The sequence below is a fragment of the Hypanus sabinus genome, chromosome 6 (assembly GCF_030144855.1).
Source record: "Hypanus sabinus isolate sHypSab1 chromosome 6, sHypSab1.hap1, whole genome shotgun sequence".
NCBI classification, from domain to species: Eukaryota; Metazoa; Chordata; class Chondrichthyes; order Myliobatiformes; family Dasyatidae; genus Hypanus; species Hypanus sabinus.
Genome location: NC_082711.1, coordinates 174,658,274 through 174,727,619, shown reverse-complemented (window position 1 = coordinate 174,727,619; position 69,346 = coordinate 174,658,274). Strand labels below are relative to the sequence as shown.

The window sequence follows — 69,346 nt, the reverse complement described above, 5'->3', positions numbered from 1 at the left end:
ATACGCTTTTCCTGCTCATCTTGATGCTGGAAATACTCAGTAGGTTAAACAACATCAGTGGAAAGACAAATCCTTCAGGACAACTTTATAACCTGTACATATTTTCAACTTAAAAATAGAAAAAGAAAATTGAGTTGTGTTGTAAGAATTTTGCAAATAGTTTAAACATAATCTCACATTGAAGTGATCTCACATTGAAATACTTATTTAGTAACTGTTTGAAGGATATACTGTTCCAGATCAGGACACTTGGAATATCTCCCCTGCTCTTTGGAGAGGGTTATTTGATCAGTTGCACCGCAACAGGAAACACAAGGCCTTATTTTAAGATCCACCTGAAAGATGACACCTCTGTCCTACAATACATAATAGATACAGTAAGAGACACGAGACTGCAGATACCGGAACCTGGAGCAACAAATAATCTGCTGGGGGAATTCAGCATGTGGAGCAGCATCTGCAGGTGGTGGGGTGGGGGAAATCGTAGACACTTCGGGTTGAAACCCTGCATCGGGACTGACAGAGGAGTTAGTATTAAGAGGATGGGGGAATGATGATACAGGATGGGTCGACTGAGGACAATTGAAGGATGACGAGCAGGCCGAGCTAGATTAGGGTGGGGAGAGAAGGGGTTGAATTAGTTGGCAGACAGGGGAAAGCATCTAACTCCATCTATTCACAAATGAGAAACTCTGCAAATGCTGGAAATCCGAGTAACACACACAAAATGCTGGAGGAACTCAGCAAGCTGGGCAGCATCTAGGAAAAGAGTACAATTGGATGTTTCGGGCCAAAACCCTTTGAACCCTGCTGAGTTCCTCCAGCAATTTGTGTGTGTTACTTGCTCTGTCTGTTTCTATTTTTGTCTGGTTCCATCCATCATCACTGGCTTCTGTGTCTCAATTCCACCCCTCCCAACTGTTGTATAAGAAAGATCTTAAATTTACAAGTTTATCTTTATAATTTGTGTTAAACCAAAACTTAATCCAATCCTTTATGGTTGGAATGTTATGGCCATTCCTCTGTACCATAACATCCTATCTAACAGTAAATTTTATTCTACTGACCAAAGCAGGTCAAGAGTGCAGCATGTCATTTGGGAATTAGGTACGGCATTGCTAGCAGTAGTCATATGTCATATTTTAAAAATCCTCTAACTTGTAGAATTTTAATAGGTTTTCTCTAATTGTTGTAGATGGACAAAAGTCACCCTCGCACAATCGGACTGCATCCACCAGTCTCATGAATGAGGTTGATTTAGTTGTTTCATACAAAGACCTTGACAATCTGTTTGATGACGAGGATGAACTTGTGGTGAGATAGTTTGCTCAGTTTATACTTCCTGCTGCTTTTCCTTACTCGTAACTGAAGGAAGATAAAGTGACCGGCTAATATGTGTACAGATTTGGAATATGTAAAATTTGCAGATTTTTGTTTTTGGACATTTGATCCTGTTTGCCAATTTGCTTCTAAAACTTTCTGGATTTGTGGTGCAGGAAATATTAATTTTATTTCCTCTAGTGTGGGTTTAGTACTTTTTTTTAAGGATTATATGGGTCGGCACAACATCAAGGACTGAAGGGCCTGTACTGTACTGTGTTCTATGGTTCTATCACACTTCAACCCGTATTACTCCAACTTGTACCCATAGTTTCTCAGACACTTCATTCAAAGAAGAAACCAACAGCCATGTGACTATAAGAGATAGGAGCAGAACTGGGCCACCATTGAGTGTGCTCCACCATTTCATCATGGCTGAACCCTCCATCACAGGCAGAATCCTCCCCACCATCAAGGGCATCTTCAAGCAGTGGTGCCATCCATCATTGAGGTCCCTTGTGATCTAGGACATGCACTCTCCTTGTTACTAGCCTGAAGACCCACCCTCAATGATTCAGAAATGGCTTTTCCCTCTACCATCTGATTTCTGAATGGTCCATGATCAGTACTTCACAATTCTTTCTTTATGCACTGTGTATTAATACGAAGCATGTCTTTGTGTTGTACTTCAGCTGCAAGAGAACAAATTTCAGTGATAATAAACTTTATTCTGACAGGTGTTACCCTTCAATATTCCCATTATTGCTGTGTGCAGGTTCAATTCTCACGCAGTGCCCAACCAATCAGACATGGAGAGGTTTAGATGATGAATCCCTGAGCTTGACAGCCGCAGAGAGGAAAGCACGAGCGGTAATGGGTGGAGTGAAGGGAGTGGAGATGGATAAGACAGCAGGGTTGAACTGGGACAGGACTCTCAGTGAATTGTGGGGCAGCATTAGACCAGAGCAGAAGTGTGCATGTGAAGGGAGGGAGATCCCCCAGCTGTTTGTATACGCCCTATCATCTACGATTTTTCAAACTATGGAGATTTGCCCTGAACTTACATGCTGCACAATACTTTTCTTAGGGAAATCAAGAGCAACACGCGCAAAATGCTGGAAGAATACAGCAGGTCAGGCAGCCTGAATGGAAGGGGAATAAACAGAGTACATTTCGGGCCGAGGAAGTACCATCAGGAAGAGAAAGGGGTGAATCGATACATTTTACAGATGCAGTTAGAAATTACTGTCTTAATCCCCCCCCCCCACCCCCAGTCCACCTGAATCTGCAAGCCATTCGGCAGTAACTACTGTGACATTCCCAGAGAAGGAGCACGGCCATTTACAAACACAATCCACTCATTCTTCCCACCCCTCCCAGATTATTGTTCTTTCTCCATTGGATGGCCCAAGAAAATCAGTAACACATTCCAGCAGTCAATGCCTCCACAGACACTGGCCTGGGGTCCCAGCTGAGTGTGTTAATACCATGTTCCACCTGCTTCTGTGACACACAGGGGAAGCCCTGAGGTAACTAACCTCATCTAAGAGCTAACCATCGGATTCTCAATGCAGGGCAAGAATGGGGGCAGTTCAGTTTAGGCTACCATTCCCACTGGTGTACATTGAACTCACCCTTGCTAGAAAACAGGTGTATTTGTGACTTACACTCTGGAAGTACCAATATTCATACAGATGTCCTCAGAAATAGGATTCTATGAAAGGAGAACTATTCATTTCTCTTCTTGCTGCTGCCTTCAGGAAAGAGGTATAGCAACCTTGGGGCCCACTCCACCAGTTCAAGAACCATTATTATCCTTCAGCCATCAGGATCCTGAACCAGTGTGGACACAACTTCATTCACCTCAATTCTGAACTGATTCCACAACCCATGGACTCACTTTCAAGGACTCAACAAATCATTTTCTCAGTATTATTTACTTACTTTGTATTATTATTGCATTTGTACTGATTGCCTTTTACACATTGATCGTTTGTCAGTCTGTTTTTCTTGTATTTTCTATTGATTCTATGGCATGACACTATTACAGTTTGGGACCTTCTGGAGTACAGAGTTCAACTCTGGTGCCATCTGTCATGAGTTTGTACTTTCTTCCCATGAGCACGTGGGTTTCCCACAGTCCAAAGACGTACGGGTTTGTAAGTTTCACTGGTCATTGTAAATTGTCCTGTGATTAGGCTCGGGTTAAGTAGGTGGGTTAAAGAGCAATGCAGCACTTTGGGCCGGAAGGGCTTGTTCCAAATAAAAATAAATAAACTTCCTTGTTCTACAGTGAATGCCTGCAGGAAAGTAAATCTCAGGGTAGTGTATGGTGAGGTGTACACTTACTTCTGCACATAGTTCAGACATTGTTGCCACTGGTTGCCCCAAACTTAATAGTCTGCTGGAGCACAGAAAAGTCAGCTGTACTGGTAGATCAGAAGACGTCGCACCATGAAGGGATAGCCAACTACCTTCTGTGAAGCATTTATCAAAGCAAATTTATTTTTGTAAATTTCAATCCACTGGTTTCATTGTAAACAGAATCAGATTGAGTATCACTGGCGTACGTCGTAAAATTTGTTAAATTTGCCGCAGCAGTCAGCACATGATGATATCGAAAAGAATAAACTGAATGACATTAAGAATATATTAAATGATTAAATAGTGCAAAAACAGAATTAAAAAAGAAGTCGTGAGGTGGAGTTCATGAGTTCAGCTTTGATTTAGAAATCAGATGGCAGAGGGGAAGAAGCTGGTCCCAAATCATTGAGTGCCTGTCTTCACACTTCTGAACCTCCTTCCTGATGGTAGCAATGAGAACAAGGCATGACCTGGGTGATGGAGGTCCTTAATGATGGACCCACCTTTCTGAGGCACTGCTCCTTGAAGATGTCTTGGATACTACGGAGGCTAGTGCCCAAGATGGAGATGACTAAGTTTACAACTTAATGTCGCTTCTTTCGACCCTGTGCAGTGCCTCCCCCATACCGGATGGTGATGGAACCAGTCAGAATGCTCTCCACAGTACAGTGAATGAGCGTTATAGGTGACAAACCAAATCTCCTCAAACTCCTAATGAAATAAATAAAGCTGCTGTCTTGCCTTCTTTATAGCTGCATCAATAGGTTGGGACCAGGTTAGGTCCCCAGAGGTATTGACACCCAGAAACTTGAAATTGCTCACTCTCTCCACTTCTGATCCCTCTGAGGATAGGTTGGTGTTCCCTCCTCCTACTCTTTCTGATGTCCACAATCAGCTGTTCAGTCTTACTGATGTTGCTGTGACACCATTCAGTTTGCTGATATAGAATTCAGAATTTAGTATTTAGAATTTATTGTATACGTAATTGTTTTGTATACACATATGTGCAGTCAGATCAATGTGTGTTGATAAATCTGGAAGAAGCTCTCCCAGAGCCTGTTGGTCCTGGCCTTCATGCTGCGCTGCAGCTGAAACAGTTTGTGGTTGGGGTGGCTGGAGTCCCTGATGACTCTCCAGGCCCTTTTTATGCACCCACTGCTGTACATGTCCCAAATGGAGGGAAGTTCATGTCCACAGACTCGCTGGGCTGTCGGCACCACTCTCTGCGATTCGGGGAATAACGCTTCCCGTACCTGGTGGTGTCACAGCCAGTCAGGATGCTCTCGATGGTGCCCCCGTAGAAAGTCCTGAGAAACTGGGGACACATACTGAACTTCTTCAGCCGTCTGTACTTCTTTCACCACACAGCGTACAATCCAGGTGAGATTCTTGGTGATGTGTATACCGAGGAACTTGAAACGAATCACCCTCTCAACTACAGTCCTATCGACATCAATATGGGCTAGCCTTTCTCCATTCCTCCTGTAATCCATGATCAACTATTTTTTTCGACATTGAGGGAAAGGTTGTTTTCCAGGTACCACTGACAATCTCCTCTGTAGGCTGTTTCATCTTCGTTGGAAATTGTTGGGAGTATATCTCGCCCCTGTACGCCCTCTCATCACCAGTTGAGATTCTGCCAACAATGGCTGCATCATCGGCAAATTTATAGATGGCATTTGAGCTGTGCCTGGCCACATAGTCATGGGTGTAGAAAGAGTAGAGCAGTGGGTTAAGCACACACCCCTGAGCTGCACCAGTGCTGACTATCAACAAAGTGGAGATGTTCTTACCAATCTGCACAGACAGTGGTCTTCTGGTTAGGAAGCTGAGGATCCGGTTGCAGAGGGAGGTACAGAGGCCCAGGATCTGTAGCTTTTCGATCAGGGCTGTAGGGAACATGGTGTTAAACACTGAGCTACAGTCAATGACCAGCACCCTGACATTTGTATTTGTATTGTCCAGGTGATCCAAGGCCATGTGGAGAGCCATTGAGATCAGATCCACTGTAGACCTATTGTGGTGATAGGCAAATTGCAGTGGGACCAAGTCCTTGCTAAGGCAGGAGTTGATTCTCGCCATGACCAATCTTTCAAAGCATTTAATCGCCGTGCATCGCTGCCATTCATGATGTTGGGTTTTACTTTGTAGGGAGTAATGGCCTACAAACCCTGCCAGAGTTGACGTGCATCCAATGTTGCCTCTGACCTCCCCCGGAATTGAAATAGCCCTCCACAAGTCATAGCTCATTTTCTTACACAGACCTACCAGTCATACAAGACTTAGATCTAGCCCTCAGCAGGCTATGAACATTCTGGTTCATCCAGGGCTTTTGGATTGGGAATGTACAGCAAGTTTTCGTAGGCACACACTCATCCACGCAGGTTTTAATGAAGTCGCTAATAACTGTGGCATGCTCATCCAGACTTGAAGATGAATCCAGTCCACCAATTCAAAGCAGTCCTGTAAGTGCCGCTGTACTGTACTTCCCTTGTCCATCCATACCTTCCTGGTCCTCACTACTGGTGCTGCAGTCTTCAGGCTCTGCCTGTACTCAGGGAGTAGAAGTACAGCCAGGTGATCAGACTTCCTGAACCATGGGCGTGGGATAGCACAGTAGGCATTCTTGATGGTGGTGTAACAATAATCCAGTGTGTTGATTTGTTGATAATAATTATTTAGTGACTTTTTGAAGTTGGCCTGATTAAAGTTCCCCAAAATGATAGGGAAGTCATCGGGATGTGCTGTTTCATGCCTGTTGATCACATTGCTCAGTTTGTCTAGAGCCTGTTACTACCAAGATTAATTTTCGTGTGGGTATTCCCAGTAAATACAAAAAAACACAGTAGAATCAGTGAAAAGCACCATGCACAAGATGCTGGAGGAACTCAGTTGGCCAGGCAGCATCTAAAGAAAAAATGTTTTCGGTTAGTCCTCCTGAAGGGTCTCAGTCCAAAACATTGACTGTACTTTTTTCCACAGATGCTGCTTGACCTACTGAGTTCCTCCAGCATTTTGTGTGTGTTGCTCTGGATTTCCAGCATCTGCAAATTTTCACTTGTTTGAAAAGCCACACAGAGTAAAGGCGGACAAATTTGTCCAGTGACTTAACCACTTCTCCCCAAAATATCATATGCAGTTGAAATCTAAAGTAAAAAGGAGGAGGCAGGATCTGAAGAGAAATGAATCAAGGTCACATTGCATTTCAGCTGGTGAGCTTTCATCATCTTTGTAGAGGACCAGGGGTGGCCAACGTTTTTTATGCCATGGACCAATATGTCCAGCTGAGTTGTCTGCTTTTATTCCATAGGAATTGGCAACAGACACTCGCAATCGTAGTCAGCAGCCAGAAGTCCAGCCGAGGTCATACTCAGTCGCACAAAATGCTGGAGGAACTCAGGAGGTCAACAGCTTCAATGGAGAGGAATAAAGAGCTGATGTTTTGAACGAGATCCTTCATTAGGATGGGAAAGGAAGGGGGAAGAAGCCAGAATAAGGTGTTGGGAGTACAAGCTGGGAGGTGACAGGTGAAGCCTGGTGATGGGGAAGGTGGATGGGTGGAGAAGGGGGAGTCAAGGGACAAGTTTCTTTTTCTCTCTGTAAGATTGCCATTGTAAATCAAAACTTCGGCCAGGCTTGGTGTGGATTGACTTTTGTCTCTCTTATTTTTCTTTTCTGAGAGGTGCCTGTCCCAAAGGTCAGTAGAAACTTGCCTGCACTACACACTCGAGCTCCCTCGGCCATTTGAACCTTAGGGGTGTAAATCAAAAAATATTTATGTGCATGCTTGTGATCACAAACATTCTTTAAGTCAGTAATGTTTTAAAAAGCATCAATTAAGTATTAAATATTTATTTATTCAGATACACTCTCTTTAGCCAGAGGGTGGTGAATCTGTGGAATTTGTTGCCACAGGGAGCTGCAGAGGCCAAGTCATTGGGTATCTTTAAGGCAGAGTTTGATAGGTTCTTGTTTGTCAGGGCAAGAAAGAATATGGGGAGAAGGCAGGAGACTGGAGCTGAGACTTGATGGGCCAAATGACCTATTCCTTCTCCTATATATTATGGAACGGACCTTTCCGGCTTTTCAAGCTGTACCACCCAGCAACCCCCATTTAACCCTTGTGGTAAACTATGTGTATACCTGTCTGGACGCCCTTCTGCTGACTGCTCCTGTGGCTCCTCCCACAGACCCCTGTATAAAGGCAATTAGAGGCTAGTCTCCAAGATGTTGTGGTCACGTCTGCAGCTAATAAAAGCCTATCTTTTGCCTCCCGTCTCCGAAAGTTATTGATGGTGCATCAACCCTAGACCAATCACTGGACAATTTACAATGACCAATTAATCTACTAACCAGTAAGTCTTTTGGGCTACGGCAGGAAACCAGAGCACCCAGAGGAAATCCACAGGGTTCATGGTAGGACATACAGACTCCTTACAGATGACATCAGAATTAAACTCTGAACTCTGATGCTCCAAGCTGCAACAATGTCATGCTAACTGTTATACTACCATGGTGCCTTGGACACTATAGATTTACACTGCAGTGACACAAGTTTAAAAGTGTGTGTTTAAAAGAACTGTGGCATTGACTTCTGTTTCTTTGTAGCCATGTTACTGGCTTCCTTATCAACTAACCCTGGGGTCAACGCTGGGAGAGGAGATAACGTACAGGCTGAATTGCACAGTGAACGAAAGGGGGACAAATGTAACTCTGCGGTATGTCATCTTTTAAGATCATTAACCAGCAGATTGTTGTCATATCTCCCGCCCGCAGCAAAAATGGGAGACACCTCCCTCTCCCCTGCCAGGGAGAGAGAGAACCTGTGGGTTATCGAATTTGGATAAAATGCGAAACTTCTGTGGTAACTTCAAGGTCTGTGTCTTTGCTATCACTTAGGACATGCTTAGGCTCAGTGATTGTACCAATGTGCATTTAATTTTGCTGGTGGGGGGAGGGGGGATCGTTGCTCTGCCACTTGCACCCGGGGGGGGGGGGGTGCTGGGGTGGAACTTGGGGTTCTCACATTTAACTGTCTTTCATTCTTTGGGACATTTCTCTTGTTTTCGTGGATGTTTTGCGAAGGAAAAGCATTTCAGGATGTATATTGTATACATTTCGCTGACATTAAACTTGACCTTTGAACCTTATGTGACATGACACATAAACCGAGGTCATAGGTTATGGGTGAAAGGTGAAATATTTAAGGGAAACCTGAGGGGGAGCTTCTTCACTCTGAGGTTGATGCAAGTATGGAACAAACTGCCTGAGGAAGTGATGGATGTGGGTTCAATTTCAACTTTTGATACAAGTTTGTATGGAGGTGCTTTTGTCCTTCTACCGACACGGACAAAAGCACCAGAACTACTGCCTGGATGTTGCCTCCAAACCTTCCCAAAATCCTGGCAGTCTCTCCCTAACAGTATTGTGGGTGTACCTTTGGCCCAGCATTACAAGGCGGTAGCCCTTCATCACCTTCTCAAGGACAGTCATGGACAAGCAATCAAGTGCTCGCTCAGTCTATGAAGTCCATATCCCTTGAATGAAAAGAGCGAGTTTGTTGAGTTAAACCCATCACCGCTGACAACAGCTCACCAGATTCCTTGGTCCTGGGCCAATATTTCAAGCTATGCCAGGTGTAGCCCATCTCTTCCTTCCTCTCCCAGGGATGAGGTCTTTAGAGCATCTGTTGGTGCTTCTGTAGCTCTGAGTTTTTATGCAATGGGTTTGCTAACCTCATGCCCAACTGTCTTCCTTTCACAGCCGGGATTGGGACCGTCCATGGTGGAGTTATTAAAAACTGAACAGGGCAGTAAATGACTTACCCTGGGTTCCCAATAATCGGTTGATTTATCCTCCCATTATTGTATGTGTAAAGTAACTTCAACTTCTAGCAATACCTGCCTCCAACTACCCAGATCCAGTCCGAGCGAACCTTGTAGAGGGACTGAGTAAAACGGTAGGACTTTCACTTATAGTTTGCCATTCATCCGCACCTGGGCTCAGTCGCTGCCAGCACTCACTGTGGCAGTCTCAGTTCAGTTGTTGCCACGGTGACATTGCGCCAGTCGGTCTTCAGGCTCCTACCTGATGGTCATTATGAGAAGACTGCATGTCCCAGATGGGAAAGGTCTTTAGTAATGGATGCCACCTACTTCAGACACCACCACTTGAAGATATCCTTGATGATGGGGGTCCTTAAGGTAGGAAAACATTCCAAGGGATTTCACATAAGTATGTCCAGACAAGATTTTCCATCAAATCACATAAACATTTATTGTTGTATATATATCAACTTTATTCTCCTGCCTGACTTGCTGAGCTCCTCCAGCATTCTGTGTGTATTTCTCAAAATTTTACATCGTCACATAAACATGTATTGTTATATATAGCAAATGACACAATGCTGTAAGTGTTTAGAGTCAATGAATAACTTCTAGTGCAATCACTGTTGTTATGCATGAAGCACAGGAGTCAATCTGCCTACGAGGAACACCAACAAGCAACCACATACAGGACTATGCAAAAGTGTTAGGCACATCCATATAGCTAGGGTGGCTAAGACTTTAGCACAGTACTGTATTCGTCAATGTGGAGCAGAGAGCAAGTTTGTAAACCTGGCAGGAGCAAGGGATGTTGTGAATGGTGAGGGTGGAGCGTCATGGGAAGGTGTAGGACAGGTGGCAGAGAGGGAGTGCCAGGGGCAGGCACAGACACACCCAGCACCGAGACACCAGGCAAGGTCATTTGATTCCAAACAATTGGCTTATTAATCATCATAAAATATCTCTCTGATCCTTCCTGCTCCCTCCCTTCTCCCTTCCCCTTTTCCCAACCATGATTCTCCTCTCCTTGTCCCCATCCAGTCTCAGTCCACAATAGAGATTCATATCAGAGTCAGGTTTATCATCACACGTTATGAAATGTTTTTTTTTGTGGCGGCAATATAGTGCAATATACAAAATTACTACAGTACTGTACAAAAGTCTTAGGCACACACACAGAGATTTCACGTTTATGTGACGATGTAAAATTTTGAGCAACACACACAGTGATATATATATATATATATCCAGGATGCCTAAGGTTTGCACAGTAGTGTAATAACGATCACGTCAACCATTTATTAATGATATTGCCCTGGTCACTACGGGGAACTCCCTTTCTCCTTTTCAAAATAACGTTGTGAAACATTTGAAGAGTCCTGATGAAGGGTCTCAGCCCGAAAATGTCGTCTGTTTATTCCTCTCCATAGATGTCACCCGACCTGCTGAGTCCCCTTGCTTTTTGTGCGAGTTGCCATGGAAGATTTTCTCTACACCCGTCAAACAGAGTCTCAGTTTACCATTTCTCCAATGACAATGCAGCATTGCTGTTGAAGCATTGGCCCAGGAATCTTGTGCTCAAACCTCCGGAGTGGAACTCAGAGCCAACGTCTTCCAGTTGCATCACTAACTCAGGTGCGGCACAAAGAGCACAGCCAGTGGTCACCCTTAATGAAAAAGGGAGGTGGTGGCTCAGACAGACAAAGGAGACGGCAGATACTAGAATGTGAAGCAGCAAACAATCTACTGGAGAAACTTGGTGTCGAACAAGATCAGTGGGAGGAGAGGAACAGTTGATGCTTCACGTCGAAACCCTGCATCAGTTCTAAAAGAACAAGTTACTAAGGAATTCCAAATACTGAGCCCTATAAACTTCACTGTCTACAGCATTATCTTTAAATACTTTTTAAAAATTTAGATCAAAATATATAGTTGTTCATTTTCCCTCTCTGACCACGTTTTGAGAGCAAATGCTAATCAAGTCGATCCTAATGAAGGGTCTCCACCCAAAATGTCAACTATCCATTTCCCTCCATAGGTACCACCTGACTCACCGAACTGCTCCAACATTTTGTGTGTTTTGCTCCAGAGTTCCAGCATTTGCAGAATCTTTTGTATCTCTAGTTAAACGAATCAGAGTCCGGATTCCACTGGAGGGAAGGAGACTTGTAACCATTTAGTGAACTTAATCAAAAGTTCATGAATGTGAATGTCGGCGGAGAGGGGCCTCGCTGATAGGATTCCCAGTCAAGGTCAGGCTTTATAGATTAAGGAAGGATCCATTATCCAGTGGTGCTACAGAACCCCTATCCTTGACTGGCACAAATGAATTAAGAAATTTATGAAGTATTTTATAATAAACTACACAAAAATCATACATTGTATCCTCTCCAAGTATCCTCAGTGCTATCAGGCCTAATTGCTCCAGTGGTGAAAGGGACAGTTCCAAGTTTAAAACTCCAATAATTTCAACTGTTGCAGATTAAGGTTTGCACCTCATTTTATTGAAAATAAAACATTACAAAAGATACATTAATTACTTTTTTTCATAATTTATAAAAATACAAATAAATCAGACAAAAAAAATTCATTTAACACAGCATCTATTCATACACCACTCTGATTGGCTCTGTATTTCATCAGTCCTCTTTCTCCCACTTCCCAGGAGTCCGACACAGGATGGTGCACCATAGGACATGTAGTTCCGATCACCAAACCACGAAACCAACAGTAAAGGTAACTCACATGTGAAATACCTCTGTGCAGTGTTTCTCTAACCTGGTTAAAGTATTCAGATGGTAACAGGGTCACATTTCATGAGCCATAACAATGGGGCCTTTAGGTAACAACACCCAATATTATTAATTTGTAAGTTCTGGAGCTTTAAGATGGTTTTCATCTGTGAAAAGGATTTAAGATTCAGCTCGTATTTCTTAATAAAAGAGCTACAATATTTGCGTGTGGTCTGTCAATATTTGCTGAAGTAACCGAGTCATAGAACATTACAGCACAGAAAAAGGCCCTTTGGCCCATCTAGTCCATGCTAAACTATTCATCTGCCTAGTCCCACTCACCTGCACCCAGACCATAACCCTCCATGTCATGTGTACTCCCTGACATAGTGACGGCAATATAATCACAGTGTGATGAATTGACAAAAGAATATGATTGTGAATACTAGTCCTTGGGACAGGTTGGTGGGGGATAATTGGATCCTCAGACTGACAGGTAAATCCTGTGCCAGTGTCTGATAGTCGCTCCCCCAAACTCCAACACCACCACATACGAAGTATTCATATTCTCAACTCCACAATGCTTCAAGAGATTTGTCTTTAGCCCCTGTGGAAAATGTAATCCCCTCTCTACCAAGACTGAAAAACGGTCTGAACTTGCACACCATCCCCTCCCAGTCCAGGATTGGGGTCAGGGTGCCTGTACGGTGACAGCCTTGCTCCAACCTCACTGCTCCATCTAGTTCTGTGCCTTGTCCAGCTTGCGCTGAAGGTATCGAGCCCGAGCATCTGATATGGACTTCTCGTCGTTCCTCTTTTCCAGCCTCTTCAGAGCTTCTTCCAGAGCTTCCTCTGCAAGAGGGGGAGAGAAAGAGGGAAGGTCAAATACCTTTATTTAAATCCAGAAAGCAGCTGTGAGCCCAAATGGGAAATAACTCCTGCAATTCTGATACTTGTAAACCATACAAGGTCAGGTTCGCACATCACTTTGTAACCCCAGGTGTATGCATGTTCAAGAGGCTCATAGATATGCATATGACTGCGTACTAAATGGAAGGAATAGACCATTATGCAGGCAGAGGTGATTACTTTGGTTGTAGGCAGAAGGGATAAGTTTAGGTGGGCACTGGGTAAGTTAACTTTGTGGGGCAACACAGTGACGTAGCGGTTAGTGTAACACTATTACAATGCCAGTTACCTGGGTTCAATTTTGCTGCTGTTTGTAAGGAGCTTGCATGTTCTTCCCGTGACTGCATGGGTTTCCTCCCAAATTCCAAAGACGTTTGGGTTGGTAGGTTATTTGGTCCATGGGTGTAATTGGGTGGTACAGGTTTGTTGGACTGAAAGGACCTGTTAATGTGCTGTATCTTTAAATAGTTTAAAAATGATTAAATGATCTGATTTGTTTGGCCAGAGGCTTGTACTGTTTGATGTTCCATGTTTAAGAAGGCAACTCATTTTCTCGAGAGTAACCATGGCAACCAATACCGGCCCTGCCAGTAGCACCCAAAATGTGAGAAATATCACCAAAGGCTCAGGGATGTTGAATATGCTCTGCACTGATGGTGATGAAGCAAGCAATTATAAGTCAACGAAGGTCACTCTCCCCAGATGAAGACAGGAGGAGGTGGTTGTGGCAAATGCTCACCTGATGTTCTTTTGCTCTGCTGCTGTCGGGCCACATCGCTGGGCCCCTCATCCCTCGCCACACTGCTCAGCTGGTACACATCCACTTCGTGCAGCTTGGGCAGCAGATCCTTCACCCACTCGTAACGAATTGGGCACAAAGTCCGCATGTAAATCTTGGATGTGACCATGACATCATGAAAAATAACCCAATCAAGTTGGTTCTCCTGCTCAAACAGCTGCCAACAGAATACAAGGGTGATGCTTAATTTCAATCATGTTCTGCTTTGCCCCTTAGTATAATGTAACATCCTCAGGGAGAATTAACCGGTTGCCTCCTTACAGGAAGGATGCAGAGATTTACCAGGATGCTCCCTGGATTGGAGAGCATGTCTCATGAGGAAAGGTTGAGTGAACTAGGGCTTTTCTCTTTGGAGTGAAGGAGGATGAGATGACTGGATAGAGGTGTATAAGATGATAAGAGGCACAGACAGAATGGATAGCCACAGACATTTTCCCAGGACGGATACGGTTAATACAAGAGAATGTAATTTTAAGAGGGTGGTGAGTGTGTGGAATGAGCTACCAGCGCAAGTGGTGCATGTGAGCTCGATTTCAACATTTAAGAGAAGTTTGGATAGGTACATGGGTGGTAGGGGTATGGAGGGCTGTGGTCCGAATGCAGGTGGATGGGACCAGGTTTGGAACGGACAGTATAAGCTGAAGGGCCTGTTTCTATGTTGTTCTTTTCTATGATTGGATGGAAGTATAGAGGGGATGTCAGAAGTAGTGTTTTTACACAGAGTGTAGTGGTTATGTGGATTGCACTGCCAGGTGGTGGTAGAGGCAGAAACATTAGGGACATTAAAAAAAACCGGATAAACACATGGATGAAAGAAAAATTGAGGGCTATGTGGAAGGAAAAGGTAGGATTAACCTCGAAGTAGGTTAAAAAGTTGACATTTTTGAGGCCAAAGGGCCTGTACTGTGCTATACTGTTCTATTGTCCTAGAAATGGACTCTTCCCATCTCCAAACTACTCCAATCTATCTCACCCCATAGTCTGGTCTTAAATAATTCCCCAGTTCTTTTGCTGCATCGCTGCCGGCTGTGCCTTTAGTGGTGTGTCCCATCTCTCCACCAATAGGATTCCGGGGTTGAGGGCAAGGAGTTGAATTTCCTTGTGTTTCATTCAACAAACTCAATTCAGAAGATGCAGACAAGCGTATGGTGTTGCAGTTTGGGAGGACAAACCAGGGTAGGACTTACACTGAGGAGTACCGTAAAACAGAGGGATCTGTGAGTATAGATCTATAATTCCTTGAAAGTGGCAACACAGGTAGAACAGAGTCATAAAGCAAGCTTCTGGTACATTGGCCTTCATAAATCAATGCACTGAGTACAAGAATTGGGCTGTTATGTTGAAATTGTACAAGATGTCAGAGAGGTATAACTTGGAGTATTATTTCTGGTCACCAACATACAAGAAAGATATGAATAAGATTGGAAGAGTACAGAGAAGATTACAAGGACATTGCCAGGACTGGAGGTCCTGAGTTATAAGGAAAGGTTGAATAGGTTGGGACTATTCACTGGAGGGTAGGAGAATTAGGGAAGATTTGATAGAGGTATAGAAAAATATGAGGGGAAATGTAAGCAGGTTTTTCTACTGAGGTTGGGTGAGACTAGAATGAGAGATCATAGGTTAAAGGTGAAAGGTGAAATGTTTAAATGGAAACTTCTACACTCAGAGGGAGGTGAGTGTGTGGAACGAGCTGCCACCCAGATGTGGTTGATGCGGGTTTGATTTCAATATTTGACAGAAGTTTGAATACGCATATGGATGGGAGGTGTGTTGTCCAATTACAAGCTGATGGGACGAGGCAGAATAATAGTATAAAAGTTTGGCACAGATTAGATGGGCCAAAGAGTCTGTTTCTGTGCTGTAGTGTTTGACAATGCTCTAGAAGTACCATGGCTTTATTCTGTTGGTGGGGGTGTGGCACGATGCAACTTGTTGTTAGGTTGCTTGATTATTCAGTGGGAGAAGGCACCTATAGGCAGAGGAGATGTCAGCAAAGAGGGTCTAGGCATCAGCTGAGCCAGGGAGATGTAATAACCAACAGGTTCCTGTCTATGTTCACTCCCCAGTGGGACAAGCTTGGGTTCAGCTGTCAATATCAACAGCCTGTGTCCCACCTGCTGGAAAACATTAAAATGTAGAAATAAACACTGTAAACAGCTACATACGACAGAGGAAGGGTGGATGTGGACAACCGATCCATGACCATCCATCGTGTGGAAGGTTTTACCGACAGACCTGCAAAGAAATAGGACACGTTACTTTAAGTTACCATGTGAAGTCCATCAATGAAAAGTATTCAGGCACAGGGAAACCCGAATCAATAATAGGACTCAGAGATTATTCCATGTCTTCCGCCCCACTGGACTAATCAGCTCCCATACTGTAAACAGATGCCAGATTTTTCTACACAACCAAATGGCTCTGCTGACAAATTATTCCCCGTAGCAAGGTGTTACTGAATGATGAGGGCGTTTGGTTCTGTTCCTGGACCAATGTTCAGATGCTTAGCTGCTGAGATTAAACAAGCCCAGGGCTCGCTGGCAGCAAAAATCCTGCATGGAATACAAGTAGTTCTGCTAGAACCAGATCGTTGCAGTCCTCGGAAGCCTTAGAATTGGGTTTTAAAAACAATTGTGACAATGGGAAAATGGGGTGGGGCGGGGGGGGGGGGGGTGGAGAGCGGGGTGGTTAGCGTCCAGAGTTTCAGACTCAAAAAAAGTTATTTTCCATGCAGAATTTTCAAAAGAAAAGGCATTTTAAATAGCTAGAAACATAGAAAACCCACAGCACAATACAGGCCCTTCAGCCCACAACGCTGTGCTGAACATGTACTTACTTTAGAAATTACCCAGGGTTACCCATAGCCCTCTATTTTTTCATGCTCCATGTACCTTCTTAAAAGACCCTATCGTATCTGCCTCCACCACTGTTACCAACAGCCCATTCCATGCACTCACCACTCTCTGTGTAAAAATCTTAGCCCTGACATCTCCTCTGTACCTACTTCCAAGCACCTTAAAACTGTACCCTCCAATGTTAGCCATTTCAGCCCTGGGAAAAAGCCTCTGATTCTCCACATGATCAATGCCTCTCATCATCTTATACACCTCTATCAGGTCACCTCTCGTCTTCCATCACTCCAAGGAGAAAAGGCCAAGTTCACTCAACCTATTCCCATAAGGAATGCTCCCCAATCCAGGCAACATCCTTGTAAATCTCCTCTGTACCCTTTCTATAGTTTCCACATCCCTCCTGTAGTGATGTGATCAGAACTGAGCACAGTACTCCAAGTGGGGTCTGACTAAGGCCCTATATAGCTGTAATAATACCTACCAGCTCTTAAAATCAATCCCACGGTTGATGAAGGTCAATATACCATATGCCTTCTTAACCACACAGACAAACTGCGCAGTAGCTTTGAGTGTCCTATGGACTTGGACTCCAAGATCCCTCTGATCCTCCACACTGCCAAAAGTCTTACCATTATTACTGTACTCTGCCATCATATTTGACCTACCAAAATAAACCACCTCACACTTATCTGGGTTCAACTCCAACTGCCATTTCTCAGTCCAATTTTGCATCCTATCGATGTCTCACTGTAAACTTTGACAGCCCTCCACAATATCCCCAACACCTCCAACATCTGTGTTATCAGCAAATTTACTAACACATCCCTTCACTTCCTCATATAGGTCATTTATAAAAATCAAGAAGAGAAGGGGTCCTAGGACAGATCCCTGAGGCATACCACTGGTCACAGACCTCCATGCAGAATATGACCCATCTACAACCACTCTTTGCCTTCTGTGGGCAAGCCAATTCCCCTTAGATCCCATGCCTTACTTTCTCAATAAGCCTTTCATGAAGTACCTTATCAAATGCCTTGCTGAAATCTATATACGCTACATCTTCTGCTCGATCTTTATCAATGTGTTTAGTCACATCCTCAAGAAATTCCATCAGGCTCATAAGACTTGACCTGCCTTTGACAAAGCCATGCTGACTATTCCTAATCATATTATGCCTCTCCAAACATTTATAAATCCTGCCTCTCAGGATCTTCTCCATCAACTTAAAACCACCTGCAACCCTCCAATCCTCTGGAACCTCTCCTGTCCCCATTCATGATGCAAAGATCTTTGCCAGAGGCTCAGCAATCTCCTCCCTTGCCTCCCACAGTAGTCTGGGGTATATCTCATCCGGTCCCGGTGACTTATCCAACCTGATGCTTTCCAAAATCTCCAGCACATCCTCTTTCTTAATGTCTATATGCTCAAGCTTTTCAGTCCGCTGTAAGTCATCCCTACAATCGCCAAGGTCCTTTTACATAATGAATACTGAAGCAAAGTTTTCATTAAGTACCTCCACCAACCTCCCCTGGTTCCATACTCACTTTTCCACTATCACTCTTGATTGGTCCTATTCTCTCACATCTTATCCTCTTGCTCTTCACATATTTGTAGAATGCATCGGGGTTTTCCTTAATCCTGCTCAGCAAGGCCTTCTCATGACCCCTTCTGGCTCTCCTAATTTCATTCTTAAGCTCCTTCCTGCTAGCCTTATAATTTTCTGGATCTCTATCATTATCTAGCTTTTTGAACCTTTCATAAGCTTTTCTCTTCTTGTTGAATAGATTCCTAACAGTTTTTGTACACCATAGTTCCTGTACCCTCCCATCCTTTCCATCTCATTAGAACGTACCTATGCAGAATGCCACACAAATATCCCCTGAATATTTGCCACATTTCTGCCATACATTTCCCTGAGAACATCTGCTCCCAATTTATACTTCCAAGTTCCTGCCTAATAGCTTCATATTTCCCCTTACTCCAATTAAATGTTTTCCTAACTTGTATGTTCCTTTCCATCTCCAATGCTATGGTAAGGAGATAGAATTGTGATCACTCCTGTATCTCCAAAATGCTCTTCCACTGAGAGACCTGACACCTGACCAGGCTCATTTCCCAATACCAGATCAAGTGCAAACTCTCCTCTTGTAGGCTTATCTACATATTGTGTCAAGAAACCTTCCTGAACACACCTAACAAAATCCACCCCATCTAAATCCCTTGCTCTATGGAGATGCCAATCAATATTAGGGAAATTCTCCCATCACACGACAACTCTTATTACTGTACCGTTCCAGAATCTATCTCCCTATCTGTTCCTCGATGCCTCTGTTACTATCGGGTGGTCTATAAAAAACACCCAGTAGAGTTATTGACCCCTTCCTGTTTTTAACTTCCACCTGCAGAGATTCAGCAGACAATCCCTCCATGATTTCCTCCTCTTCTGCAGCCGTGACACTGTCTCTGATCAGCAATGCCACACCCCCATCTCTTTTGCCTCCCTCCCTGTCCTTTCTGAAACATCTAAACCCTGGCCCTCTAAGTAGCCATTCCTGCCCCTGAGCCACCAAGTCTCTGTAATGGCCACAACATCGTAGCTCCAAGTACTGATCCACACTCTCTCATCCGCTTAGTTCATGATGCTTCCTGAGTTAAAATAGACACACCTCAAGCCATCAGTGTGAGCGCATCCCTTCTCTATCACCTGCCTACCCTCCCCCCATACTGCCTACAAGCTTTCTCTGTTTATGAGCCAACCACCCCTTCTTCTGTCTCTTCAATTCGATTCCCACCCCCTAGCAATTCTAGTTTAAACTCTCCCCAATAGCCTTAGCAAACCTCCCTGCCAGGATATTGGCTATGATTTGTTTTCAATGTATTTTGTTACTCCAAGATAAAAGTGCTTAAGGCTATATATGCTTCAGTCCTGATGAAGGGTTTCAGCCTGAAATGTCAACTGATTATTCCCTTCTATAGACTTTTCCTTTCCTGCTCTGTTCCTCCAGCATTTTTCTGTGTATTGCTCAAGATTTCCAGCATTTGCAGAACCTTTTGTGTTTAAGGCTACATATAACATTGTTGAATAGAGATTAGCTCTGGTTCTTTAAGGTTGTTATAGCCAAGCTTGGTAATGGGTACAAGCTCCCACTAACTATTAAGTGCTCCCAATAGCGCGCATCTCAAATAGCCTCTGACAACCAAGTCCAGCTCCTGGCCTTCATGCGTGACTTGGCTACTAAGCCTGGCGGAATCATTTCTACTGACAGGAGAAGGGGCAAAGGTGGGTTACCGGTGCCTTGCTTTGGGTAGATGGGGCTCGTCAGCTGTGGTTGGCTGCTCTTCTAGGAGAAGGAAAACTCTGATGTCAAACCTCCACTGCTTTGCAGCTAAACCCACTCATGCAGAAGGCTTCGGGAGTAAATCCTCAAGGGAAAAATCTGAAGCTGGAGTTCCTAAGGCAGTCCTACATTGCGTTCAGTGCTGACTGGCAACACGTGCCATGCTGCTGGTACCAGACTATCGGTCTCTGCTGTTCCTTTGGATTCATCAGATGCGTGGAGAGGAGGAGATTGCTACATGGGCACCAGCTCTTTCTCCATATTGTACTGCCCAGGCTTGTATACCTAGACAGCTAGGAAGCAATATCCCCGGTCAACTCTGAATGACGAAGGCCTTAGAGACGAGTTCCACAAGTGTCAATGGAAACGACTGCTTGACAATTCCCAAAGAAATTCTCTTAAGTGGCCTCCAACAGTGAAACTGGCAGCCTGTGTAGTTAAGAGACAATGACGTCTTATTACCTTGGGGCTAGGTCCTGATCAAAAATGTGTATTTGTAATAACCAATTTGCCTACATAATACAAATAGTCTCCAATCCATCAATCAGGTTATATGCAAATCACATTTTAAATGTTCTAGCAGAATTTTCTGTGAGTTAGGTTATCAGTAAGAGGAGAGTGGGACCATAGAGAACAGCCCAGAACAAGCTACAATTTTTGCACCAGGATTTAGACAGAATACTGCTAATGACAGGATTTTCCACCAACACCTGCCTACTCATACCAACTACTACACTTGAACTTAGATAACTAGTGTGGACAATAATGAGACAAAATGCAGAAGTCATACAAGTCAGCAGGTTTGGGCCCCTTATCTTAGAAAGGATGTGCTGAAACTGGAGAGGGTGCAAAGGAGTTCACAAAAATGATTCCAGGATTGAACAGCTTGTCATATGAAGAGTATTTGATGCCTCTGGGTGGGCCTCTATTCACTAGAATTCAGAAGAATAAGGTATGACCTCATTGAAATCTATCAAATGTTGTTTCCTATGATGGGAGAGTCTAAGACCAGAGGACACAGCCTCAGAATAGAGGGCTTCCTTTCAGAATGGAGGTGAGGATGAATTTCTTTAGCCAGAGAGTGATGAATTGGTGGAATTCATTGCCACAGGCAGCTGTGCAGGCCAACTCTGTATGTATATTAAGGTGGATATTGATAGATTCTTGATTGGGCAGGGGATGAAGGGATACAGGGAGAAGGCAGCAGATTGGGGTTGAGAGGAACAATGGATTTGCCATGATGAAGTGGCAGATGGGCCTAATTCTGCTCCTGTATCTTGTGGTTTTATGGTCTCAGTGATCAATTACCCTTAAGGGTTCTTCTACCTTAAGCTCTCTAATCAATTCTGGTTCATTGCAAAACACCTAGTCAGAATAGCTGACTCCTGAGTGGGCTCAACTATGAGCTGCTCTAAAAAGCAATCTTGTAGGCATTCTAGAAATTTCACATTGGAATCCAGCACCAACCTGATTTTCCCAATCAACCCACATATTGAAGTCCACAATGACGATTGTAACATTGCCCTTTGGGCATGCATTTTCTATCTCCTGTTGTTATTTGTAGGCCACACCCTTGCTACTGTTTGGGGGTCTGTATACAACTGCCAACAGAGTCTTTTTACCTTTGCAGTTCCTTAGCTCTATCCACAATAATTCAGAACATTCCGACCATACGTCAGCTCTTTCTAATGATTTGATTTCATTCTTACCAACAGATCACCACCGCTCTGTCTTCCTGCCTGTCCTTTCAATACCATGTGTACCCTTGGACATTACGTTCCCAGCTATGATTCAGTGATGCCGACAACATCATACCTGCCAGTCTGTAACTCTGCTGCAAGTTATTCTGCTGCACGCGTTCAAATGCAACACCTTCAGTCCTGTATTCACCCTTTTCGATATTGTGCACCTTTTACCTTGGATATGACAAATCTTTAAAAAGGTTCACCAGACAAGAGACAAAGAGACTAGGACTGAGACACTATTTACCTTCTGGCTACATTGGAGAAATATCCAACACACAAACACCTCCTCAGCAGCTCATTCTTGGAGCCACTGTACGTCTCTGAGGGAAAGTCCTTTCTCTGCAAATAACAACAGGGATATCATTCTGGAGTTGTGCCCAAAAGGATGAGAGAGCAAGAAGAGCAAGAGATGCAGTGGGAAAGGTGGAGGAGAAAGCATTTCAAATTGAAATTCAAGGAATGTCAACTCTTGGGCACTCGAACCTGTTTCATTTTCCTGACTATCTCCTGGAGCTGGGTCTCCACACTAAACGCAGTCTTCATCGCTCGCCAGTGGAGCCAGTATTTTCGGCACCAGGAAGATGGGGAGTCACTGAGGGGGGGAATATCACACGTGAGTGACCAGCAATATGTGCTAGAAGTGAAAGAAACATCCCCAACTTAAATAGGGTGAAAGCAGTAAACCAGAAGTCATTTGGAGATGATTCTGCTCAATTGTTCACACTTGTGACCCCAGAGACTAAACACTAAGTCAATTCATGAGCTACATCACCCACTTCAGAGATATAAGCTTATAATTTAACCAGCTACTACCAATGCAAAACTGAGGAGGTGTTATGCAATCAGAGGTGCAAGAGTCATAAAGATACAACATAGAAACAGGCCCTCCTGTCCATTGAGTCCCTGATCTCCATCAACCACCCACTTACATTAACATTATTTTTTACTTATTTTACCTTGGTCTCATCAACTCCTCCAGATTCTCACTCACCTACAAATTCGGGATAACTTACAGTGACCAACTAACCAATTAATGTGGGGTGGCAGAGTAGCAGTTAGAGTAACTCTTTACAGAGAGATATGTACAAGATGTTAACGGACATTGAAGGAGTGGACAGCCAGCCTCATTTTTCCAGGGCTCAAAGTCTGACTCTACACCCCTATCATGAGAAGTGGAAATGGGTTGAAGCCGGCCAACAGGGTTCTGGTGAAGCGATATAGGGCAATCTCCTGTACAGTATGATAGTGTAGTAGTTACCACAACACTTTACAGGACAACTGGGTTCAATTCCCACTGCTGCCTATAAGGAGCTTGTACCTTCGTCCTGTGACTGCATCAGTTTCCTCCGAGTGCTCCAGTTTCCTCCCACAGTCCAAAGACTTGCTAGATGGTAGGTTAATTGTCATTGTAAATTGTCCTGTGATTAGGCTCAGGTTAAATTGGGGGGTTGCTGGATGGCGTGGTTCAAAGGGCTGGAAGGGCCTATTCCGCACTTTATCTCAATAAGTAGATAAATTGTAGGAACATTGATGAACTCCAACCATACCCTCGGCTTTGGACAATGGAGACAGGAGGTCATCAATGGCTAATGCTCCACTGGCAGCTGAGGGCTCAGGAAGAAGAGGAAGAAATGGGTAATGCAAGAGGCTTTAATTTTAAGGTGACTGGATAAGATTCCCTCTAACTTTTATATCTCCCAGTCCCAAGCTCTTCAAGAAGACCAAGCTGACCCACACTGCTCAGACTTCCCACGTTGGCCATACCTTGCCTTGCATGTCTTGAAGATGTTGAGTAATGTTAAGAAATCGTTGCTGCCACCAGACTCCTGGGCCAGCTGCTGGTGCCTCACCTCAGCTTCCTTCTGCTTGTCTGGGTTCCCTGTTGGGTCAAAGCACCGGACCTCAGTAGCTCAATAAGCCACCCCACATTGTACAACACTGTGCAAAAGTCTTAGATATATATACATACACAGACATATGTAGACATATCTAGGGTGCCTAAGACCTTTGCATAGTACTGCAGTAATTTGATGTATTTTAAATAAATTTATATAATTTTATGTATTACACTGCACTACTGCCACAAAAAAATTAAACAAATTTCATGGCATATGTGAGTGATGATAAACTTGACTCTGATATGGGTATCTATTGCGGACTGAGAGTGGGAAGGGGACAGGGAGAGGGGAATCACGGTTAGGAAAAGGGGGAGAGGGGAGGGAGCGGGAAACACCAGAGAGACATTCTGTAATGATCAACAGACCAATTGTTTGGAATCAAATGACTTTGCCTGGTGTTTCAGGGCTGGGTGTGTCTGCACCCAAGCCACTTGCCGCCCCAGTATTCCTCTGTCATTTGTCCCACACCCTTCTTGTGGCACTTCACCCTCGCTATTCCCAACATCCTTTGTTCCTGACACAATTACAAACTCACTATCTGCTCCATGTGGACGGATACCACACTGTTATGCTTACAAAGATTGTACTGCTCTGTGCTCAATGATCCAACCGGTCAAGCCCCATAAGACTTCAGGGTCCCTTCATTGGCTAGTTCTTGGGTCAATACCAAAGATCAGAGTCTGAAGGTACATCAGAAGTCCAGAAGTTGAAGTCTGATGGCCCAAACCCTGGATCTGCAAGTCTGAAGTCTACTAGGGAAGTTAAGAGTCCTGATGTCCATGTGTCCACTGGAGGCCTATCCTAGGGCTGAAGAACTGCCCATGTGGGTTGTATGGAGGAAAGGGGCTTCTCTTGCTGTTGTTGTTTCGTTGCTTGTTGTGTTCTGTGTTGTTCTGCTGAGCATCATGGGTATGCTATGTTGGTGCTGGAATGTGTGGCGACACTTATTGACTTCCTCCAGCTATTCCCTGGGTTCTGCCAGTTAACACAAACAGTGTATTTCACTGTATGTTTTGATGTACACGTGATAAATAAATGAATCTGAGTTTTTCACACAAGGCTCTAACACTCACTGAGGTGTCTTCCGGAGTGGTAAACACTGTTCTTCACACAAAAAAAGTTAGGGAATCCAAACCAAAGGGGCTCAGCCAAACCTTGCCTGGACCTGTCCAACCCCAATGCATACACACAGCTGCAGTCACTGGACAGTGATCACGACTTGTAACCCTGTCTGATCCAGCTCCCCTTTGAACTAAACAACTGAGGATATCTGTTGCAACACTACTGTCACCCAGGTTCAGCTGATAACAACGCAGGCTCTATCTACCAAAGTTCATCAGCTTTAACTGGAATCTCAAGGCAATTGCCCTCAAGCAAAATCACTGTTGAAGCAAATAATGTATGCTCAGTGGCCACTTTATTAGGTACCTCCTGTACCTAATGAAGTGGCTGCTGAGTGTCTGTTCTTGGTCTTTTGTTGCTATAGTCCATCCACTTCAAGGTTCGAGGCGTTGTACATTCAGATATGCTCCTCTGTACACCATGTTGTAACACCTGGTTATCTGAGTTACTGTTGCCTTCCTGTCAGCTTGAACCAGTCTGGCCATTCTCATTAAAAAGATGAATTAGCCCACAGAACTGCTGCTCAATGGATTTTTTTTTTGCTTTTTACACCATTCTCTGTTTTGCTCTTGTACATGAAATTCCCAGGAGATACTCTAATCACACTGTCATGCACCAACAATCATTCCACAGTCGAAGTCACTTAAATCACATTTCTTCCCCATTCTGATGTTTGTTCTGAACAACAGTACAAAGATCTGACCATGTCTGCATGTTTTTATGTATTGAGTTGCTGCCATGTGATTAGCTGATTAGATATTTATATTAACAAGGAAGTGTACCTAATAAAGTGGCCTCTGTGTTGGGCTAATATAATAGCAGTTTGCTGTCATACTAAAGAAAGAGCAGACATTCACACATGTCCTGCCAGATAGTGATTTAAGAGCTGCTCCAATGACCAGGATCACTAATATATAGTGGTACTCAACTACTGGAAATACAGAAAAACTGGATGAAGAAGCTTAAACAATTAAACAAGGTAGAGTCATAGAACACTACAGCACAGAAACAGGCCCTTTGGCCCATCTAATCTGTGCCAAACTGTTATTCTGCCTAGCCATCTGTCTCTCACCTGGACCATAGCCCTCCAAACTTTTCTATCCATGTATTTATCCAAACTTCTCTTAAACGTTGCAATCAAACCCACATTCACTATTCCACACTCACACCATTCTCTGAGTGAAGAAGTTCCCCCTTGTGTTCCCCTTAAACATTTCACCTTTCACCCTTAACCTATGACCTCTTGTTATAGTCTCACCCAATTTCAGTGGAAAAAGCCTGCTTGCATTTACCCTAATTATATCCCTCACAATTTTGTATCCCTCTTATCAAAACTCTCCTCATTCTCCTATGCTCCAGGGAACAAAGTATTCACCTTTTCAACCTTTTCCTTTAACTCAGGTCTTCAATTATAAAATAGATTATAAAACAGAATTATTCAAGAGCAGGAGATTCTCTAAGTGACCTGGACTATGTTCTCCCCCTCAATCAAAACTAAGATTAAAATGGCCAACCATCAGAATAGTCTGAGTGTACACCGTGTAAAATGGCTGACACCTTCACTTGTGTATCAGTGACAGCGAGTGCATTGAGAGTACATACTAAAGTGTGGTACAAACCATTTCAAGAACTGCCCCTCTTACCTGGTCGAATGAAAACATTTTCCACAGAGAGCATCGCAGCCACTGGAAGCAAAAGGTGCTCACAATCCAGTGCAGCTGCTTTAATTAGAGCCCTTGTCACGGGTGGTGGGAGAGGAAATTCCACCATCAGCCGCCCGAGTTTGGTCACGCAACCTGCCCTGAGAAAGGGAAGGGGAAATAAATCTCTGCAAAGACCAAGACTCCCTCAGCCCTCTCAGGTGAAGGTTAAAAATCCATTAGACCACTGTGAATATAACCGTCATAGGCCACATGGTTACACCATAAGGCAAAAGACATTATAAGAGGAATCCAAGCAGACTACAGCAATGGGGTATGAAACTTCCTCTACCCAGTATCCTGTTAGGAAATGTCCAGTTGTTGGAGAACAAGATTGAGGACCTGAGGGCAAGATTGCTGCATTGGAGGGAAATGAGGGACTGCTGCGTTTTGTGTTTCACAGAGACATGTCTCACTCCAAACATGAACGATTCACAATCAAACCCGATTGCATCTCGACAGAACAATGTACCGAACTGCTGATTTAAAGAAACCAAGTGATGGGGGCTTGTGTTTCATGATAAACACTTAATGGTGCTCTGACACAACGATCTTGTTGCACTCTTATTCTGCCTGATCCGGAGCAACTAATGATTAAGTGTCAACCGCTCTACTTACCAAGAGAGTTCTGCTTCGTGACCCTGACTGCAGTTCACATACTGCCAACAGTCAATGTTAAGCAAGCGCTTAAGGTACTGAATGCCACCATCAGCAAACAAGAAACATCCTACCCAAGTGCCTTTTAAATCATTGCCGGGAGCTTATTTGAAAACTCTTTGCCCAATTATCATCAACATATCATTTGCAATACCAGTGGTTCCAACACATTTGAACAACACTATACTAATATAAGGTACAGCTATTGTTAGATCCCTAAACCACATTTTAGGAAATCTGATTATTTGGCTGCTTTGCATACAGGCAGAGGCTAAAGGGCAATGAAGAGGTAGAGCAGTGGCTATAGGAATGCCTGGAGTCGGTAGACTGGGCCGTATTCAAGGATTTATTGGTGGATCTGAACGGATACACCATGGTTGTCATGGACTTCATAAAAAGAATCATTCAGTCATCTCCAACCAGGAGCCCTGGATGAATCATGAGATTTGCAATTTGCTGAGGGGAAGATCAGTAGCATTCAGATCTGGCAACCAAGTAAAATCAAGAGGTCCAAGTATGATCCACAGAAAGTCATTTCACATGCGAACTGGCAATTCTGGACTAAACTTGAATCACTGAAGAATGCTCGACATCTGTGGCAGGGCTTGAATGCTATCACCTCTTATAATGTAAAATTAAACATCATAGGTGACAACAAGGTTTTGCTCCCAGATGAGCTCAATGCCCTTTATGCTCACTTTGACCGTCAAATCATGGAGGCAACCATCACAAACTCCCAGAGTCCTCGACGACCCTATGATTTCAGTCTCTGAGGTTGACGCATGAGTTTCTTTCAGTAGGGTAAACCCATGGAAAGCATCTGGATCAGACTGGGTATCTGGCCAAGTATTAAAGGCCTGTGCTGGAGTGTTCACTGAGATCTTTAACCTCTCACTTTGGGAGCCTGAGGGACCAAGCAGGCTTCAATTATACTGGCGTCTAAGAAGTATGTGATAACCTGCCTCAATGACTATCATCCAGCACCACTTACATCCATAGTGATGAAACATCTGGACAACATAGATGCATACACCAGATGCTCTTTATTGACTACAACTCAGCATTCAATACCATCATCCCCTGAATACTAATCAATAAGCTTCAAATCCATACCTCCTTGTGCAATTGGATCTTCAATTTCCTCACTTGCAGACCCCAGTCAGTTTGGATTGGCATTAATATCTCCTCCACAATCTCCATCAGCACAGATGCACCACAAGGCTGTGTACTTACCCCCTGCTCTGTCGCTTTATACTTATGACTGTGGCTCAGCACAACTCCAATACCCCATATTCAAGTTTACTGACGATACCACTGACATAGCCAAATCAAAGGTTATGATGAATCAGCATATAGGAGGGAGATTCAAAATTTGGCTGAGCAACGTTTCACTCAATGCCAGCAAAACCAAGTTGTGGTTATTGACTTCAGGAGGTGGAAACTGGAGGTCCATGAGCCAGTCCTTATCGGATGATCAGAAGTGGCGAGGGTCAGCGATTTTAAATTCCATGGTGTTATCATTTCAGAGGGCAGGCCCTAGCACATACTGTAAAATGTAATTACAAAGAAAGCACAGTAGTGACTCTACTTCCTTTGGAGCTTGCAAAGACTCGTTAAGACATCTAAAACTTTGACAGACTTCTACAGATGTGTGGTTGAGAGTATATTGACTGGCTGCATCACAGCCTGGTATGAAAATGCCAATGCCCTTGAACAGAAAACCCTACAAAAAGCAGTGGATATGGCCCAGCCCATCACAGGTAAAGACTTACCCACACTTCAACATGGAGTGTTGTCACAGAAAAGCAACATCCATCATCAGCGACCCCCACCACCCAGATCATGCTCTCTTCTCTGTTGCCATCAGTAAAGTGATACAGGAGCCTCAGAACCCACACCACCAGGTTTAAAGAAAATTACCCCTCAGTCATCAGACTTTTAAACCAAAGAGGATAACTTCACTGAAATGTTCTCACAACCTATGGACACATTTTCAAGGATTATTCATCTCATGTTCTCAATGTTTATTGTTTATTTATTTATTATTAATATTTCTTTTTGTATTTATAGTTTGCTATCTTTTGCACAATGGTTGTCAGCCCTGTTGACGAGGTCTTTCATTAATTCTGTTATGGTTACTGGATTTATTGAGTATGCCCACAAGAGAATGCATCTCTGGGTTGTATATGGTGACGTATGTGTACTTTGACAAATTTACTTTGAACTTATGTTGGCACCCAGAGCGTGGTGCCACTTGCAGGTTGCCTTCCACACATCCTCGGAATGTGTTGGTAATTGACAGAAATGATGCATTTCACTGTACGTTTCCATATAAAGATGACAAATAAAGCTAACCCTAAACCTGTAAGGGGTTGATGAAAGCAGGTTCAATTTGCTTCAAATCTCCGTTATATGGGAGGAATTAACAGCAAATAATGATTTTTTTAATTTAAAAGGAAACATCATAAATATAACAGATAGCTTAGTAAGAGAATTGTAACATGGTGGCACGGCTTATTGTCCTTTAGATAGTACAGTCGGAGGTTGTGGGCTCGAACCCAACTCCAGGGCACATCCTGTGCAGTATTGCTGGGAGCAACACAATATATTCTTCTGACAGGTTGCCTAAGTGACTGGGTCTCTCATTCACCTACCTGTCAATAGCGTCATTCTGGTAAAGCTGTTTCAGTGCCTCCAGGATGTGTCTCTCCTCCGGCCTGTCAAGGTATGAGAACCTGGAGAGCAACCAGAAGATCCTCAATTAGGAGGTGAGAGACTGCACCTCGATCAATGATGGGCTGAACTGCAGACTGATGGAGGAAACGTTCACCTTAAGTTTAATTGAGTTGTGCAGACAGGTTTGCTAGAGCTGTTGGGGAGGGTTTAATCTAATTTGGCAGGGGGATAGGTACTGGTGTGATAGGGCAATTGGTGTACAACTAGATGCAGTGTTGTGAGACTGTGAGGAAGAACAGGCAGACGATAGGACAAAATTGCAATCAGTGGAATGAGTTTAACTGTAACATGGGGACAAAGTCAAAAAGGAAGATGAATACAGGACTGTTATATTTGAAGGCACGAATTGCACAGAGTAAGGTAGATGATCTAGTAGCAAAGTTAGAGATCGGCAGGTATGACATTGTGGGCATCACTGATTTGTGGCTGAAAGAAGATCACAGTTGGGAACTCAACATCCATGGATACACACTGTATTGAAAGGACAGGCGAGCAGGCAGAGCGGGTGGGGTGGCTCTGTTGATAAAAAGTGAAATCAAATCCTTAGTAAGAGGTGACATAGGATCAGAAGATGCAGAATCCTTGTGGGCAAATGGGACTAGCTTAGATGGGCACCTTGGTCAGCATGGACCAGTTGGGCCAAAGGGCCTGTTTCTGTGCTGCATAATTAAGTTGCTAGCTGCAAGGATTATCAAAGCGGAGAAAATGTGACAGGCCTCGGTATAGGGGCAGAGAGCTTGCTGCAAAGGAGAACTCCTGAACTTAGGAAAGCAGACAGGGAAAGGCCATGAGACGTAAGAGCAGAATTAGGCCATTCCATCATGGCTGATTTATTATCCCTCTCTACTCCATTCTCCTGCCTTCTCTCCATAACCTTTGTGCCCTTGAAAATCAATAACCTATCAAAGATTCAAAGCACATTTATTTGCATTGTATGCATCAAACAATCCTGAAATCAGATTCCCCCACAGACAGCCACAAGACAAAGAACCGATCTGTTCAAAGAAAAACATCAAATCTAACAAACTCCGCTTTAAATATACCCAATGACTTGGACTCCACAGCCATCTGTGGCAATGAATTCCACAGATTCACCACCACCAGGCTAAAGAAATTCCTCCTCAAATCTGTTCTAAAGGGACATTCTTTATTCAGAGACTGGCCCTCTGGTCCTAGACTCCCCCATTATAAGAAACATCCTCTTCACATCCATTCTATATAGGCTTTTCAGTGATTGGTTTCTATTCTCCTTTGTTCTGATGAATAAAGCTCCAGCCTGCTTGACTTTGTTCCATAGCTCAGTCACTCCAATTCTGGCAACATCCTTGTAAATTTATTCTACACACTTTCCAGCTTAATGGCAGCTTCCTTGTAGCAGGGTGAGAAAATCTGAGCACGATACCCTGATGTGGCCTTGCCAACATCTTCTGCAACTGCAACATCACACTCCCAACTTCTATACTCAACACCCTGACTGATGTAAGCCAACGTGCCAAAATCCTTTACCACCCCGTCTACCTGTGAAGTGCCTTAAAAAGTGTAAACTCAAGAGACTTGGCAGAAATCCAGAGCAACACACACAGGATTCCGGAGGAACTCAGAACGTCAAGCAACATCTACGGAGAGGAGTAAACAGTGTTTCAGCCGAGACACTCCATCAGGACTAAATACTTGGTCTGCTTCACATTTCGTCCCTGTGTAGAATTACAAAGGCAAGACAATGTCCATCCACCTGTGAGGAAGGCAGCGAAAGAGCAGAAACTGTATCTGAACCACGTTACCCAATGACATTGTTGACACCAAGGCACTTGAGGGTAAGGATCACCGATGTTAGACTAACTCTCTGGATCTCTGGGACCATGTGATCTGGCATGCACTTCTCCCAGAATTCTTTGCTGTAGATCCGATAACACTTTCCAGCAGACGTCCTCCCAGCTCGACCAGTCCGCTGCATGGCCTCACTCCTGCGGAGGTAACAGGAGCAGTTAGGCTTTGAACTGGAATAAAACTTTTATCTTCAAAAGCCTTGGCACCATACTGAGCACAAACAGTTGCAAGTAAGGTTAGAGTGGTGATTGTAAAGCTTTAGCTCTTAGAGGCTTCCGTGTAGAGACTTCACTCAGAGAAAGCAAAGCTCAAGTTCATTTCCTTCTCTTCTTTATATCTGCTCAGATCAGTTGAGGTGACAGGCAGGAGAGGGCAATGGTCCTCTTGCGGGATAAGGGAGCTGGAATTTATAAACTTCAGATCATTCCAGAGGCTGAAGGGGTGATAGGATGTATAGAGAGGTAGTTACGCCCAAGGTGCAGGATGCAGGGAACTGGGTAACAGTCAGGAAGGGAAAAGGAGTTAAGGAGCCAGTGCAGAGAACCCCTGTGGGCATCCCCCTCAACAACAGACATATCAGTTTGGATACTGTCGGGTGGGGGGGGGGGGGGAATGAGCTAACAAAGGAAAGTCACAGAGCTCAGGTCTCTGGCACTGAGTCTGCCTCTGTGACTTAGAATGGAAGGAGGAAGAGAAGAGGTACACTGTGAAGATAGGGGATTTGTTAGGGGAATGGACAAAGGTTCTGTGGGCGAGAACGAGATTCCCAGATGGTATGCTGCCTCCTGGGTGCCAGGGTCCAGGATATCTCGGATTGAGTCTCGAGCATTCTTAAGTGGGAGGGTGAACAGCTAGAAGTCATGGTCCATGCGGGTACCAATTACCAGGGTAGGACAAGTGATGAGGTTCTGCATAGAGAGTTAGGAGCTAAGTGAAAGGGCAGGACTCCAGGGATGTGATCTCAGGACTACTACCCATGCCACGTGCTAGTGAGGCCAGAACTAGGAAGATTATATAGTTTGATATGTGGCTAAGAAGTTGGTGTAGGAGGAAGATCACTGGTCTCTCTTTCAGGGAAGGTGGGACCTGTACAAAAGGTACAGTTTGCACCTGAACCGGAGGGGCACTAATATCCTAGTGGAAAGGTTTGTTAATGTTGAACCATAGGGTTTAAACTAGTTGGAAGGGGATGGGAACCACAGTGCCAAAACAGAGTTGCGGAGGCGGATGTTAGTAAGACCTCAGACAAAGTTAGGAATCTAAAGGTTTAGCGTGGTGCAACAAAATTGAAAAGGGTGAATACAGGACTGAAGGCGTTGTATCTGAATGTGCGCAGTATACGGAATAGAGTAGATGAACTTGCAGCACAGTTGCAGATGGGCAGGTATGATGTTGTCGTCATCACTGAATCATGTCTGAAAGATTATAGCTGGGAGCTTAATGTCCAAGGATACACATATCGAAAGGATAGGCAGGCAGGCTGAGGGAACGGTGTTCCTCTATTGGTAAAAAATAAAAACCACATCAATAAAAAGGGGTGACATAGGGTCAGAAGGTAATGAATCATTGTGGATCGAGCTAAGGAACTGCAAGGGTGAAAAGACTCTGCTGGGAGTTGTATACAGACCCTGCAAGCAGTTGTAAGGATGTTGCCTACAAGTTACATTGGGAGATAAGAAACTGCATGCCAAAAGAACAACATTACAATAGTCATGGGCGTCTGCAATATGCAGATAGACTGAGAAAATCAGATTGCTGCTGGATTACAGGAGGGGGAATTTCTAGAGTGCCTACAAGATGGCTTTTTAGAGCAGCTCGTGGTTGAGCCCACTCCAGGATAAGCTCTTCTGGATCAGGTGTTGTGCAATGAACCAGAATTGATTAGAAAACTTAAGGTAAAAGAACCCTTAGGGACAAGTGATCATAATATGATTGAATTCACCCTGAAATTTGAGAAGGAGAAGCTAAAGTCAGATGTATCGGTATTACAGTGGAGTAAAGGGAATTACAGAGGTATGGTAGCAAAGTTGGCCAGAATTGATTAAAAAAGAAAACTGGCAGGGGTGATGGCAGAGCAACATTGGCTGGAATTTTTGGAAGCAATTCAGAAGGCACAGGGTATATACATCCCAAAGAGGAATAAGTTTTCTAAGAGAAAGATGATACAACCATGGCTAACAAGAGAGGTCAAAGCCAACATAAAAGCCAAAGGAGGGGATATATAAAACAAAGGTTAATGGGAAGTTAGAGTATTGGAAAGCTTTTAAAAACCAACTGAAGGCAACTAAAAAAGTCATTAAGAAGGTAAAGGTGGAATACAAAAGAAAGTTAGCAAATAATATTAAAGAGAATACCAAAGGCTTCTTCAGATATATAAAGTATAAAAGAGAAGCGAGAGTGGATACTGGCCTGCAAGAAAACGATGCTGGAGAGGTAGTAATGGGGGACAACGAAAAAGAAGACGAACTGAATAAGTATTTTGCATCGGTCTTCACTGCGTAAGACACTAGCAATATTGTGGAAGTTCTAGCTGTCGGGGGCATGAAGTGTGTGAAGTTACCAGAGAGAAGGTTCTTGGGAAACTGAAGGGTTTGAAGGTAGATAAGTCACCAGGACCAGATAGAGTACAGCCAGGGTACTGAAAGAGATGGCTGAAGAGATCGTGGAAGCAACAGTAATGATCTTGCAAGAATCACTAGATCCTGGAATGGTTCCAAAAGACTGAAATATTGCAAATGTTACTCCACTCTTCAAGAAGGGAGAGGCAGAAGAGAGGAAACTATAGGCCAGTTAGTCTGACTTCAGTGGTTGGGAAAATGTTGGAGTCGATTATTAAGGATGATGTTTCAAAGTACTTTGAAGCACATGAAAAAATAGGCCGTAGTCAGCATGGTTTTCTTCAGGGAAAATCTTGCCTGACAAATTTGTTGGAACTCTTTGAAGAAGTAACAAGCAGTGTAGACAAAGGAGAATCAGTTGATGTTGTGTACTTGGATTTTCAGAAGGCCTTCGACAAGTTGCCACACATGAGGCTGCATAACAAGCTACATGCCCATAGAATTATAGGAAAGAATCTAGCATGGATAAAGCAGTGGATTACTTCCTACAAAGCGAAACCCAGTAGCATGAATGACAGCATTGCTTCATTACCAGATGAACTGAACGCCTTCTATGCCCACTTTAAAAGGGAGAACACAACTACAGCTGTGAAGATCCCTGCTGTATCTGATGATCCTGTGATCTCTGTCTAAGAGGTCAATGTCAGGTTGTCTTTAAAGAGAGTGAACCCTCACAAGGCGGAAGGTCCCGATGGAGTACTTGGTAAGGCTCTGAAAACCTGTGCCAACCAACTAGCGGGAGTATTCAAGGACATATTCAACCTCTCACTGCTATAGGCGGAAGTTCACACTTGCTTCAAAAAAGCAACAATTATACCAGTGCCTAAGAAGAATAATGTGAGCTCCCTTAATGACTATCGCCTGGTAGCACTCACATCAACAGTGATTAAATGCTTTGGGAGGTTGGTCATGACGAGACTGAAATCCTGCCTCAGCAAGGAATTGGACCCATTCCAATTTGCCTATCACCACAACAGGTCAATGGCAGATACAATATCAATGGCTCTCCACAGGGCTTTACACCACCTGGACAACACAACACCTACATCAGGATACTGTTCATCAACTATAGCTCAATATTAAATACCATCATTCCCACAATCCTGATTGAGAAGTTACAGAACCTGGGCCTCTGTACCGCCCTCTGCAATTGGATCCTTGACTTCCTAACCAATAGACTACAACCTATGCAGATTGGTGATAACATCTCCTCCTCGTTGACGATCAACACTGGTGCACCTCTGGGGTGTGTGCTTAGCCCACTGCTCTACTCTCTACATACACATGACTCTGTGGCTAGGCATATCTTAGACACCAATCCTCATAGAGGGATCAGAAGTGGACAGAGTGAGCAGTTTCAAGTTCCTGGGTGTCAAGATCTCTTGAGGATCTAACCTGGTCCCAACATATCAATGTAGTTATAAAAAAGGTAAGACAGTGGCTATACTTCATTAGGACTTTCAAGAGATTTGGCATGTCAACAAATACACTCAAAACTTCTATAGGTGTACCATGAAGAACGTTCTGACAGGCTGCATCACTCTCTGTTGTGGGGTGGGGGGGGGGTGCTACTGCACAGAACTGAAAGAAGCTGCAGAGGATTGTAAATTTAGTCAGTTCCATCTTGGGTACTAGCCTACAAAGTACCCAGGAGATTTTCAGGGAACAATGTTTCAAAAAGGAAGTGTCCATTATTAAGGACCACCAGCACCCGGGGCATGCCCTGTTCTCACTGTTACCATCAGGGAGGAGGTACAGAGCCTGAAGGCACACACTCAGTGATTCAGGAACAGCTTCTTCCCCTCTGCCATCCAATTCCTAAATGGACATTGAACTGTTGGACACTACCGCACTTTTTAAAATATTCATTATTTCTGTTTTTTGCACGTTGTTTTAATCTATTCAATATAAACATACTGTAATTGATTTACTTATTATTATTATTTTAATTTTTTTCTTCTATGTTACGTATTGCATTGAACTGCTGCTGCTAAGTTAACAAATTTCACATCACATGCCGGTGGTAATAAACCTGATTCTGATTATTGGCAGGAGGTGAAGAGTGGGAATAAAGGCAGCGTTTTCTGACAGGTTGCTGGTGACCAGTGGTGTTCCATGGGGGGGGGGGGGGGGGGGTCTATGTTGTGACCATTATATGTCAATGATTTAGGTGATGGAATTGGTGGCTTTGTTGCAAAGTTTGCAGACAATATGAAGATTGGTGGATGGGCATTTAGTTTTAAGGAAGAAAGAGAGGCTACAGAAGGACTTAGACAGATTAGGAGAATGTGCCAAGAAATGGCAGATGGAATATAGTGTCAGGAAGTGTATGGTCATGCACTTTGGTAGAAGAAATTAAAGGGTTGACTATTTTCTCTTTCAATATTTTTATTAGCTTCTGTATAAAGGAATACAGAGTACAAGATATATAAGTTAAAAAAAGCGCCAAATATATTGTATTAAAAATACAGTTATAATCACAAAACTCTGTATTCATAAAAATTAAATTAAATCGTAGACTATTTTCTAAATGGAGAGAAAATACAAAAGACTTGATGGGCCAAATGGCCTAATTCTGTTCCTATTATGGTCTTATGGCTTTATGGCAAATTGCACTGATGTCCAGACACTGTTTTTAACTTTCATTTGGATTTTCTGTACAGAATCAGGTTTTGTTATAACTGACATCTGTCATGAAATTTGCACTTTTGCAGCAACATGTCAGTGCAAGGCATTAATGTCACTATGTTACAAAAATAATACTATAAAAGATGAATAATGAGGTAGCAGACACACACACACAGGATTTGGTTCATTAAATTGATATTCAAAAGATGTGACTGGGAAGGGAGTTAATCATAGGGACATGGAACATGCTTCGGCCCTACTGGTTCATGCTGACTAAGATTTCTACTTGCCTGCTTTCGGCCCATATCCTTATAAACTTTTCCTATCCATATTTGGGTGGCAGGGTGGATATACATCTTTACCAGAGGAGGTGTAAGGCACACCTTCCCTTCACTAGCCTGCAGCTTGCCCTTGGGCAAAGTGTAGTACTTGCTCAGCCCCCACCCCCCTCCGACCAGGTTCACGTGAAGCCACAGGAGCAGGTGGTGGATGGTCATATGAGCAGTGGTACATATCACAAGTCCTGGTTATGCAACCACTGATGCCAGGCAGACAATCTCTGAAGAGAATTGACAATGGCTGGTGTGGCTGTAAAGGCAATGCCCAGGAGAAAGCAATGGCAAATGACTTCTGTAGAAGAATCTGTCAAGAACAATCATGGTCATCAAAAGACCGGAATTGCCTACATCGGTGGTCCCCGACCAAAGCAAAGCATGTGCTACTGGGCCGCGAGGAAACAATATGATTTGTCGATATGGAACGATATGAGTCAGCAGCACCTTTCCTCATTCCCTGTCATGCCCATTGTTGAACTTGAACGCACACGAGGTCACTACGCACGTGAAGTCATTACCCATGCAAGGTCATCAGTCGCCTAAACGCAGTGATACCCTCACGCCAGGGATCACTGGTTGGCCTCGCGCGGCCAGCAAGAAGTGCCATTGAAACTGGCTTGGAGCACAGACAGATGGGCGCCACCTCTAAACCTGTTTAGCACACCGAATGTTCATGGGGTACCCTGTGCTAAAATATTCGCAGACGACCTAATTCGGGCTCAGGGTTTCGTAAGTAGCAGAGCAGCTACCTCGCTGTGATTTACTGAAAGTCATCCCTCGAGCCAAACTTTTGTCAGCTGATAGATCCTACCGACCGGGGCGGGGGGGGGGGGGGGGGTCGTGCACGCACCCTTTCGCACTCCTCCTCACTCGGTCGATCACTCTCTCTGGACTGCGATCTCCGCGGCCCTGGCCCAGGCCCTTACCTTGTCCCCTCACTGGTGTGTTGTAATGATTTTATATGTTCATACGAAGAAAATATGCGCTGTGTGCTTAATATCCAAACGTTACTTAAAATGTTATGATGCTTTGACTTATAAATGACTTATAATTGATTTATCACTATGTTCATGCGAGGAAAATATGCCCTGTGTGTTTAATATTAAATGCGTTAAACAAACTCTTTTAGAAATGAAATTAAGTATATCAGCCATTTGTAAGAGACTTATAGTTGACTTATCATCTATATTCCGGTCGTGATTAACACCCACACCCCCGTCAGCCGGTCCACAAGAATACTATCAATATTCAACCAGTCCACGGTGCGAAAAGGTTGGTGACCCCTGGCCAACATGGCACATAATGATAATGATGATGATATCCATGTACCTTTACAAGTTCCTTTTAAATGTTGTTAATGTACCTGCCTCAACTACTTCCTCGGGCAGGCTCAATCCATAGATTGCCATTCTCTGGTAAAGAAGTTGCCTCTCAGGTTCTTATCAAATCCCTCCCTGTTACCTTCAACCAATGGCCCCCTAGTTCCTGATTCCCCAACCCTTGGAAAAAGACTGAGCACATTCACTCTATCTATGCTCCTCGCGATTTTATACATCTCTAGCAGATCACCCTAGAAAAGCCAAAAAACACTAACACCAGGCTCAAAGGGCAGCTTCTATCCCTCTGTTATCAGGTTCTTCAACGGCCCTTTTGCAAGAAAAGCTGGACTCTTAACCTCACAAGCTATCTCGATATGATCTTTCACTTTATTGTTTACTTGCAATTAACTTTCTCAGTAATTTTTACACTGTATTCTGCATTGTTAAAGATTTACCTTGTTCCAGATCAGGGGTTCTCAACCATCTTTTTATGTCATGGACCAATACCAGGGTCCATGGACCCCCTCCTGTTCTAGATTAATGCACTGTGTAACAATTTGATTTCTGTAAACAGTATGTAAGACAAGCTTTTCACTGTATCTTGATACACTTGACAATCATAAATCAGAATCAATAATAAACCAATGCCTCTCATTCTCCTACTCGCCAATGAAGACAATCCCAACCTGCTTGATAACTCAGTCCCTCCAGTCTCAGCAATACCAATGTAAGTCTCCTCTGTGCTCTTTCCAACATAATGGCATCCTTTCTAGAACAGGGTGACCAAAACTGAACAGAGCATTCCAAATGCAACCTCACCAGCTTCTTGTACAACCGCAACATGGCATCCTGACTTCTACCTTCAGTTCTCTGACTACCAGCATGCCAAAAGCCTTCTTCACACACAGTCTACCTGCAACACCATCCTTAGCACCAATGAAGATTCAGTTTGGAACTCAACAGGAATGTATTGATAGGACCTGTCACCTGAGACTCTATTCATAATAAAGAGAGATGCCAAATGGTAGGATTCATGGAATGCTGAGTCTGCAGCTGGTGGGTTAACTTAAAAATGATAAGTTTCTTAAAAACTCACTTTGAAATGGGAACAACCTCCAGAATGTCGAGTCCAACAAGGGGATTGTGATTCAACTGCTTCACAAAGCCACAATCTACAACGTATCTGTGATGAAAGAGACAAAGGAAGCATTCGTTAACACCAGAACCAGTCACAAAGGACAATAGAGTGGCACCAATCCAGGTTCAATTCCTGCTGTTGCTTCTAAAGAGTTTGTACTTTCTCCCCGCGACTGCATGGGTTCCCTCCGGGTGCTCGTTTCCTCTCACAAAGGCATACAAGTTAGGGTTTGGGAGTTGTGGGCACGCTATGTTGGCGCTAGAAGCATGGTGACACTTCCCAGCACCAACTTCATTGCTGTGATTAGATGCAAACAATGCATTTCGTCATATACTACATGTGATAAACAGAAACCCAATTCTGTCAAAAAATTCTGCATACTGATGAGGATTAAATCCTCCTTCCCTGATTCCTGCTCTGTTCTCAGCTGTACATTCCGAGTTGTAATTCTGGGGGCATAGCGCCTAGAATATATCTTCCATAGACAGAATGGAGGCACAAGAGACTCTAGATGCTGGAATAGGGGCCAAAAATAGAAAGCTGGTGGAACTCAGTGGATCAGGCAACATCTGTGGAGGGAAATGAACAGTTGACATTTTAGGTCGAGACCCTTCATCAGCAATCAAGATGGCAAACTGATGAAGAGTCTCGACCCGTAACTCCTGGGTACCAACATCTCTGAAGATTTATCCTGGGCCCAAATATTGATGCAATTACAAAGAAGGCACAGCAACGGCTATACTTCATTAGGAGTTTGAGGAGATTTGGTCTGTCACTAAAGACTCTTGCAAGTTTCTACAGAAAATATTCTGCCTGGTTGCATCACCATATAGTGCCTTTAATGCACAGGAGTGGCAAAAGCAGCAGATGGTTGTCTCCCCATCATCTTCAATAGGAAACACCTCTAGAAAATGGTATCCATCATGAAAGAATCTTACCATCCAGGACATGCTATCTTTTCATTACAGGAGCCTGAAGATGCACGTTTTGTGAACATCTTCTTCCCCCCGCCATCAGATTTCTGAACAGTCCATGAACCCATGAACACCACCTCACTTTTTGCATTAGTATTTTTTAATATTTATTATAACTTAGAGTATTTTTATGTATTGCACTGCACTGCTGCCACGAAACAACAAATTTTTTGACACCTGTCAATAAACCTGATTCCGACTTTTGTCCATCAATGCAGTCTGACCTGCCGAGCTCCTCCAGCTTTGGCTCGATAGACGGAACTTGCCTCTCTAATGTACTTTGCACAACTCTGGGCATCTCTGTGCTTCCAGCCAATGAAGCTTAGCCACGGCTGGAAAACAGGACTGTCAATTTGCCAACAAGCAGCATTTTTGAAGGGATGTTAGGGGGGAGGGGTTAAGGGGAGGGGGGAAGGGTATATATATATATTTTCATATATTTTCTTTTATTTCTGTAATTATTTGAAAACTCAATAAAAAGTTTTTTTAAAAAAAGCAGCATTTTTGAATAAGAATCAGATAATGACCAAATAATTATTTTTAGTGATGTCAATTGAAGAGTAACTGTGGGTCAGAATATTGGAGACATTCTTCAAGTTATGTCAAAATGATAAACTGGGACCTTGGTTAAATTTTTCAAGTTCAAGTTTAATTGTCATTCACCATAAGCATGTAGACAACCAAACGAAACAGTGCTCCTCCAGGACCAATGTGCAAAACACAGTACATACAGTCACACACAGCACATATAGTTACGATCTAGCACGTACTATCACAAAATACTAAATCAAGTCACTGAGTGGCATGGCTTGAAGACTGATGATAAATGGCGTGCTGACCTGGAGCCATGTTTCTCCAAGAACAAGTACGCAGCAGCTGCAGGAGAAGCAATCTAGTTTGTCTTCCAGGTAAAGACACTGGAGAGCAGCCACCAATGGGAGAGCTGGACAGCAGGGGCCGTCCCAAACCCAGCAAGGATTCTAGCACACCTGCCTGGCCTCTGTTTTCCCCCACACTGCCTTCTCTGTTGGATGGTCATAACTGGCAATACCATGGGATGAAGGCCTTGTCCCAGCAACAATACCGGGCCATGCAACTCCTCTACAGTCAGTCCCGCCAATGAATTAATGAACCAAACTTGCAGTATTTTGGATTATCAATGTTCAGCAAGGTCTTGGGATCACAAGACAAACCACTTGTTGGACCTGGAGAGGGTGCTGCAATTAAGTGCACTGCTATCTTAACAGAGGTCCTTAACTAACACACAGTCTGGTAGTTCTCTCTGTTGCACTGATGTGTCAGCATGGACTGTGTGCAAAATAACTCTCCTCTTCTGTTGGCAGTGCTCCCCTACCACTGACAGACAAATCAAACACCCTGCATTGTAACTTGGCAGACTTATGATCAGAGTTCTGATAAAACAGTCATCTAATTTCTGTAAATTTTCAGTAAGAAAGCAGCTACTTTGCACAGGAAGGTGGCTCTAAGAGACAGGAAGTTGCCCAGAGGCTCCCTTATCATTTGGGAAATTTGTTTATATGGAAATATGCAGACAAGAGAACCAGCCAAGGCAGTGATTTCACTACTGTGACCAAATATGTATGAATGCTTGGTGTAGATGCACAATTTCCCAATGTCACTGAAGTACTCAGGAAAAACTAGCAGATGGTGGCTGGGAACTCTACTTTGGGAGAGAGATAGGATTAAAATTATGCTTAAGATTAGTTCTATTTGTAACATGTACATTGAAACATTGAAGCATACAGTGAAACACATCATTTGCATCAACACCAACACACTGAACGTGCCAGGGGCAGTCCACCAGTGTCGCCATGCTTCCAGCACCAACCTCGCATGCCCGCAATTTACTAACCCACCCATACGTCTTTGAAATGTGGGAGGACACCAGAGCTCCTGGAGGAAACCCGTGTGGTGATTTGGAGAACGTACACACTCCTAAAAGAGGTCAGCATGAATTAAGCCCCAATGTTACAGCTGGTGCTGTAAAGCAATATGATAACTGCTATGCCAATTGCTGTTAAGATAACAGAACATGATTAGAGTCCAGCAGTAGCCCTTAGTTTGCACTTTCTTACCTTATTCTGTCGATAGTCAAAGAAGTGGCTGCTATATTTGTAGCAACTATGCACTTCCTGATGTGAGGTGCTGCAGGAAGGAAAACCTTTTTTTGTTGATCTGAAGGAAAAAATAAACACTATAAGGAAGGAGAAAAAGGCATGTTAATTAAAAGGGCACTTTCGCATTTGGAAACAATTCAGTTAGCTTAACTATTGATTTGTGAAGGGAATGGGAAATATATTTTTCTCCAGAATTATCCAGCAAAGGTTCAGTAGCCAATGAAAGTGTTGTTTTCAGAGTAAATCCGTACCAGCTGAACGGATGTGGGGTGTGTAGTTTTGCAATTGGTTATACCTGTTGACATAGAGCCATAGAGGGGTAGGATGAGCAGACCCTCGACTGATCTGTCTCTCACATCATATTGGTAATCAATTGATTCTCCTTTCTTGAAAAGCAAGTCACATGCCCGTTCAATCTCAGACTGTCCTGTACAAATAAAACATATGTCAGACTAATTCAGTCCAGCACGTATTGAATCGTCCAGGCTTATAGCGTGAGGAAGCTGTGGCAGTCATGGGTAATCTTGCAACCTGCACTTTCTATTACCCCACAAACTCGTCTTCCTCCAACAATCACCCAACTCACAGATGGAATCCCATGCATGTAGTTATTACCCCTCAATAAAAGGCTTTTGAACCACAGGAGATAAACTCACTCACTCCATAATGAACTGATTACATAATCTCTTGAGGACTCTACAACTCATGTGCTCAATATTTATTGTTTTTTTGTATTCGTACAATTTGTTGTCTTTTGTACATTGGTTGTTTGTCTTTGTCGTGTGCTTTCTTTCATTGATTCTTTTGTGTTTCTTTGTATCTACTGTGAATGCCTGCAAGAAAATGAATCTCAAGGTAGTATATGGTGATATATATGAACTTTGATAATAAATTTACTTTGAACTTTGAATTAGCCTCTATAATGTTTTCACCTTGAAGAGGAGATTCCCCATATCTTGTCTCTTTAGATCAATTCAACATGGTTTTAAATTTCTGGCCTCTGGGCAGCATGGTAGATTACTGGTTAACACAATGCTTTACAGTGCCAGAGATCACCAATTGGGGTTCAATTCCCACCACTGTCTGTATGGAGCTAGTAGGAATTTGCCACAACTTGGCAGGTTAGCATCTACAAATTGGTGATTCTCTTTGGAAGGTCGAACTCAAAGGCAGAGTACAGAGTTAATGGCAGGATTCTTAACAAAGGGATCTTGGGGTCCACGTCCATAGATCCCTCAAAGTTGCCGCACAAGTTGATAGGGTAGTTAAGAAGGCTAATGGTGTGTTGGCCTTCAATAGTCAAAGATTGAGTTCAAGAACCACTGTAGTTCTATAAAACCTGGTTAGACCACAGTTGAAGTATTGTGTTTAGTTCTGGTCGAAAATCTTTAGAGAGGGTGCAGATGAGATTTATCAGGATGAACTGGATCAGACAGCATGTCTTATGAGGATAGGTTGAGTGAGCCAGGGCTTTTCTCATTGGAGTGACAGAAGATAATAGGTGACTAGTTAGAAATGTACAAGATGATAAGCAGCATAGATCAAGTGGAGAGCCAGAGACTTTTTCCCAGGGTGAAAATGGCTAACATGAGTAAGCATAATTTTAAGGTGATTGGGAGGATGTCAGATGTAGGATTTTTTACACGGGGTGGTAGGTGCATGGAACACGCTGTCAGGAATGGTGGTAGAGGCAGCTGAATTAGGGATACTTAAGAGACTCTTAAGTTAGAGTGATTGATCTTAGAGTGGGTTAAAAGGTTGGCACAACATCGTGGGCTGAAGAGCCTGTACTGTGCTGTACTGTTCTATGTTGTATGAACAGCAAATAGCACAAAATCTAGCCACTAATCTTCGCCTACAATGTGTAGAAAGTATCTGTACCACCTGCCTATTACCTGTCAAAAACACCAGGATGTCTCCTTCTGACTCATTCATATGTATGTCCAAAGTGACGTTTACAACCTAGAAAAGCAGAAATGAGATGATTTTACAAGTAAGCCAGTGTGGTTTAGTAACAGTGATTACAAGGTGCCTTCTAGATCTTTGCAGACAATTATCTAAGTCAGCAGGCAGCTATTTAATGCACCAAAGTCAAAGAATAAGACAAACCACTCACAGACAAAAAGAGCTGTTTTCTCAAAGGATAAAAGTTGACAATTTTAAAAAAGACATGCGATTTCCACAGAAGAACACAAGCAAATATGTTATATCTAACCTGAAGGAGACATTAGGACAGGTAACAGAAAGTCTGGCCAAGGGTATGTATCACCTTACCAGAAGAGAGGTTGGGGGAAAACAATGATTTCCCATAAACTGCAGACAACCGAGATGCAGCATAGAAAATGGAGAATGCACAGAATGGAGAATGGTAGTGCAGTGATCAAGGATTGGGGTTCAATTCCCACCGCTGTCTGTAAGGAGTTTGTACCTTCTCCTCATGATCACATGGGTTTCCTCCAGACGCTCCAGTTTTCTCCCATTGTCCAAAGACTATGGGTTAGGGTTAGTAAGTTGAGGGCATGCTTTGTTGATGCCAGAAGTATGGTGACAACTAAGGGCTGCCCCCAACACATCCTCGGACTGTGTTGGTCATTGACACAGTACAATGCATTTCACTATACGTCTTGGCGTTTCGAAATACATGTGACAAATATGTGAACAAAACTAATATTTAAATCTTTATATGTTTTAAGGCCAGAGTAGGTGCCATATCAAAATCATCTACAATTATTGCGAGGAATTTTTTATGCTTGACCAACAGCTTACTTGGGATGTCGGAATTGATGGCTTTGTGACCAAACTTGCAGACCATATAAAGATAGGTGGAGGGATAGGAAGTGCTGAGGAAGCAAGCAGTCTGCAGAAGGACTTGGGACAGATTAGGAGAATTGGCAGATGGAATAAAGTATATGGTTATGCACTTTGGTAGAAGGAATAAAGGCATTGCTACTTCATAAACAGGGTGCATATTCAGAAATCAGAGCTATTAAGGGACTTGGGAGTCCTAGTGCAGGATTCCCAAAAAGTTAATTTTGTGAATTAACTTGCAAGTTGAATCAGAAGTAAGGAAGGCAAATATAATGTTAGCATTCTTTTCAAAACAACTAGAATATAAGGATGTAATGCTGAGGCTTTATAAGGCATTGATCAGATCGCATTTAGAGTATTGTGAATCCCTTATTGAAGAAAGGATGTGCTGGCATTGGAGAGGATCCAGATGAGGTATACAAGATTGATCCTGGAAATCAAAGGATTAACAAACGAGAAACTTTTAATGGCTCTGGCCTTGTACTCAGTGGAGTCCAGGAAAATGACAGGAGGTCCGATCGAAACCCATTGAATATTTAAAGGCCAAGATAGAGTAGATATGGAAAGGATGCTTCCATTAGTGAGAGAATCTAGGACCAGAGGACACAACCTTAGAATACAAGGACATCCCTTTATAACAGAGATGAGGAGGAATTTCTTTATCCAGAGGGTGGTGAATCTGGGATTCTCTGCCACAGATGGCTGTAGAGGCCAAGTCATTAGGCATAATTAAAGTGGAGGTTGACAGGTTCTTGATGGTAAGACCGTCAAAGATTACGAGAAGCTTGGAGAATGGGGTTGAGAGGTTTAATAAATTGGCCATGATTGAATGACGCAGCAGACTCAATGGGCTAAATGGCCTAATTCTGCTCCTATGCCTGAGGGTTTAGCCTTTAAGAATGTACCTTTCCTTTGTTTCTGCACTGGATTACTAGACTGGGTCAGCTCTCTGACACAGGAGTGCTGGCTGCTCATACACTGTCTCCTTTCTCTCACACAACAGCACAGGTCAATTTGGGACCCGCAGTTCGATGAGGTTGTGTCTGCATTGATGCATCCCAGAGAGTGATAACAATTACCTCTTTAACAAGTCCCGTGCCATGCTTATCCTTTGGTCCAATCAGGTTGCAGAATAGTTCCTTGACAGGATAAGCCCTGCCTGACACATGGTATACAGGACAACCATGCAGGAATTCCGAGAGCTTCTCTGTCTCCAGTGTGGCTGACATCACAATGACCTTCAGAGGAGCCTTGCGTATGGGTGGCGTTGTGCCCTGGGCAGACAGGGATTTCAGCAAGCCAAAGAGAATGTCCTGTGGAAAGAAAGGGCTACGTTAGTGGGATAAGCCCAGCAAACCCTGGCAACGTCATAAAGATTAACTTTACTTGTCACATATACATTGAACTGTCACACACTGCTATCAGGTGTGGGAACGCATGCCCGACGAGGGTCACCAGTTGGAAAAAGAACAGATGGTAAGATGCAACAGTACATTAGCGCAAGGGGTTTTATTTAGTGCCAGGTGGGGAAAAAAGAGCAAAAGCTGCCCAAAAGTTGTGAAGAGAAAAGATATTTACAAATAGACAAATGAAAACAAATGTATTAAAATCTACAAATTTACAAAGGCTTTCTCCATGACACACTTTATCATTAACTTTCCAATATAGCTATTCACCATCAAACCCAATCTCCACACCCCTCAGCAAAGCCAAACTGAGAGTTTAAATCTGCCTGCGCTGGGTGTAGTATGCCAACTCCCACTAACCCTGGCACTATTTTAGGATGACCCAAACTGTCCCTCGGGTCTTTTGGAGCCGTTCAGCTGCCTACAAACCAATGCAACGGAGTGAGTGAAAATAAATGAAACTGCTTGGAACACCAGTGTCTGGAATCCTTATTTTTATGAGTTATAAAACAATAGAACACATTAACTGCAGAGATAGTTTTGATTAGTCAAGCTAGCAACTGTTTAACTGTTGGGGCGTGAAAATGGTGAACTTCAGAACAGGAAGACAAAGTGTGTGAACTACTGGGGAAACTAGACCAGGGACAGAATGAGGAGGAGTGACTAACTGGGCAAAGGGGCGAGGTTGGCGGGAGAATTAGCATGGCCAAACTGTTCTGTCACAGAAGCGTACAGTGAAATGCACTGTTTGCGTCAAATCAAGTCAGCGAGGTTTGTGCTGGGAAGCCCACAAAGTGTTACCACGTTTCCAGCGCCAACATAGCATGCCCACAACTTACTAATCCTAACCATATGCCTTTGGAATGTGGGAGGAAATTGGAACATCCAGTGGAAGCCACACGGTCATGGGGAGAACATATAATCCTCTTAAAAACAGAACTGGGGATCAAACACCAATCTTACAGCTGGCACTGGACACCACTATGTTACCATGTGACGCCAGAGCAAGTGGCCATCAATGTCTGTGATCCAAAATGCTGGAGCTGATGACTCATGACAGTTCCCCCACTCATGAAAGACACCCCTCTAACTTTCATTCCCACTGCTTTCAGTAAAGGGTACCCATAAAAGAAGCAAAACTCCTACACTAGGGGTAAGCAAGGAAGATTCACAAACATAGCATTTTATAGCGTCAGCAATTGGAAAATCAGAATTCAATTCTTGCTGCAGACTAAAGAATTTGTACCTTCTCCCCACGTCTGCATGTGTTTCCTCCCACATTTAAAGACATACAGGTTCGTAGGTTAATTGGTGTAACTGGATGGTGCAGGCCCCCTGGGCTGGAAGGGCCAGTTACCGAGCTGGATCCTTAATAATAATGAAGAAAATAGGAGAATCCATAGACGTGACTGAATCTGGATGAGTAAATATCTCCCTCAAACAGCCCACCGCCTCCTGAGACCTGGGTTCATTCATGAGGACTGGTTTTAAAGTGACTGACCCTAGGAATATGGGCATCGGTGGCAAGTTAGGCACATTCACTGCCCACTCCTGTAGCTCATGGAAGTGATAGTGAGTCCTCCTGAACTTTTGCACTTTAGTCCCAGTCTATGATCACTTCCTATTGTGGAACAGTGTGCGAATTGGAAAGGAGACTGGGGATAGTGGTGTGATCACGCCTCTGTGTTTCTTCTTGGTGCTGTTTGTCCTTAGCTATGGCCACTTTGTCCTGGGCCCAGCACGTAAAAGTCATGACAAAGATAGCACAGCAATGCCTCTACTCCCTTAGAAGTTTGCAAAGATTTGGCATTACATCTAAAACTTTGATCAACGTCTATAGTGGAGAATATATTGACTGACTGCATACAGCCTGGTAGGGAATCACCAATGCTCTTGAATGGAAAATCCTACAAGAAGTAGTGGATATGGCCCATTTCATCACGGGTAAAGCCCTCCTCAGCATTGAACACATCTACACAGAGTACTGTTGCAAGAAAGCAACATCCATCATCAAGGAACCCTGACCATCCAGGCCATGCTCTCTTCTCACTACTGTCATCAAGAAGGTGGTACAGGATTCGGCGGGTGGGCGGGCGTAGGAGGCGGGTCTCTGTGCGGACGAACAGCAAGGTGAATAATGGCAAGTATCCAGGATCGTCTCAGCCAGTACCGGACGGCGCCCTTTGACGCCAGGTTCCCCAACACCAACCAGACTCACAACTGCTACCAGAACTACCTGGACTATCATCACTGCCAGAAGGCTCTGACTGCTCAGGGCAAAGACATGTCCGTGTGTGAGTGGTATAACAAGGTATATAAATCCCTGTGCCCTAGATCTTGGGTTAACAAATGGGATGATCAGAGGGAGTCGGGAAGCTTCCCTGGGAAGATCTGAATGACCAGTTGGGACATACTTCTCTTTCGCTCCTCCTCTATCCCCTCAAGATCTCTTGTTGTTTTCTCTCTTACTCAAAGTCTACCTTGGACCTTTGCTGATTGAGTGAGGGGGTGTGGTGGGGTTAATGTTCATGAGCCCTCCCCCAGCTCTCTGCTCCCTTTTTCTGTTGGAGATAGGTTTTGGGGTTTCACTGACTTTGAGCTCTCTTTTAACATCTGTAATTCAACAATAAAATGCTTCCACAAGGAGACCTTCCCTCAAAAAAAAGGTAGTGGTACAGGAGCCTCAGGACCCACATCGCCAGTTATTACTCCTCAACCATCAGGCTCTTGAACCAGAGGGGATAACTTCACTTGTCCCATCACTGAAATGTTCCCACAACCTATGGACTAACTTTCAAGTACTATTCATTTCATGTTCTTTGTAATTATTATCTATTTATTATTATTATTTCTTTTGTATTTGTTGTCTTTTACACGCTGGTTGAACGGCCAAGTTGCTGCGGTCTTTCATTGAATCTATTGTGGTTAGTAAATTTACTGTGTATGCTCACAAGAAAATGATTCTTAGGTTTCTACTGTATATGGTGACCTATGTGTACTTTGATGATAGATTTATTTTGAATTTGGAAATTAAGGAAAGGAGGTGACCAATACCGATAGAATTTCAGATTCTGATTCCGATTTATCACACGTATATCAAAACAGTACAGTGAAATGTGACGTTTGTGTTAATAACCACACACCAATGGACATGCTGGGGTTGAGCCTGTAATTGGCGCCACACATTTGAGCTAACATAGCATGCCCAGTATGTTGAGCTGAACACAAACAGCAACAGCAGCAGCAAACAAGCCACTCTCCCACCCCCACTCACACACACAGACAGAACTCCAACCCCAGGAAAGGCCTCCTGCCTTTGGCCAGACAGCAAGTTAACTAGAGAAATGGCATTAACCAAACAGACCTACTTCATAAGAATGTTGAAGTGTTACTTAACAGTGCTGAGGCTCCTCTCATGGGCTTCATCCAGAATGATCACGCTGTATTTATTGAGACCAGGGTCCTGCAGGATCTCCCGTAGCAGGCAGCCGTCAGTCATGTACTTGATCACAGTGTCCTGAGTCAAAAGGAAGAGCTGTTACATCAGCAACACACACAAAGTGCTGGAGGAACTCAGCAAGTCCGGCAGCCTCTATGGAGGGGAATGAGCGGTCGGCATTTTGGGCTGAGCCACCTTATCGGGACTAGAAAGGGGGGGGGGAGGGGTAGGAGTACAAGATAGAAGTGATAGGTGAGGGGGAAGGTGATGAAGTAAGAAGCAGGAAGGGGGTGTTGGTGAAAAAGGTAAAGGGCTGAAGAAGAACGAATCTGACAGGAGAGGATAGCAGACCACAGGAGAAAGGAAAGGAGGAGCAGAGGCAGGTGAGGAAAGGGGTGAGAGGGAAATGAGAATGGAGAATAGAAAATGAGGGAAGGGGATGGGGAGAGAAATAAACAGATGTCTGATAGTTCAATTTCCATGCCATCAGGTTGGAGGCTGCCCAGTGGAATGAGGCGCTGCTCCTCCAACCCAAGAGGGACCTCATCATGGCGGCAGAGGACACGATGGACCAGAATGTCGTAACGGAAATGGGTCTGATTTCAGTCCTGATTGGGCGGGGGGGGAGGGGAGTCTTGGCCTGAAACAGCGACTGCTCATTCCGCTCCACAGATGCTGCCTGACTTGTTGAATATCTCCAGCACAGAGGGAGTCCATTCAGCCCATCCGATGCATGTTCTACAAAGCCTCCTCCCACCTTTTTTCTTTTCTTCATAGACTTCTATTGGGACTGATGACATAAGAACTGGGCAGGAGGGGCATGAAAAACATTTTGTCCCTTGACTTGGGCACAAACGCTTTAGGGGTCTCTAGGAACTGAAATCAATATTGTAGACTAATGAGGGAGATAGAAAAATAAATCTGTCTTCACGTTTCTGACTTTTACGTTATATTTGAATGCTGAAGGTAAATTACATCAACACGTACAAAGCCAGGTGACAAATACAGACAGAATGATACACAGAAATAGTCAGAGTCACAGGGAGACAAACTCACATGTCATGACAGGGACTGAGACAAAGCAAGCACCATAAATAATCAATCAGCTTTCACAAGCACTGCACACAACCTCCCACTCCGATCCAATTTCAACCACACTGGATTGACTACCTATCACTTTCAGTGCAAACGGGTTCCAAACTGAACCAAAGGCACCTTGACCCTTGTGTGACTTCTCACCTCAGAGGTGCAGTCATCGAAGCGCACCTGGTAGCCCACCATCCGGCCCAAGTCGCAGCCTATCTCCTCGGCCACTCGCAGGGCCACTGAAATGGCAGCCACTCGCCGGGGCTGCGTCACCCCAATCACCCCATGCTGTCCTAGTCCTGGAAGGGAAGAGGGGAAACGTAAGGTAGAAGGAACAAGGCCATGCTTCTCCAGAAAACACAAAAGCCATTCAATGAACACCCCTCACTTTCAAACATTCTATTAATTTACTGAGACACAGCATGGAGTCGGCCATTCTGGCCCCCAGCAACACTCGATTTAACTCCAGCCTAATCGCAGGACAATGTGCAATGAGCCATTGACCTCCCAACCGGTATGTCTTTGGAGTGTGAAAGGAAACCGGAGGACCCAGAGGTAAATCCACGCGGTCATGGGGAGAACATACAAATACTCTACAGACCGCGGCAGGAACTGAACCCCGGTCGCTGGTACTGTAAAGCGTTGTGCTAGTCTTTACGTTACGGGCCATGGTCACCTGTAGATAGACTGGACTACAGAGACCATTGCAGGTGAAAACCAGCCATTCCCAGTCCACAGTATCACCTGGGGCTCAGGGTGGTCACACTCTCACTCCTGAAACACATTCGGGTTGTGAATACGTGACATACTCTAGAGCAAACAATACAGGCCAACATTCCTATCACAGCAGCAAGGAGCAATCTTTCAGATGTGACGTTAAACCAAGGGTCTGTTTCACATAAAACACGGTGTGTCACTGCTTCTGGAAGGCAACACCTATAATCAAAGATCCCCACCATCTGCTCCATGCCATCTTTTAACAATCACTCTCAAACAGGAGGGACAGAGGCTGCAGGGTTGCGCAGTAGTTAGCGTAATGCTATTACAGTGCCAACAACTCGGGTTCAATTCCGCCGCTAGTTATAAGGAGTTTGCATGCTCTTGCCCGACCACAGGGGTTTCATCCGGACACCTGTTCTTCCTACCCCCTAAAGGTGTACAGGTGAGTAGTTTAATTGGTCACACGGGTGTGATTGAGCAGCACAGGTTTATTGGGCTGGAAGAGCCTGTTATGTTGCTGTATCCTTAAATAAATAATAAAAGCCATAAGTCCCACAATACCAGCTCCATCCCTTCAACCTTTCTTCAACACCCAGCAAAGCCCTAATCCAGGGGTCGGCAACCCATGGCTCCGGAGCCACATGCCGCTCTTTCATCTCTGTGCTGCGGCTCCCTGTGGCTTTGGAAAATATATGATGAGTATTTAATTAAAATGTATTTTATGTTAGTTTGTTAGTTTTTGAAATGTAATTCTAAATTTGAAGATTATGGTGATCTTGTACAATCTAAATAAAACGTTGTGGCGACCCATTTCCTGGCACATCCGAACCGGCTCACAATTAGCCAGCGTTCCAGCTAAGGGAGATAACCTACGGAGGTTTGTGAGTATGTGTGTTTTGGAGCATCCGCGCCCACGGGAGGGGGGGGGGGTGCGGGTTGAGGGAGGCTTAAAAGCAAGGCTGTTTAGTTCGAATAAAGTTATCTTTGACTGCAGTTTACCGACTCCGTGTTATTTTAGCGCTGCGTGTAGCACACCGCTATGTGTTTTTTTTATCGCTGTTAATATACGTCACCACTGCCAATGCCTGACACCAGCCAGTGCACGATTTCTTTTAATTTTTCGATCCAAGGTAGGCTAACTATGGAGTAACCTTCAACCCAATGTCTTTTTTTCGGAGTTCAAAATGTTTTTGTTGCATGCAGTATTGTAATTTCGTTTTCTCTGCAGGAGTTCATCGATTTCATAAATGCAACACATTATAGTTCATTTATACATAGCATAAAGGCAAAAAAACGTTGTATGCAGTGTTATTTCATTTTAAATGTCAAACGGGTTTTGTGGCTCCCAGTGTTTTCTTTTCTGTGGGAAACGGGTCCATATGGCTCTTTCAGTGGTAAAGGTTGCCAACCCCTGCCCTAATCACTACAGTCTGGCAATGCTGTGAGCACTCTGAATTGGAATGCTCTTTCTTTTTATTTCATGCTAATCGACCTCTTTCATGCATAATTTGTTTAACTTTATGTTTTTCTTGTGAAAGACGCTAAAATGACGGTGGTGACAAGAAAGCGTACAGGAGTGAGACATGCCAACTAGTGGAGTGGTGGCGCAGCAACAACCTGGCACTCAACGTCAGTAAGATGAAAGAGCTGATTGTGGACTTCAGGAAGGGGAAGACGAAGGAACACATTACCAATCCACATAGAAGGATCAGAGGTGGAGAGAGTGAACTGTTCAAGTTCCTGGGTGTCAAGATCTCTGATGATCTCACCTGATTCCAACATATCGATACAGTTAAAAAGAAGGCAAGTCAGTGACTATAACTTCATTAGGAATATGAAGAGATTTGGTATGTCAAGAAATACACTCAAAAACTTCTATAGAAGTACCGTGGTGAGCAGTTTGACAGGCTGTATCACTGTCTGGTATGGAGGGGTTACTGCACAGAACTGAAAGAAACTGTAGGAGGTTGTAAATTTAGTCGGCTCCACCTTGGGTACTAGCTTACAATGTACCCAGGACATCAAGGAGCGGTGTCTCAGAAAGGCAGCGTCCATTATTAAGGACCACTAGCACCCGGGGCATGCCCTTTTCTCACTGTTACCATCAGGTAGGAGGTACAGAAGCCTGAAGGCACACACTCAGTGATTCAGGAACAGCTTCTTCCCCTCTGCCATACGATTCTTAAATGGACATTGAACCCTTGGACACTACCTCACTTTTTTTTTAATATATAGTATTTCTGTTTTTTGCACTATTTTCAATCTATTCAGTATACATACACCGTAATTGATTGACCTATTATAATTGTGTTTTTTTCTTCTATATTATGTATTGTATTGAACTTCTGCTGCTAAGTTAACAAATTTCACATCACATGCCGGTGATAATAAACCTGATCCTGATTCTGTGCCTGCGATGCTGCTGCAGGTAAGGTTTTAAGTGCACCTGTGCATATGACAATATACTTTTTGACTTTGCCATACAATTCAGCCCTTCAAGACTGCTCTGCCATTCAATAAGATATTGGCTGATCTTCAGTCCAACACGATATTCCCAGATTCCTCATAAACCTATCCATCTCCTTCTTAAAGTTATTCAGCAAATTGGGGCGGAACAGTAACGGTTAGCACATCGCTTTGCAGCGCCAGCAGTAAGACTGGGGTTTGATTCCTGTTGGTGTCTGTGAGGAGTTTGTAAGCTCTCCCCATGACCATGTGGGTTTCCTCCAGGAGCTGCTGTTTCCTCCCACAGTCCAAATATATACAGTTAGGGTTAGTGAGGAAGCTACGCTGGGGCTGGAAGCATGGTGGCATATGCAGATGGCCCAGCACAAACCTTGTTGATTCGGTTTGAAGCGAACAACACATTTCACTGAATGTTTCAATGTCTGTGTGACAAGTAAAGCTAATCTTTAGCAGTCTGGTGAGCAAATTTTCAGACCCTGGAGACTTTTCAGATTCCAGTCCCCCAGAAGCCCTCAGCTTAATGGGGCAACAGTTAGCACGACTCCCTTACAGTTCCGGAGACCCTAGCTGAATCTGGTCCTCCTGTGACTTGACTACATGCAGTTCGCACACTGTCCCGGTTATGCTGGTTCCCTCCAACATGGCAGTCTACTGGTTAGCACGACGCTATTACAGTCTGGGGTGTTGAGAGTCCAATTCCAGCGTCCTCCGTAAGACAGTTTGTACATTCCTCCCGTACGCACAGGGGTTTCCTCTGGTTTTCTCCCACAGTCCAAGGACACACCAGTTAGTAGGTTGCTTAGTCATTGTAGATTGTCCTGTGATTACGCTAGGGGTTAAATTGATGGGTTGCTGGGCAGCACAGCTCAGAAGGCCAGAAGGGCTGTGTATCTGTGTATTTCTTCATAAATTAATATTCCAAAGATGGGCTATCTTGTAGATTAATAGGCTGCTTTTAGTTTTCCTAATATATTGAGCAATAGGAGAATCCAGAGGTACGATGGAGAATGTGTTAAGGAAACTAAGAGGGAGAGTGTGTATGCTCTGAGAGTTGTCACAGAGTTGATGGGCCAAACTATTTATCTTCCATGTGATTGGAAAATTTAGAACAGCTACTGCAGCACTTTTATTTAAAATGATACTAATATCCTTGAATTTGGTGGTAGGGTGGAGATACATCAACACCAAGGAGGTGAAAGGCTTCCCTCTGCTAGCCCGCAGGTCATTCCTGGGCAAGGTGTGGCATCTTAGTCCCCCAATCAGTGTCACATGAAACCATGGGACCAGGTGGTGGATGGTACCCTGGTTATGGAACCACTGATGCTAAAGACAATCTCTGATCATGGCTGGGATCGCCCATCTTGTACAGACACTGCCCAGAAAACCACTTCTGTAGAAAATTTGCCAAGACCAGCCACAGTTGAGACCACGATCACCCACATCATACAACATGGCACAAGAATGATGATCTTTCATTTTTGTTTCATCCGAGACCTTTCGCATTTCTAGGAAGTTATCTGTGATCCCTTCAAAGAAGACAAAGACGAAGGATTTGGTTAATTACTTGCAACACACATAAAATGCAGGAGGAACTCAGCAGGCCAGGCAACATCTACGGAAAAAAAGTACAGTCGACTACAACGTCAGCCCAAAATGTTGACTGTACTTTTTTTCCACAGATGCCGCCTGACCTGCTGAGTTCCTCCAGCATTTAGTGTGTGTGTGGATTTCCAGCATCTGCACATTTTCTCTTGTTTGTGGTTAATTAGTTTTCCATTTCTTTATTCCCCCACCATGATAAATTCTCTGTTTGTGACTGTGAGGATCTACAACTGTCTTATTTTAAATGCGAGCATTTACAATCCGCTTTTAGGTTCCTCGTAGTTTACTCTCACAGTGTATTTTTACCCTCTTGCTCAACCTCTTGGTCTATGGTTCCTGAATTTCAATCTGCCCGCAATCCTTGGGCTTGCTTCTTAAAACGAGTCTACTTTGGATGTAAAACTATCCTTTTGCTAGCTGTGTTTGGATCATTTATCCTTTTGTGTTTTTGGTGACTGAGAGGGAAGAATTGCATTTTCTTGCTGCCTTTCTTCCATGTTAGGTATCGCCAATTCACCATCCTTTGAACGAAGCTGCACACTTTGAGGTAGGAAAGCCACTCGTTATAGCTCTCAGACGTTTACATTTAGGGTGCCAGGTTGGACAGTGCAAGATTATTCCCTTCTGGTCATCACCGGACACATAATTGTGGACTCGCCCGATTTGTAGTCAGCAAACGCCGGAATCAGCGGTTCGAGCAGCATCTGTGGAGGCAACGGGACCTGTCCCGGGGTAACCATGGAGGGCCCTGCGGCTCCGGCCTCACCTGCCCGGTGCAGATACTGCGGGAACTGCGTGGTTTTCCCACTGCCCGTCTCTCCGGTCACTATGAGGAACGGATGCTCCCGAACCGCTTCAACCAGCTGCTCCCTGTGCCTCTGGATGGGCAGCGACCCGGACCGAGGCCCGCCCCGGTCGCCTCGTCCCCCGCTCTCCCGGTACATCCACACCCCGAGGCCCGCGCTCGGACTCCCGGACGAGCCTCCGCACGCCGAGCCCTCTGACGTCATCACGCCAACAGGGAGGAGGGACGCCGCGCTGCGGCAGGGTCTGGTTCCGCCCAGCTGCTCCCCCTCCCGTCTAATACCGGAACAGCACCCTCTGCAAATTATATTTATTTATTATTGTCGCACGTACTAATAATGTACAGTGAAAATTTTGACGTCAGAGAGACTGCAGATGCTGGAAGTCTGATCAACACGCACATAAACTCTGGAGGAACTCAGCTGGTCAGCCAGCATCTCTTGAGGAAATTAATAGTGGATGTTTCAGGCTGACACTCTTTATCATCAGGACTCAAAAGTGAGACAAACTTTGTTTTGCATGCCATCCACGCAGATCATTTCATCTGCAACAGAAAAGCAAGACCCAGAATACAGTGTTACACTTACTGAGGAAGTGTGGTGTAGGCTGTATAGGGCCCCATGGAGTCATCAGAGATGGTGCGACACGATTACAGCTCAGGGTGTTCAACTCTGGCACCGTTCTGTAAGGAGTCTGTACGTTCTCCCTATGGAATGCATGGGTTTTCCTTGGTGCTGTAGTTTCCTCCCGTATGGTGTTGGAAGGTCTTCTCCACGTAGGCATCACTAAATAAATAAATAACATCCAGAATATAATGTTACAGATACAAAGGAAGGGCTGGGTGGGCAGCCAAAAAGCCATAAGGAGGTAGACTGTGAAATCAACAGTCCATCTTATCAAAAGTTGTTTTCAATCTCAACACTGAGTTTGTTGTCAGACGCACAAGCATATGCTTGCAAAGCTGTAATGACAAACCTGTTTCTGTACATGTACTTGTGTTTCCAACAATGAAACAAATGCCAACATTCACAAAGTATTATTCAAGGTCAACCATAATTAGAACAAAAGAGTGAACAGGCATGCAAAGTTTTGCAATACTGATGAAATGATTAAGATAGTGAAAAAAAGTTATTGGTGATTTTTTTTAGCCCTTGAACTTTTTAGATTTTAGTTCAAAAGTTGAAGGAAGTACGTGCTATCAGGAGAGGTTGGATAAAGCTGGGTAGTTTTCTCAGGAGGCTGAGGGGAGACCTCACAGAGACGATAACCAGGTAAGCAGTCTTTTTTTTCCCCCAGGAGTGAAGTGTCAAAAACTAGAAAATATCAGCGTGAGGGGCAAAGTTTAGAAGAGATATACAGGCAAACACTTTGAACACAGACGGGTGCTTAGAATGGGCTTCCAGGGTAGTAGTCGAAGCAGGTAAGGTGGTCTTGCTTAAGATATTTTTAGATAGGCACACAGATGTGGTGGGAATGGAGAGGGGTGGATCGTTTGCAGACTGAAGAGATTTAGTTTAATTTGACAAGATGTTCGGCACAGGCGTTATGGGCTTAAGTGACTCTTCCTATGCTGTAATATTCTATCTCCTCGGAGGAGGAGGATTCTGACTTCCTTTTCAAATGTAAAGCGTGGACTAATTTCCTTTACATTTCCAGTTTTCTCCTCTTCCTTTTGCAGGCCCCCAGCTCCATTGCCCCATCCACGTGGGAAGTATTCTGCTGTGAGTCCCCACCAGCTGCTTGACCACGTTGGTCCTGATGGTGGAGTCATCCATATAAACAAACGACAGACAATCATGCTTATCCCTCTTAACACAGTAAAATCTCCCACTGCGTTACCAGGACACACAGAACCACAGATTTTGATGGGTGGTAGTCTCGCTCTCCTCCCCATTCCAGGACATACACCAGAAGTGCTGCATTCACAGAGCGCTCAGGATTGTCACGGACCATCCCACAATCTCTTTGACCTCCTACTGTCATGCAAAAAGTACCACAGTATAAGAACAAGGACTGTGAGGCTGAATAACAGCTTCTTCCCCCAGGCTGTGAGACTTCTGAGCACCCTGCTGTCACCCAGTACACAATATTTATGACAGCACCAGCAGCATTATACTGTAGTACTGTATATCTAACTACAGGATGTGTCATAAATGCACTCTCTGTACATCTACAGAATACTTCCTTTTATCTGTCAATATGATTGTGTTAGAGTTATGTTATGTGCTGTGTGTGATACATGTACTGTGTTTTGCATCTTGGTCCCCGAGGATCATTGTTTCATTTAGCTGAGTACACTTGTGCAGCTGAATGACAATAAACTTGAACAGGAACAAATAAGGAGCTTTTAAAAAGGCAAATAACCTTGGGGTCAGGGAGGGAATTCCAGAGCGATGAAGCCACAGCAGCAATGCCAGGAAGGAGGAAATGTGAGAACTATAGCAGATTGGCAATTTTAGAGAGTTAAGGGCTGGAGAAAGTTTTAATGAAGATGAGCACATGGAATCATAGAGCACAACTGCACAGAAACAGGCCCTTCAGCCCCTCTAGTCCATTATTCTGCCTAGCCCCAACAACCCGAATCTACACCACAGTTCTCCATACCCCTCCCAGCCATGTACCTATCCAAATAAAGAGTCCTTGAAAATGAGTCCATGGCTTGTGGGAACAGTCCAGTGATGGGGCAAGTGCAGTTGAATTAAGTCATCTCCTCTGGTTCAAGAACCTAATGTTTGAAAGGTAATGACCGTTCCTGAACCTTGTGGTGCGGGTCCTGAGGCTCCTGTATCTTCTTCTTGATGGCAGCAGTGAGAAGAGAGCTTGACCTGATGATCCCTGATGATGGATGCTGGTTTCCTGCGACATCGCTCCGTGTAGATGTGCTCAAAGTAGGGAAGGCTTTACCCGTGATGGACTGGGCCGAACCCACTACTTTTTGTAGCATTTACAGAAAAATAAGGAAATGCATTAGAATTGATTTAAAAAAAAACAAAGACTGACAAACAACGAATGTGCAAAGGAAGACCGATCTGGTAAATACAAAACAAATGATGCTGAGCGCCTAAGTTGTGGAGTCCTATAAAGTGATTCTTTTGGTTTTCAGAACAGTGCCAAGTCAAGTCGCTTTTTAATTGTCATTTCGACCATAACTGCTGGTACAGTACACAGTAAAAACGAGACAAAGTTTTTCAGGACCATGGTGCTACATAAAACAGTACAAAAACTATTTCTGAATTGTGGTGAACCGTTACTCACGCCCATTCAAAAGTTCAAAGTATATTTATTATCAAAGTAAATGCAGGTCACCACATACAACCCCGAGGTTCATTTTTGTGGGCGTTCACGGTAAACAGAAGAAACGCAATGAAATTAATAAAAGACCACACCCAACAGGATGAACAGACAACCAATGAGCAAAAGACAACAAGAAAAAGAAATAATAATTTATTATTATTAAGATAAGCAAATAAATATCGAGAATATGTGATCAAGAGGAAGTGAGTCCATAGGTTGTAGGTGATGGGGCGGGTGAAGTTATTCCCTCCGGTTCTGTAGAGTCGATTTCTTATCTTAACTAGCTTCTAGTAGGTTGACCTGGAACTCCTTGTCCGCTTCGCTGCCAATTTTTTTGACAGAGCAAGCTCCTTGCAATGTTTTCCGAGGTTGGAGCGAGTTTCCCGGTGACTTGGCAGATGGTGACAGGGCCGGCCGGCAGAGGTCCCCCCTTGCCCACGTTATCGGCAGGAGGAGCCGGGCTGAGGAACTTCCCTCCTGTCCTGGACCCACGTCCGTGGATCTGTCCCGTTCGCGGGGAGATGCACACCGACATTTCCCCCGAACCTGGTCGCATCGGACTGAAATCTCTAAACCAGGAGGTGCTGCGCTCTCCCGGCTCCCCGACGGACCCCCTTCGACAGTTCCGCCATCCCCCCCCCCCCACCGGTGCCTCTTGTCAGAATGACTCTCCCCTTCCGACAGCGCGGCGCTCCCTCGCCCCTGTCACTGACCCTTCACCAGCGCGGCGCTCCCTCTCCCCTATCACTGACCCTTCACCAGCGCGGCACTCCCTCGCCCCTGTCACTGACCCTTCACCAGCGCGGCGCTCCCTCTCCCCTATCACTGACCCTTCACCAGCGCGGCACTCCCTCTCCCCTATCACTGACCCTTCACCAGCGCGGCACTCCCTCGCCCCTATCAATGACCCTTCACCAGTGTGGCTCTCCCTCTCCCCTATCACTGACCCTTCACCAGTGTGGCACTCCCTCGCCCCTGTCACTGACCCTTCACCAGCGCGGCGCTCCCTCTCCCCTATCACTGACCCTTCACCAGTGTGGCACTCCCTCGCCCCTGTCACTGACCCTTCACCAGCGCGGCGCTCACTCTCCCCTATCACTGACCCTTCACCAGCGCGGCACTCCCTCTCCCCTATCACTGACCCTTCACCAGCGCGGCACTCCCTCGCCCCTATCAATGACCCTTCACCAGTGTGGCTCTCCCTCTCCCCTATCACTGACCCTTCACCAGTGTGGCACTCCCTCGCCCCTGTCACTGACCCTTCACCAGCGCGGCGCTCCCTCTCCCCTATCACTGACCCTTCACCAGCGCGGCGCTCCCTCTCCCCTATCACTGACCCTTCACCAGCGCAGCACTCCCTCGCCCCTGTCACTGACCCTTCACCAGCGCGGCACTCCCTCGCCCCTGTCACTGACCCTTCACCAGTGTGGCACTCCCTCGCCCCTGTCACTGACCCTTCACTAGTGTGGCACTCCCTCGCCCCTGTCACTGACCCTTCACCAGTGTGGCTCTCCCTCGCCCCTGTCACTGACCCTTCACCAGTGTGGCACTCCCTCGCCCCTGTCACTGACCCTTCACCAGCGCGGCACTCCCTCGCCCCTGTCACTGACCCTTCACCAGCGCGGCACTCCCTCGCCCCTGTCACTGACCCTTCACCAGTGCGGCTCTCCCTCGCCCCTGTCACTGACCCTTCACCAGTGTGGCGCTCCCTCGTCCCTGTCACTGACCCTTCACCAGTGTGGCTCTCCCTCGTCCCTGTCACTGACCCTTCACCAGCGCGGCACTCCCTCGCCCCTGTCACTGACCCTTCACCAGCGCGGCACTCCCTCTCCCCTGTCACTGACCCTTCACCAGCGCGGCACTCCCTCTCCCCTATCACTGACCCTTCACCAGCGCAGCACTCCCTCGCCCCTGTCACTGACCCTTCACCAGTGTGGCTCTCCCTCGCCCCTGTCACTGACCCTTCACCAGTGCGGCACTCCCTCGCCCCTGTCACTGACCCTTCACCAGCGCGGCACTCCCTCGCCCCTATCACTGACCCTTCACCAGTGTGGCTCTCCCTCGCCCCTGTCACTGACCCTTCACCAGTGTGGCTCTCCCTCGCCCCTGTCACTGCCCCTCCCACAGTCCGGCACTCCCTCGTCCCTGTCACTGACCCTTCACCAGCGCGGCACTCCCTCTCCCCTGTCACTGACCCTTCACCAGTGTGGCACTCCCTCACCCCTGTCACTGACCCTTCACCAGTGTGGCACTCCCTCGCCCCTGTCACTGACCCTTCACCAGCTTGGCACTCCCTCGCCCCTGTCACTGACCCTTCACCAGCGCGGCACTCCCTCGCCCCTGTCACTGACCCTTCACCAGCGCGGCACTCCCTCGCCCCTGTCACTGACCCTTCACCAGTGTGGCGCTCCCTCGCCCCTGTCACTGACCCTTCACCAGCGCGGCACTCCCTCGTCCCTGTCACTGACCCTTCACCAGTGTGGCACTCCCTCGCCCCTGTCACTGACCCTTCACCAGTGTGGCTCTCCCTCGCCCCTGTCACTGACCCTTCACCAGCGCGGCACTCCCTCGCCCCTGTCACTGACCCTTCACCAGTGTGGCACTCCCTCGCCCCTGTCACTGACCCTTCACCAGTGTGGCTCTCCCTCATCCCTGTCACTGACCCTTCACCAGTGTGGCACTCCCTCGCCCCTGTCACTGACCCTTCACCAGTGTGGCTCTCCCTCGCCCCTGTCACTGACCCTTCACCAGCGCGGCACTCCCTCGCCCCTGTCACTGACCCTTCACCAGTGTGGCTCTCCCTCGCCCCTGTCACTGACCCTTCACCAGTGTGGCTCTCCCTCGCCCCTGTCACTGACCCTTCACCAGCGCGGCACTCCCTCGCCCCTATCACTGACCCTTCACCAGCGCAGCACTCCCTCGCCCCTGTCACTGACCCTTCACCAGTGTGGCACTCCCTCGCCCCTGTCACTGACCCTTCACCAGCGCGGCACTCCCTCGCCCCTGTCACTGACCCTTCACCAGTGTGGCACTCCCTCGCCCCTGTCACTGACCCTTCACCAGTGTGGCTCTCCCTCATCCCTGTCACTGACCCTTCACCAGTGTGGCACTCCCTCGCCCCTGTCACTGACCCTTCACCAGTGTGGCTCTCCCTCGCCCCTGTCACTGACCCTTCACCAGCGCGGCACTCCCTCGCCCCTGTCACTGACCCTTCACCAGTGTGGCTCTCCCTCGCCCCTGTCACTGACCCTTCACCAGTGTGGCTCTCCCTCGCCCCTGTCACTGACCCTTCACCAGCGCGGCACTCCCTCGCCCCTATCACTGACCCTTCACCAGCGCGGCACTCCCTCGCCCCTGTCACTGACCCTTCACCAGTGTGGCACTCCCTCGCCCCTGTCACTGACCCTTCACCAGCGCGGCACTCCCTCGCCCCTGTCACTGACCCTTCACCAGTGTGGCTCTCCCTCGCCCCTGTCACTGACCCTTCACCAGCGCGGCACTCCCTCGCCCCTGTCACTGACCCTTCACCAGTGTGGCTCTCCCTCGCCCCTGTCACTGACCCTTCACCAGTGTGGCTCTCCCTCGCCCCTGTCACTGACCCTTCACCAGTGTGGCTCTCCCTCGCCCCTGTCACTGACCCTTCACCAGTGCGGCACTCCCTCGCCCCTGTCACTGACCCTTCACCAGCGCGGCACTCCCTCGCCCCTGTCACTGACCCTTCACCAGTGTGGCTCTCCCTCGCCCCTGTCACTGACCCTTCACCAGCGCGGCGCACCCTCGCCCGTCACTGACCCTTCACCAGCGCGGCACTCCCTCGCCCCTGTCACTGACCCTTCACCAGTGCGGCGCACCCTCGCCCGTCACTGACCCTTCACCAGCGCGGCACTCCCTCGCCCCTGTCACTGACCCTTCACCAGTGTGGCTCTCCCTCGCCCCTGTCACTGACCCTTCACCAGCGCGGCGCACCCTCGCCCGTCACTGACCCTTCACCAGCGCGGCACTCCCTCGCCCCTGTCACTGACCCTTCACCAGCGCGGCGCACCCTCGCCCGTCACTGACCCTTCACCAGCGCGGCACTCCCTCGCCCCTGTCACTGACCCTTCACCAGTGCGGCACTCCCTCGCCCCTGTCACTGACCCTTCACCAGCGCGGCACTCCCTCGCCCCTGTCACTGACCCTTCACCAGTGTGGCTCTCCCTCGCCCCTGTCACTGACCCTTCACCAGTGCGGCACTCCCTCGCCCCTGTCACTGACCCTTCACCAGTGTGGCTCTCCCTCGCCCCTGTCACTGACCCTTCACCAGCGCGGCACTCCCTCGCCCCTGTCACTGACCCTTCACCAGCGCGGCACTCCCTCGCCTCTGTCACTGACCCTTCACCAGCGCGGCACTCCCTCGCCCCTGTCACTGACCCTTCACCAGTGCGGCACTCCCTCGCCCCTGTCACTGACCCTTCACCAGCGCGGCACTCCCTCGCCCCTGTCACTGACCCTTCACCAGCGCGGCACTCCCTCGCCCCTGTCACTGACCCTTGACCAGCGCGGCGCACCCTCGCCCCTGCCCCTCCCACAGTCCGGCACTCCCCTGTCACTGACCCTTCACCAGCGCGGCGCACCCTCACCCCTGTCACTGACCCTTCACCAGTGTGGCTCTCCCTCGTCCCTGTCACTGACCCTTGACCAGCGCGGCGCACCCTCGCCCCTGCCCCTCCCACAGTCCGGCACTCCCCTGTCACTGACCCTTCACCAGCGCGGCGCTCCCTCACCCCTGTCACTGACTCTTGACCAGCGCGGCGCACCCTCGCCCCTGCCCCTCCCACAGTCTGGCACTCCCCTGTCACTGACCCTTCACCAGCGCGGCGCTCCCTCGCCCCTGCCCCTCCCACAGTCTGGCACTCCCCTGTCACTGACCCTTGACCAGCGCGGCGCTCCCTCACCCCTGTCACTGACCCTTCACCAGTGTGGCTCTCCCTCGTCCCTGTCACTGACCCTTGACCAGCGCGGCGCACCCTCGCCCCTGCCCCTCCCACAGTCTGGCACTCCCCTGTCACTGACCCTTGACCAGCGCGGCGCTCCCTCGCCCCTGCCCCTCCCACAGTCTGGCACTCCCCTGTCACTGACCCTTCACCAGCGCGGCGCTCCCTCGCCCCTGCCCCTCCCACAGTCTGGCACTCCCCTGTCACTGACCCTTGACCAGCGCGGCGCTCCCTCGCCCCTGCCCCTCCCACAGTCCGGCACTCCCCTGTCACTGACCCTTGACCAGCGCGGCGCACCCTCGCCCCTGCCCCTCCCACAGTCCGGCACTCCCCTGTCACTGACCCTTGACCAGCGCGGCGCACCCTCGCCCCTGCCCCTCCCACAGTCCGGCACTCCCCTGTCACTGACCCTTGACCAGCGCGGCGCACCCTCGCCCCTGCCCCTCCCACAGTCCGGCACTCCCCTGTCACTGACCCTTCACCAGCGCGGCGCACCCTCGCCCCTGCCCCTCCCACAGTCCGGCACTCCCCTGTCACTGACCCTTGACCAGCGCGGCGCTCCCTCGCCCCTGCCCCTCCCACAGTCCGGCACTCCCCTGTCACTGACCCTTGACCAGCGCGGCGCTCCCTCGCCCCTGCCCCTCCCACAGTCCGGCACTCCCCTGTCACTGACCCTTGACCAGCGCGGCGCTCCCTCGCCCCTGCCCCTCCCACAGTCCGGCACTCCCCTGTCACTGACCCTTCACCAGCGCGGCGCTCCCTCACCCCTGTCACTGACTCTTGACCAGCGCGGCACTCCCTCGCCCCTGCCCCTCCCACAGTCCGGCACTCCCGTCACTGACCCTTGACCAGTGCGGCGCTCCCTCGCCCCTGCCCCTCCCACAGTCCGGCACTCCCGTCACTGACCCTTGACCAGTGCGGCACTCCCTCGCCCCTGCCCCTCCCACAGTCTGGCACTCCCCTGTCACTGACCCTTGACCAGCGCGGCGCTCCCTCGCCCCTGCCCCTCCCACAGTCCGGCACTCCCCTGTCACTGACCCTTGACCAGCGCGGCGCTCCCTCGCCCCTGCCCCTCCCACAGTCTGGCACTCCCCTGTCACTGACCCTTGACCAGCGCGGCGCTCCCTCGCCCCTGCCCCTCCCACAGTCCGGCACTCCCCTGTCACTGACCCTTCACCAGCGCGGCGCTCCCTCGCCCCTGCCCCTCCCACAGTCCGGCACTCCCCTGTCACTGACCCTTGACCAGCGCGGCGCTCCCTCGCCCCTGCCCCTCCCACAGTCCGGCACTCCCCTGTCACTGACCCTTGACCAGTGCGGCACTCCCTCGCCCCTGCCCCTCTCACAGTCTGCCGCTCCCCTGTCACTGACCCTTCACCAGCGCGGCGCTCCCTCGCCAGAGCGATAACAACTGCGCGGCACTCCCTTGGCCCTGCACCAGGGAGGATACCAAGCTGTGGCCCCAGCAGGACCTGTCCACGGACCTGGGTTTGCGTGACGGTTCTTGCCAAAACCAGAGAACTGTAACGGTGCAGATGGAGACCATTCAGTCCGTAGAGACTGTGCTATCTACGAGCGGATTAATTCCTTTAGACAACTTCACTGCCATTACCCTGGTCTGACAAAGCACACAGTATGCTCGAGGAACTCAGCATTTTGTGTGTTTTACTCTGAATAGTGATTAACAGCTCCCTTTCGGAATGGCAGGCTGTGACCAGTGGGGTACCACAAGGTTCAGTGCTGGGACTGCAGCTGTTTAGATTTAGATGAAGGGATTAAAAGTAACATTAGCAAATTTGCTGATGACACAAAGCTGGGTGGCAGTGTGAAATGTCAGGAGGATGTTATGAGAATGCAGGGTGACTTGGACAGGTTGGGTGAGTGGGCAAATGTATGGCAGATGCAGTTTAATGTGGATAAGTGTGAGGTTATCCACTTTGGTGGCAAGAACAGGAAGGCAGATTACTATCTAAATGGAGTCAAGTTAGGAAAAGGTGTAGTACAACAAAATCTAGGTGTTCTTGTACATCAGTCAATGAAAGCAAGCATGCAGTGAAGAAAGCCAATGGCATGCTGGCTTTTATAACAAGAGAAATTGAGTATAGGAGTAAAGAGGTCCTTCTGCAGCTGTACAGGGCCCTGGTTAGACCCCACCTGGAGTATTGTGTGCAATTTTGGTCTCCAAATTTGAGGGAGGACATTCTTGCTATTGAGGGAGTGCAGTGTAGGTTCACTAGGTTAATTCCCGGAATGGCGGGACTGTCAAATGTTGAAAGATTGGAGCGACTGGGCTTGTATACACTGGAATTTAGAAGGATGAGAGGTGATCTGATTGAAACATATAAGATTATTAAGGGATTGGACACACTGGAGGCAGGAAGCATGTTCCCACTGATGGGTGAGTCCAGAACTAGAGGCCACAGTTTAAGAATAAGGGGTAGGCCATTTAGAACAGAGATGCTGAAAAACTTTTTCACCCAGAGGGTGGTGGATATGTGGAATGCTCTGCCCCAGAAGGCAGTGGGGACCAAGTCTCCAGATGCATTCAAGAGAGAGTTAGATAGAGCTCTTATCTTTCCCTTGGCAGGGCCAAGGGAAATGGGGAGAGGGCAGGAACAGGGTACTGATTGTGTATGATCAGCCATGATCACAGTGAATGGCGGTGCTGGCTAGAAGGGCTGAATGGCCTACTCCTGCACCTATTGTCTATTGAATTTCTAGTATCTGGAGAATCTCTTTTGTTTGTGAATCTCTTGTTTACACTGGTCTGCTGTACAACTCAGTTCAAGGGCGTTTGAGAATGGGCAGTAAATACTGGTACTGTATTTCCCACTAAACTCCACACTCCACCAATGAATGGATAACATCCTTAAAATAATGAAACCTTTCAACTGTTGAACACAGAAAGAATATTTCCAACTGTGGAGAACTTTATTTGAAGTACAAAGAGTCAAGGGACTGCACATGCTGGAATTTGGAACAAAAGTAGATTCCTGTTTGAGGAGATTTGGTATGTCACCTAAGACTAGTAAATTTCTACAGATGTACTGTAGAGAGAATTCAGACTGGTTGCATCACCGTCTGGTAAGGAGGGGCCACTGCACAGGATCGTAAAAAGCTGCAGGAAGTTGTAAACTCAGCCAGCCCCGCCACAGGCACTAACCTCCCTGGTATCATGGGCACCTTCAAAAGTTGATGCCTCAAAAAGATAGTGCCAATCATGAAGGACTCTCACCACCCTCTTCTCATTGCTACCATCAGAGAGAGGTTACAGGAGCCTGAAGGCACACACTCAGTGCTTTAGGAACAGCTTCTCCCCCTCCGCCATCAGATTTCTGAACAGTCCATGAACACTACCTCACTATCTTGCTCTCCTTTTGCGTGACTTATTTATATTTCTTATTGTATCTTGTAGTAATTTGTTACACATTGCACTGTACTGCAAGCACAACATGTCACTGATAATAAACCTGATTATGACTCTGTGCCATATACCCTATGTAAATCAGCCATGATTTGCCTCAACTAGTACACAATAGCTCTCCTTCACTAACCTTTGCCTACTCAAAACAAAGCTTACTTTGTCTTTGATAACACTTTCTGTAAATATATCCACCAGCACTGTCAATTTGCATTTTCCTAATTTAACCCCCATTCCTTATCTTGAGCAGTTAAAAAATTAACCTTCCCTCCCTCCACCACCCCTACATGATGTCACTCCAGCGTGCAATAGCCCCGATATTTTCTATTGGTAATGGGGCACATTCCAGACAC

At 46.0% G+C, this 69,346-nt stretch overlaps 2 protein-coding genes across 5 annotated transcripts; one reads left to right on the top strand and one right to left on the bottom strand.

Moving 5' to 3' along the window:
* Positions 1 to 11,991: 11,991 nt before the first annotated feature.
* On the bottom strand, positions 11,992 to 58,028 carry dhx40 (DEAH (Asp-Glu-Ala-His) box polypeptide 40). Of its 4 annotated transcripts, none has more exons than XM_059973620.1 (17): positions 57,896 to 58,028; positions 51,870 to 52,015; positions 50,589 to 50,708; positions 46,865 to 47,098; positions 44,873 to 44,939; positions 43,273 to 43,404; positions 42,936 to 43,035; positions 39,824 to 39,910; positions 31,782 to 31,964; positions 29,919 to 29,999; positions 26,551 to 26,708; positions 23,652 to 23,766; positions 22,371 to 22,479; positions 22,132 to 22,226; positions 16,118 to 16,187; positions 13,890 to 14,106; positions 11,992 to 13,093 (listed from the first exon to the last, which is right to left on the bottom strand). In XM_059973620.1, exons 1-17 carry the CDS (start codon positions 57,936 to 57,938, stop codon positions 12,981 to 12,983), a joined length of 2,070 nt encoding a protein of 689 aa, XP_059829603.1. In that variant the 5' UTR covers positions 57,939 to 58,028; the 3' UTR covers positions 11,992 to 12,980. The 4 variants fall into 4 exon arrangements, with proteins under 4 accessions (XP_059829603.1, XP_059829602.1, XP_059829604.1 ...); XM_059973619.1 differs by lacking the exon at positions 57,896 to 58,028 and adding an exon at positions 57,271 to 57,501; XM_059973621.1 differs by lacking the exon at positions 57,896 to 58,028 and adding an exon at positions 55,453 to 57,413.
* Positions 49,217 to 49,628, top strand: LOC132395127 (cytochrome c oxidase subunit 6B1-like). The gene has a single exon (XM_059971430.1). The coding sequence runs from the start codon at positions 49,329 to 49,331 to the stop codon at positions 49,584 to 49,586; it is 258 nt and encodes an 85-aa protein (XP_059827413.1). The 5' UTR covers positions 49,217 to 49,328; the 3' UTR covers positions 49,587 to 49,628.
* Positions 58,029 to 69,346: the final 11,318 nt, after the last annotated feature.

Bases quoted from the DNA above. Each gene is read 5' to 3' on its own strand.
- LOC132395127 (XM_059971430.1), top strand. From the start codon at position 49,329: ATGGCAAGTATCCAGGATCGTCTCAGCCAGTACCGGACGGCGCCCTTT.
- dhx40 (XM_059973619.1), bottom strand. From the start codon at position 57,448: ATGTACCGGGAGAGCGGGGGACGAGGCGACCGGGGCGGGCCTCGGTCC. The intron at 50,709-51,869 runs GTGAGAAGTCAC...CTTTTGACTCAG, and splicing joins TCGATGACTGCACCTCTGAG to GACACTGTGATCAAGTACAT. The intron at 43,036-43,272 runs GTATAACCAATT...TTTTTCCTTCAG, and splicing joins CTATGGCTCTATGTCAACAG to ATCAACAAAAAAAGGTTTTC.